General features: G+C 34.1%; 2 protein-coding genes, 2 long non-coding RNA genes and 1 pseudogene across 4 annotated transcripts; 1 reads left to right on the top strand and 4 right to left on the bottom strand.

The window, feature by feature from the left end:
- Nucleotides 1–5,238: 5,238 nt before the first annotated feature.
- LOC120580849 (uncharacterized) lies at nucleotides 5,239–8,059 on the bottom strand. Its single transcript, XR_005646618.1, has 2 exons — nucleotides 6,066–8,059; nucleotides 5,239–5,955 (listed from the first exon to the last, which is right to left on the bottom strand). It is a non-coding gene; the product is annotated as an uncharacterized lncRNA (long non-coding RNA).
- Nucleotides 8,060–21,000: 12,941 nt separating this feature from the next.
- On the bottom strand, nucleotides 21,001–23,074 carry LOC25497135 (uncharacterized). Its single transcript, XM_024785344.2, has 2 exons — nucleotides 22,817–23,074; nucleotides 21,001–21,896 (listed from the first exon to the last, which is right to left on the bottom strand). The coding sequence occupies exons 1-2, from the start codon at nucleotides 23,034–23,036 to the stop codon at nucleotides 21,739–21,741; spliced, it is 378 nt and encodes a 125-aa protein (XP_024641112.1). The 5' UTR covers nucleotides 23,037–23,074; the 3' UTR covers nucleotides 21,001–21,738.
- Nucleotides 23,075–37,764: 14,690 nt separating this feature from the next.
- Nucleotides 37,765–38,809, bottom strand: LOC112422720 (uncharacterized; annotated as a pseudogene).
- A 4,089-nt stretch (nucleotides 38,810–42,898) lies between these two features.
- Nucleotides 42,899–45,323, top strand: LOC112422471 (uncharacterized). The gene is made up of 4 exons (XR_005646610.1): nucleotides 42,899–43,070; nucleotides 43,265–43,324; nucleotides 43,729–43,814; nucleotides 45,050–45,323. It is a non-coding gene; the product is annotated as an uncharacterized lncRNA (long non-coding RNA).
- A 14,039-nt stretch (nucleotides 45,324–59,362) lies between these two features.
- Nucleotides 59,363–60,802, bottom strand: LOC112422814 (protein FAR1-RELATED SEQUENCE 5-like). Its single transcript, XM_024786489.1, has 4 exons — nucleotides 60,326–60,802; nucleotides 60,129–60,277; nucleotides 59,768–59,968; nucleotides 59,363–59,537 (listed from the first exon to the last, which is right to left on the bottom strand). Exons 1-4 carry the CDS (start codon nucleotides 60,800–60,802, stop codon nucleotides 59,363–59,365), a joined length of 1,002 nt encoding a protein of 333 aa, XP_024642257.1.
- Between the last annotated feature and the right edge of the window lie 11,287 nt (nucleotides 60,803–72,089).

Consider the following 72,089-nt stretch of genomic DNA (forward strand, 5'->3'; position numbering starts at 1 on the left):
TGAGCGTTATACCCTAACTCGCCGTGGCGATTAGAGGCTCTCGCCTCGCTAGCTAGTGCTTGACAGACTGCTGTGTGTAGGTTTCTCGTGGTTTCGTCGCACGAGTAGTTGTGGGTTGAACCTTGGGATAACAATGAAAGATGTATAGGATATAAATGATGATATGAGAAGCTGGCTATGACGAATTGAGGTTATTAATATGATAAACTTGTATAAGTATTACTTGGATTGTGAGAAAATGTTAGACATCGTTGAATTGCATAAGATACTGTTATATCACACTGTTGTATACTATTGTGTTGCTGTTAATTGATTATGATTGTTGATGAATGTTGGCTTATACTTAACTGCATTCAATTAGAATATACCGTGTGTGTTGGTTCGGTTGTAAGTTGTGAGTTGTCGTTATAAGTAACGGAGTCATAGGTTGTTGATGTTGACCAAGTTGGGGAGTGAGTCATAGTTATTGTGCACGGTCGTTGTCGTTGCCTATGTTGTCGTTGTCGTAGTTGAGTTGTATGCTGATATACACAAGTTGAGTCCTTCATGATTGGGAAACTGTTGAGGGCTCATGCCCTGGAATCCTATGTCATTCAAACTGTTGAGGGCTCATGCCCTGGAATGCTATGTCATTCAACTGTTGAGGGCTTATGCCCTGGAATGCTTTGTCATTCAAACTGTTGAGGGCTCATGCCCTGGAATGCCTTGTCATTCAAATTGTTGGGGGCTTATGCCCCGGAATGCTTAGTCATTCAACCCGTTGAAATTAGTACCACGTTGTTGTTGTTGTTGTTGTAGATGTTGTTGAGAGAGTTGTTGTAGTTGATGTTGTTGAGTGTTGTTGAATGAGCTGTTGTAGTCGTTGATAAATACTGATGTGTCGTTGTTGTTGATTGGATTAGTAAGTGTTATTAAAATTGAAGAAGTATGAATATTATCATTGGGTATATGTTGTTAATTATGTTATTTAATTAAGTTGATGATTTATATATATATCTATTATTATTGTTTGTGAATCTCACCCCTTCTGCTTGGAATTGTTGCCCTTCGTATGGGTAACTTGCAGGTATTGAAGAATATTAGAAGTGGTGGCTCAAGTGTCTTAGGGCTCTGATACGTAACGGGATGGGATATCGTTGTCATGTTTTCATTCCTTATGTATCATTATGAACCTGTTGATATTGATTTTAATCATTAAAGATATTTTGTTGAGGCCAAGTGCCAAGGATTTATTGGAAGTTGTTTAACGTTGAAAGATATTTTCCGCTGCAAATTATTACTATTTATGAAGGATGTTTTATCAAATAGTTTATATCGTATTTAAGAAATTTTGAAAAGCGGTGTAACACCCCGTTGTTGATTTAACTCTGATTTTATTTATTAATATAATTGTTGGAAAGTCGGGGTGTTACAATTGGTATCAGAGCAGGTTGGTCCGTCCGGCCACGTAGTAGAGTCGTGTTGAGCCACGTAGTGTAGTGTGTCGACTTTAATCTATCTTTTGTTGTTCTGATTGTTGTTTGTGGTGTAGAGTTTTAAAATGGCTGGGAGAAATGATGCTGCTATTGCTGCTGCACTTGAGGCTGTAGCTCAAGCTGTAGGACAACACCCACAAGCTGGTGCTGGTAACGATGGAGTAAGAATGTTGGAAACTTTTTTGAGAAATCATCCACCAACATTCAAAGGAAGGTATGACCCTGACGGAGCCCAGAAGTGGCTCAAGGAAGTTGAAAGAATTTTTAGAGTTATGCAGTGTTCAGAGGTGCAGAAGGTGCGGTTTGGTACGCACATGTTAGCTGAAGAGGCAGATGATTGGTGGGTAAGTCTTTTACCTGTGCTTGAACAAGATGGTGCTGTGGTGACCTGGGCTGTGTTCCGGAGAGAATTCCTGAATAGGTATTTTTCGGAGGATGTCCGAGGGAAAAAGGAAATTGAATTTCTGGAGCTGAAACAGGGGGATATGTCAGTTACGGAGTATGCTGCTAAGTTTGTGGAACTTGCTAAGTTCTACCCTTATTACAGTGCAGAGACAGCGGAGTTCTCCAAGTGCATTAAGTTTGAGAATGGGTTGAGAGCTGACATTAAGAGAGCTATTGGATATCAGCAGATCAGAGTCTTTTCCGAGTTGGTGAATAGCTGCAGGATATATGAGGAGGATACCAAAGCTCACTATAAGATTAGAAATGAGCGGAGGAACAAGGGTCAACAAGGTCGTCCGAAACCCTACAGTGCTCCTGTGAACCAAGGGGAACAAAGATTGACTGATGAGAGGAGTCCTAAGAGGAGAGATGATCCTGCTAAGATTGTTTGCTACAAGTGTGGTGAGAAGGGCCACAAGAGTAATGTTTGCAATGGTGAGGAGAAGAAGTGCTTCCGATGTGGGAAGAAAGGGCATACAATAGCTGAATGCAAGCGTGGTGATATTGTTTGTTTCAATTGTGATGAGGAAGGTCATCTTAGTTCGCAGTGCAAGAAGCCTAAGAAGGGTCAGGCGAGTGGAAGAGTGTTTGCTTTAGCTGGTACTCAGACAGCGAATGAGGATCGTCTGATCTGAGGTATATTTTCGAGGACGAAAATTCTTCAAGTTGGGGAGAGTTGTAACGCCCCATTTTTATTTAATTATTTTTAGTTGATTTAAAGTCTTTTATATGATTTTTAAATGATTTACGTTGATTTTGTGGTGTGGTATATTTTATTAAATGACTATTTTATTATTTAATAGAATAAGTGAGAAATAGGATTTAATTGGAGTTTGGGGGTTATACGAGAATTAAGTAAACTTAGGGGGAGTAAAGTGAATATTGGGAGATTATATTTATTAAAGAATTAGAAAATAGAAGAGGGGGAAGCAGTTTTTACGTACAACAGAGAAAAGGGAGAAAAGTCAAGAAAAGGGAAGAGAACCAAGAAGGGCTGCGATTTCGATTATCTAAGGTAAGGGTGAGGCTAACTTACATTAATTTTAGTGTATATGATTCTGATTATGTTTTAACAAAAGTTATGAATAAATTTGGAGAATTGTGAATTAGGGTTATGATGAGAATTGATGATTAAATGATGGAATTAGGGTGAATTGATGTAGAAATGATGAACAGACCTTAAATGTTTCATATATTGATGTTTAGAATCAGTTTTAAGGTTAGAACAATGGGTTTGGGTGAATTTTTGAGAAAAACTGTAATCTGGCCGTACTGTTATTCATCGCTCGCCTCCCGAGTGATGAACCTCGCCATAGCGAGTGATGAAGATCATCGTTCGCCTCGCGAGCAGGAGTTGTTCGCCTCGCGAGTTGCATTTCGCAACTCGCCACAGCGAGCAAGTTTACTCGCCGTAGCGAGTGTGGGCAGAGAGCTTGCACAATTTCGCATTTTTGAGCTGTGAGTTTAACCTTGGATGTTTATGAGGGCCTGAACATGTACCTTAATGATTAGACAAAGTTTTAGAATGAGATTGAACTCGGGAATGAGGCAGAATGGATCCTTGAGCGTTATACCCTAACTCGCCGTGGCGAGTAGAGGCTCTCGCCTCGCGAGCTAGTGCTTGACAGACTGCCGTGTGTAGGTTTCTCGTGGTTTCGTCGCACGAGTAGTTGTGGGTTGAACCTTGGGATAACAATGAAAGATGTATAGGATATAAATGATGATATGAGAAGCTGGCTATGACGAATTGAGGTTATTAATATGATAAACTTGTATAAGTATTACTTGGATTGTGAGAAAATGTTAGACATCGTTGAATTGCATAAGATACTGTTATATCACACTGTTGTATACTATTGTGTTGCTGTTAATTGATTATGATTGTTGATGAATGTTGGCTTATACTTAACTGCATTCAATTAGAATATACCGGGTGTGTTGGTTCGGTTGTAAGTTGTGAGTTGTCGTTATAAGTAACAGAGTCATAGGTTGTTGATGTTGACCAAGTTGGGGAGTGAGTCATAGTTATTGTGCACGGTCGTTGTCGTTGCCTATGTTGTCGTTGTCGTAGTTGAGTTGTATGCTGATATACACAAGTTGAGTCCTTCATGATTGGGAAACTGTTGAGGGCTCATGCCCTGGAATCCTATGTCATTCAAACTGTTGAGGGCTCATGCCCTGGAATGCTATGTCATTCAACTGTTGAGGGCTTATGCCCTGGAATGCTTTGTCATTCAAACTGTTGAGGGCTCATGCCCTGGAATGCCTTGTCATTCAAATTGTTGGGGGCTTATGCCCCGGAATGCTTAGTCATTCAACCCGTTGAAATTAGTACCACGTTGTTGTTGTTGTAGATGTTGTTGAGAGAGTTGTTGTAGTTGATGTTGTTGAGTGTTGTTGAATGAGCTGTTGTAGTCATTGATAAATACTGATGTGTCGTTGTTGTTGATTGGATTAGTAAGTGTTATTAAAATTGAAGAAGTATGAATATTATCATTGGGTATATGTTGTTAATTATGTTATTTAATTAAGTTGATGATTTATATATATATATCTATTATTATTGTTTGTGAATCTCACCCCTTCTGCTTGGAATTGTTGCCCTTCGTATGGGTAACTTGCAGGTATTGAAGAATATTAGAAGTGGTGGCTCAAGTGTCTTAGGGCTCTGATACGTAACGGGATGGGATATCGTTGTCATGTTTTCATTCCTTATGTATCATTATGAACCTGTTGATATTGATTTTAATCATTAAAGATATTTTGTTGAGGCCAAGTGCCAAGGATTTATTGGAAGTTGTTTAACGTTGAAAGAAATTTTCCGCTGCAAATTATTACTATTTATGAAGGATGTTTTATTAAATAGTTTATATCCTATTTAAGAAATTTTGAAAAGCGGTGTAACACCCCGTTGTTGATTTAACTCTGATTTTATTTATTAATATAATTGTTGGAAAATCGGGGTGTTACAAACTGCACTAAATTGCAGATCCGACAGCAAAACCTACACTGCTCTTTATATCATCAATGATTTGAAATCAGCCCCTACCTGTTGGAATAACACCAGCCACCACTGTTGTTACACATAAACTTAGAATCAGTTCTGTCCCCATCTTCACTATTAAAGAAGATTGCAAAATCCACAAGAACAAACTAAAAAAAGACATTAAAAACTAGTTATGCATAAACTGAAACCAATACGAGACTAGCAAAATCACTTTTTCAAAAATAAATCAAAAGTTGCACTAGTAACATATCCAATAGAGTAAATAAATTTTAAGTATAATCGAAGTGATTACACAACTAATAAAGATCATAATAACGGATTCAACTAAATAATAAAAGGAATTAAAGACAGTGGCTAATGAGTTTTTTTTACCAAATTCAAAAAGCAATGAACATTCTAAATTCTACCTAGAACCATTGTTACTCAAAACAATGTCCACAAACCGCTTCCTCAATCCAGGAGTATCCATTGTGAAAAAATAGTTGCAAAGGTTATTGTCTTTGGTGATAAGCATACCAGCCATTACCACTTCTGCATCAGACAGTCCTTCAATTTATTTTAAAATAGAGACAATCTGGTTCCTCCTATCAGTTGTGTGTTTCTCGTGCACAAAACAATAAGTGAAGACTTGTTTCATATTCTCAACACCATTAGCATAAATCTCACCCAATTTGTTCAATGAATTTGACGTGCTATCAGAAGCATCATCGTTATACTTCACCCTTTTTCCCCCACGCTTTCCGATCCTATAATTAGTAGAATCACGTTGTGGCTGGTTTGTTGGATTTGAACCCGGAGCAGTAGTGTTAGTTGTGGGTGTTTCTAGCATCTGCGACTCAAAATTCTCAGCATCATCATCATCATTCAAATTAATTCATGATCTTCCCTCTTGTGTTGATTGAACATTTTCCTTCTCCATCTCAATAGTCATATCAATGATATCTTCTGTTACAGTACCAGCTGCTTTATCTTTTCCAAATACAGTATCCAAGCTATCATAGTGTGGAAATGGTTTTTCATACAAACCAACTGCGGTTGGGTGAGACTGCATTAAAGGAAAAATTGTTTAGAAATATAAATTTAATGCAAGAAAAATTATCATGAATTTATCAATTGTGGAATAGTATATCTTATATTACCTTGCACCATTAACGATAAATCTCCTTCTCTACTTTAATCATCTTTCTAGCATCATTCCACCCAAAACCACTTGCACCTGGACCCAACATATCTTTGATTGCAGAATATTATCTTTTAAGCAGTTTCACTCTTGATTCAATATGTGGGGTAGCTTTTAGTGTGCAACCTGGGAATATTTCACACTTGGGAATATCATGATGGAACAAAAGAATGTCAAATTGTGCACAGAGATATAACGTTGAACATCATACTACTTGACTTAGATTATGTACCACATCTTGCAGATTTTCACTATCAAGTTGCTAAGCTTTAATAATACAACTAGGAGCTCAGTTGTTGTATCCTATAGCTACATGGTTCTAGATACACAACCAATATAGTAAATGAATTCAAAGTATAATTGATGTCATTACACAACTAATAAATATATAGTGATTCCAAATTTGACAAATCTCACTTTCTTAGATAATATGTCACATTTGGCAACATCATCTATGGATAATATTAAGCAGTATAAAAGTTGAAAAAAGAACATGTTATATACTTCATTTTTAAAATTAGAGTTATAACACAGGCTTATTGGTTATTACTAGCACGTGCTGAAGTTTTACGAACAAAGAATTCAGCGTCATGGTTATTAGCATATTTTGGGAAAAGTTAGAAGAAGGTGGGGTAATAAAAACAAGTTGTCTCTAAACTTTTTTTTGCATTGATTCATGATTGGGAAAAAAACAAGAATTGCCAAACAGTGGAAAAAAAATATGAAACAAAACTGAGTTAAATTTCTCAAAAAAAATGAACAAAAATGGGTTGAGACAAAGCAATAAGCAACAAACAGCAGACAAAAAAACAGAGAATTGATATCAATCACCAAATCTATGTTGAGTAATGGAAGAATTATGATGAAATTAGATGGTACCTTGAATAGAAGAGTGAAATCAAAAACCCAATTGGCAAGTAGTTGATGCACACACAAAGATCATGGGTTTCTTTTTATACAGAATATCATGGGTGAAAATGTTTAGCGGGAATCAGAGAAAAAGAATAGCAGGAATGGCAAGGGTAGAAGAGGTATTTTGTTGGAGATCATGGTTTTTATTCTCTGGGAATAAAACTTTCCCATGCTATCTCAGGGGAATAAAAGACAGGAAAAATGGGTAGAACATGGGGGTGAACATGGGTAAAAGACTTTCCTGAGAAAAATGTATTCCTTGGTATATTTGTGTTATTCCCATCTACCAAACAAAGCAATATTCAATTCCAGCCTTAAATTCCTAGGAATTATTTTTGTAACCCTCAAACAAACACCCCTTTATGGGTTTTTCTAACATGTACAATGTTGCACAATTTAAGCCTTAATTATGCAACTTTTTTTTCTCCTCTCTAACGTGTGTGACTGAGAGTGTGCGATAGAATTCAGAGAGATTGACCCACCCATACCACAACACTTCACCATCTTCATATCTAAACAAAAGTCCACCATCACAACCTATATTCTGCAGATCTACAAAACCAAAACAGACATGTGCCTTCTTCCTCCTCCACGTCGACGTTCTACCACGCGGCTGAAACGTGTTGGACTGTGGACTCATGGTGATTCAGTCTCCTACTCAGCTTGCCAACGCAAACATGAAAATCTTTCTTTTATTTATTTACCGGATATCATCCTATGTCTCATTATTATTTAGTGTTAGAAAGTAAAATGTAAGAACAATGATTTATATTGAACATGTCTCATATTATCAAAGAGTGCTAGAAAACAAATACAAAATCATGATTTGTATAAATTTACATAGCATAGAAGCAATTGGACGAAGAAGTAACCATATATGTACACGCTCAAATTCCATGTTACACTCCTCATGTTATGTGTTCACAACAAAAAGAAAATCTAAAATTGGAACTAGTCTGACTTACAAAGAGAAGTTCAATTAAATAGGAATATGAATATGATTATGACTATAAAGGGTGGTTATGTTATGGACACGATAGAATATTTTATAGTATGTGAGTTATGAAGGCGTGTTACTTCGTGTGTACGAGGAAGAGAAAAACGGCATAAATGTCATATCATTGTAGTTGGTTTGGTTGGTGAGAGGGTGCAATTTGAACCAATAAAGAGAGAAAGTGGATAAATTTGAGCCCATAAACATCATATGTAAACACCATTCAGTTTCGGTCGCTATTATAAACAAAAAGTGGACTTTTACTTATGATAATGATCGAATGATATATAAATTAAACTTTTTTTTATTACTTTTAAGGAAGTGATACCAATAATAACACTTATTAAAAAAACTAAAGAGAAAAATTTACTTAAAAACAATGCATTGAATTTTTTTTACACATTGGAAACTATCTTTCTTTAAGTAAAACTTATAAATTATTCACCGGCGGAGTAGTTGATCACAACATTTTTTGTTTATGGAAAATATTAAGGAGTGCCCTCAAGACATGGTTAAGAGGAGAAATTTATAAATGATGTATTGGGAAATAGTGAAAAGTGATTGATTTAACATTTTAAAAGTTTAAAGATTGTTGAATTCAATGTAAACTTACTATTTTTAGGTTCCGTCGAAAGAGCTTACCGTTTGCTGCTTTGTTCAGCACTTGGATTTGTTACCGCGTTGACGGTCGATTCATTCACCATGTTTGCTTGCACATTTTCACTCTTCATATTTTTTTAACTTGGTTTCGCACCCGTACGCGGGTTCGCTAGGCTGCGTCTATGCAGGGCCGTCTCTGAGAATTTGGAGGCTCGGCTCTGGAAATGAAAAGAGGCCAGTGATAAAATCAAAACATAATTTTTTTTTAAAAGAGCAATGTTCTATTTATATTTTTTAAAAGATAAATACAAGGTGCCGTATATATGCGGTACACCCAGAGGTGAAAATGACTACCGTATACATGAGGAACCCCCACCTAACACCAAAATCAAGAGGAACTAATTCTAATAATCCTAAAAGAGGCCCATCCTTGTGAGGGAATGAAATAATCTTAGGGGGCCTAAGAGATATTAAGGGGGCCTAAAAAGAATCCACCATTATACTGGATATAAAAAAAAATGAGGCCCATCCTTGAGGGAGGCCCAGCTCGTTTTAGCTGTTTGCACCCCCTCAGGGACGCCCCTGCGTCTATGATTAGTGAATTTGTGTTAGAATAGATTAGGGTGAGTCCGCTTGGTTTGTTTTAACACGATGTTTCCCGTTTGGGTTAATACTGGGTCATGTTTAATGTTACTCGGTCTTTGTATCTCATTCTTTTTATTTTATATTATTTACTTTTGCTCAAGAAAAAAAAAACTAGTGTCCTAAAGCACTGGTTAGCATAATCCTTTGTTTATTTATCTGTGTACATACGGTGCGTTGTGCATTTTAATAACCTGCTATTATTTTGATTCAAGTTTATGCAATGTAGCCAAGAATATTAACCAATTATGTCCAGGTCTTGTTAATGAGTGTTTTAGAACCACTTTTTAAGAATATATAATTAAATAATTAATTTTATAAAATGTCAAATGTTTCAATTTTTACATAAACTTTCATAAAGGGTGTTTAAAGATTGTCCTCGTGAGGACTCTCATTGTTGTTGTTAGTATTTTTAACACAAGACTACATGACTATATCATTAATGTTCGAATTTGGATCATTTCTCTTGTAATCCCTAAAAAATAAAGTTCTACTATACCCCATTGACCAAAGTCCAAAGCATAAAAATTACTCCCTCCGTTTTTAAATATAAATAAAATTGATGTTTTTGGTTCATTCAATTAATGATGTATGTGGTCTATAATATGAACCACATACATCATTAATTGAATGAATCTAAAAAGTCAATTTTGTTTATATTTTGATACGGAGGGAGTATAAAAGTTACACTAAGGACAATATGTAATTAATTAGTATCTCTATGAAATAAAAGCTATTTAAAAACTATAAACCATCCATAAAAAATTAATTAGTAATCTCTATGTAGAGCACACATGGAGTTTGATGAAAAATAGAATTCCAAATATATAAATCTGCGAATTTTACTACTAAAATTCTCCCCAAAATTTCAAGTATATGGAGAGTTGCTACGATAAGATTTGTTACTCTCTCCATCTCATAATTATTGTCTCCATATCATTTTTTTATTTTCTCAAAATAATTGTCACTTTACAATACCAATACAACATTTATTATTATTTTTTCCACTATTATAACCTTATTTATTGCATTTTATCTTATACTAATTGTTAATGAGTCACGCTAACATGTGATATAAATGTACTCCCTTCCTTTGTTTCAAATTAGATGTCAGTTTTTACAATTTTTTTCGTGTCAAATTATTGTCCCTTTTACGATATCAATAAAATAATTTTTTTCCATTAACATACTCTTATTTATTGCATTTCAATCATCTATAAGTATTCCACTAACTATAATTAATAATGTATTTTAGTAAATAACGCATAATATGCAGAGAGAATATATGTCAAAGATTGCATATAGTGTAAAGTACTCATTGAGGTAAATTAATTTTCAACTTTTATGATAAATAAATAAATTGACACAATAAAATCTTCACATTGAGGTACTTAACATTTACCTTAACGACACTGACACATATGTTAATATTTTTTTTTATCTTTTTTAAAAACCAAATCTTAACGACAGTGACACATATATTAATATTTTTTTTATCTTTTTTAAAAGCCAAACAAAGATAATTCATTAAAATGGCACAGCCAAAAAAAAAAAAAGATAATCTTTTTTATCTTATTTAATTATTTCTGATTTATTAGAGTCTTTTATATGATTTTAAATGATTATTATTAATTATGTGGTGTGTTATATTTTATTAAATGATTTATTTTTAATATTTAATAGAATAAGTGAAGAAATAGGATATTTTGAAGTTTGGGGGTTATATTATAATTAATAGAATTAAGTGGGAGTTAAGTGTAATAATTTGGGGAGTTAAGTATAGGAGGGAAGTTGGAAAACTGTTTGTACGTACAACAAAGGTTTTTGGGAGAAAGAAAGAGAAACCAGGGGAAGAGCCAAGAGGGGAAGATTATAAATTTTGTAGAATTGTTCGTCTGAATTAAGGTAAGGGTGAGACTATCTTTCAACATTAATGATTATATAATTCTGATTTTGGGTTTAGAATGATTATGGTAGAAATTGGGAATTTGGGTTAGATTTTGATTCTTTGATTTTTGGATGGAAAGAGTGTAGAAATCATTGTATTAGTGTTAGATGCATTCAGGTTGTAAACAACAAATTTTTATACATCTGTAAACTGTTTTGGGGAGTGAAATTGAGAAAATTGAATTTTCTGGGAAAAACCTGCATTCTGCCCGTACAGATCTTCATCACTCGCCCCGCGAGAATGCTTGTCTCGCCTTGCGAGTGAACAACTTCATAGCTTACCTCGCGAGCAGAACCACTCGCCATGGCGAGTAAGTGAGCAAGAATCTTGATTTTTCAAATTTTTGTTATAAGGTGTAAGTTGGATAGTTTTGAGTACCTAGATGTTTTTAGAGAGGACTGGGACAATTTTTAGATTAAAAAGATGATTAGGGAGCTTAAAATTGAAGTTTTAGTGAGAAAAATGTCAAAACTCCCGAGAGCACCTTTTTCTCGTTCGCCTCGTACTCGCCATAGCGAGTAACCCATTTTCCGGAGTTCGCCATAGCGAGCAGATGTGCTCGCGAGGCGAGTAGCCTAGTATCTGAAGTTGTTTGCTATGTATTTGTATAGAGTTGATTGAACTTGGTGTAGGACCATGATTATAATTAATTATGTTATTTTTCTGGAGTTGTTGAATTATGTATGATGAATTATTGATGGTTGGTATGTATATTTATATTAAATAAATTATACATATTGTTGAATTTCATTTCAAAGATTGAAGTATCATTAATGGAATTGTTGAGGTGTAAATCATATTCATAAATATGCATTTTGAGTGGTAGTTGTTGTCGTTGTTCATGTTGAGTTGTATGTAGATATACACAAGTGGAGTTCATTGCATAAGCATATATTGGTGAGGGCTCATGCCCTGGAATGCTAGTCATTCAATTGGTTAGGGTTCATGCCCTGTGAATGCTTTAACCATTCAAACTGGAGAGGGCTCATGCCATGGAATGCTTTGTCATTCAAACGCGTAAAATGGTACCACATGCATGTGCATTGTCGCATTCTGTTGTTGAGTCTTAGTAGTGTTGTCATGTCGTCGCATGATTCGTTGTTGATGGTTGAATAGTAGTACCTGCTATTGATTGAAATTGAATATGTTGAAAATGATGTTGATCATGAAATATATATTATATTGAGGTATTGATGTTATTTTAGGGTGTTAGATTCAATTGATGAATTATATATCTATTATTGTTGTTTGTGAATCTCACCCCTTCTGCTTGGAAACGTTGCCCTTCGTATGGGTAACTTGCAGGTGAAGAAGAGTAGTAGATGTGGTGGCTCAAGTGTCTTAGACTCTGATATGTAACGGGATGGGAAATAGCTGTTTGAATTTCATTCCTTATGTATCAAATTTTGGAACAAGTTGTGGAGCCTTTTTATTGTTGTTTGAAACATATGTTGATGACTGTTTATGTTGAGGCCTTTGTGCCAGAATTTATTATTGGATAATTTATTAAGTTGATTTTAATAAATAGCATTTTATTCTATTTAGAAATTTTGAAAAGCAGTGTGACATGCCCGTTTGTTGTTGAACTCTGATTATTTTACTTAATATTTTATTGTTGGGATAACAGGGTGTTACAATTGGTATCAGAGCAGGTTGGTCCGTCCGGCCAAGTAGTAGAGTCGTGTTGAGCCACGTAGGATTGAGTGTCAACTTTAAGTTGTCTTTTGTTGTTCTGAATGTTGTTTGTTATGTAGAATTTTGAGATGGCTGGGAGAAATGATGCTGCCATTGCTGCTGCATTGCAAGCTGTTGCTGAAGCTGTAGGACAACAACCAAATGTTGGTGCTGATGCTGGTGCAATTGACGGAGTGAGGTTGTTGGAAACTTTTCTGAGAAATCATCCACCAACTTTCAAAGGTAGATATAATCCTGATGGAGCACAGAAGTGGCTCAAAGAGGTTGAGAGGATTTTCAGGGTTATGCAATGCAATGAAGTACAGAAAGTGCGCTTTGGTACGCACATGTTGGCTGAGGAGGCTGATGACTGGTGGGTAGGTGAGCTTCCTATCCTTGAGAATGGTGGAGAAGTTGTGACTTGGGCTGTGTTTAGGAGAGCATTCTTAAACAGGTACTTTCGGGAAGATGTCCGAGGTAAGAAGGAAATTGAATTTCTAGAATTGAAGCAAGGGGATATGTCTGTGACTGAGTATGCAACTAAGTTTGTGGAACTTGCAAAATTTTACCCACACTATTCTGCTGATATTAAGCGGGCTATTGGCTACTAAAAGATAAGGAATTTTTCTGAATTGGTAAGCAGCTGTAGGATTTATGAAGAGGATACAAAAGCTCATTATAAGGTGATGAGTGAGCGCAGAGTCGTCCGAAGCCGTATAGTGCTCCTGCTGACAAGGGTAAGCAGAGGCTGAATGATGAGAGGAGGCCTAGGAGGAGAGATGCTCCTACTGAGATTGTTTGTTTCAAGTGTGGTGAAAAAGGCCACAAGAGTAATGTATGTGACCGTGATGAGAAGAAGTGTTTCCGATGTGGGAAGAAAGGACACACATTGGCTGAGTGCAAGCGTGGTGATATTGTGTGCTACAATTGTGATGAAGAGGGTCATATTAGTTCTCAGTGCAGGAAACCTAAGAAGGCTCTGACAGGTGGCAAGGTGTTTGCTTTGACTGGTACGCAAACTACTAATGAGGACCGACTTATCAGAGGTATTTGTTTCTTTAATAGTACTCCTTTAATTGCTATTATAGATACTGGTGCTACTCATTGTTTGATTGTTGTTGATTGTGCATATAAGTTGGGTCTGGTTATGTCTGATATGAATAGAAAAATGGTTGTTGAAACTCCAGCTAAGGGTTCAGTAACTACTTCTCATGTTTGTTTGAGTTGTCCATTGTCTATGTTTGGTAGAGACTTTGAAGTTGATCTTGTATGTTTGTCGTTGACGGGTATGGATGTAATCTTTGGGATGAACTGGTTAGAGTATAACCGAGTTCATATTAATTGTTTTAGTAAGACGGTACATTTTTCTTCTGCTGAGGAAGAAGGTGAAGTTGAGTTGTTGACTACTAAATAGATGAAGCAGCTAGAACGTGATGAGATCTTAATGTTTTCCTTGATGGCATATTTGTCGTTGGAGAATCAAGTTGTGATTGATAGATTGCCGGTTGTGAATGAATTTCCGGAAGTTTTTCCTGATGAGATCCCTGATGTGCCACCAGAGAGGGAGGTTGAATTTGCAATTGATCTTGTTCCTAGAACGAAGCCGGTGTCGATGGCACCTTACCGTATGTCGGCGTCCGAGTTAGCGGAGTTGAAGAAATAGTTGGAGGATTTACTTTATAAGAAATTTGTAAGACCGAGTGTTTCACCGTGGGGAGCGCCGGTATTGTTGGTTAAGAAGAAGGATGGTAGCATGAGGTTGTGTATAGATTACCGTCAGTTGAATAAAGTGACGATAAAGAACATGTATCGACTTCCTAGAATTGATGATTTAATGAATCAGTTAGTGGGTGCTCGTGTGTTCAACAAAATTGATTTGAGGTCAGGTTACCATCAGATTAAAGTGAAGGATGAGGATATGCAGAAAACGGCCTTTAGGACACGATATGGACATTATGAGTATAAGGTGATGTCTTTCGATGTTACTAATGCGCTGGTGTGTTTATGGAGTATATGAACCGAATTTTTCATGCTTATCTGGATAAATTTGTGGTTGTGTTTATTTATGATATCCTAATTTATTCTAAGAATGAAGAGGAGCATGCAGAACATCTGAAGATTGTGTTGCAAGTGTTGAAAGAAAGGAAGTTGTATGTCAAGTTGTCCAAATGTGAATTCTGGTTAAGTGAAGTAAGTTTTCTTGGCCACAATATTTTTGGTAGTGGTATTGCAGTTGATCCATCAAAAGTTGATGCAGTATCACAATGGGAGACTCCGACGTCAGTTACAGAGATTAGAAGTTTCCTGGATTTGGCTGGTTATTACCGCAGATTCATAGAAGGATTTTCGAAGTTGGCACTTCCATTGACTCAGTTGACCTGTAAGGGTAAATCTTTTGTGTGGGATGCTCAATGTGAGAATAGTTTCAATGAATTGAAGCGAAGGTTGACTACTGCTCCCATTTTGATTTTACCAAAGCCAGATGAACCTTTTGTTGTTTATTGTGATGCGTCCAAGTTGGGCTTAGGTGGTGTATTGATGCAAGATGGCAAAGTGGTAGCTTATGCTTCTAGGCAGTTGAGGATTCACGAAAAGAATTATCCTACGCATGATTTGGAGTTGGCTGCGGTGGTTTTTGTTTTGAAAATTTGGAGACATTATTTGTACGGCTCTAGATTTGAGGTGTTTAGTGATCATAAGAGATTGAAATATTTATTTGATCAAAAGGAATTGAACATGAGGCAGAGAAGATGGCTTGAATTGTTGAAGGACTATGATTTTGGTTTGAATTACCATCCGGGTAAAGCTAATGTGGTTGCAGATGCTTTGAGCAGGAAGACGTTGCACATGTCTGCTATGATGGTAAAAGAGTTTGAGTTCCTTGAACAATTTAGAGACTTGAGTCTTGTTTGCGAGTTGCCACCTCAGAGTGTGCAGTTGGGTATGTTGAAGATCAATAGTGATTTCTTGAACAGTATTAGGGAAGCGCAGAAAATTGATGTCAAGTTTGTGGATTTGATGGTTGCTAGTAATCAAACTGAAGATAGTGACTTCAAGGTTGATGATCAGGGCGTGTTGAGGTTCAGAGGAATAATTTGCATTCCTGATAGTGATGAGTTGAAAAAGTTGATTTTAGAAGAAAGTCACAGAAGCAGCTTAAGTATTCACCCGGGAGCTACAAAGATGTACCATGATTTGAAGAAATTGTTTTGGTGGTCCGGTTTGAAGCGTGATGTTGCTCAGTTTGTTTATGCATGTTTGACTTGTCAAAAGTCTAAGGTTGAACATCAGAAGCCTGCAGGGTTGTTGACACCGTTAGATGTGCCAGAGTGGAAGTGGGACAGTATCTCCATGAATTTTGCGACGAGTTTACCGAATACTCCAAGAGGGCATGATGCCATTTGGGTTGTTGTCGACAGGTTGACGAAGTCGGCGCATTTTATCCCGATCAATATTAGTTTTCCGGTAGCTCAGTTGGCGGAGATTTACATTCATAGTATTGTGAAGTTGCATGGAGTTCCATCGAGTATTGTGTCGGATAGAGATCCGAGGTTCACTTCAAGGTTTTGGAAGAGTTTGCAAGATGCCTTGGGTTCAAAGTTGAGATTGAGTTCGGCTTATCATCCGCAAACAGATGGTCAGTGGGAGAGAACTATTCAGTCATTAGAGGACTTTCTAAGAGTGTGTGTACTTGAGCAAGGTGGAGCTTGGGATAGTCATTTACCGTTGATAGAGTTCACGTACAACAACAGTTACCATTCGAGTATTGGTATGGCACCGTTCGAAGCTTTGTATGGACGGAGGTGCAGGACTCCTTTGTGTTGGTTTGAGTCGGGAGAAAGTGCAGTGTTGGGACCGGATTTGGTTCATCAGACTACGGAGAAGGTCAAGTTAATAAGAGAAAAGATGAAAGCGTCGCAGAGTCGACAGAAGAGTTACCATGACAAGCGTAGAAAGGATCTTGAGTTTCAAGAAGGAGATCATGTGTTTCTGAGAGTCACTCCTATGACGGGGGTAGGACGTGCGTTGAAATCTAAGAAGTTGACTCCGAAGTTTATTGATCCGTACCAGATATCTGAGAGAGTTGGAACAGTGGCATACAGAGTGGGTTTGCCACCACATCTTTCGAATTTGCATGATGTGTTTCATGTGTCGCAACTTCGGAAGTATGTAGCGGATCCTTCGCATGTGATTCCAAGAGATGATGTACAGGTTAGAGACAACCTTACGGTTGAGACTGTACCATTGAGAATCAAAGACCGAGAGGTGAAGAAGTTGAGAGGCAAGGATATACCTCTAGTGAAGGTTGTTTGGGGAGGAGTAACTGGTGAAAGTTTGACATGGGAGCTGGAGAGTAAGATGCTGGAGTCTTATCCAGAGTTGTTTGCTTGAGGTAATATTTCGAGGACGAAATTCTCTAAGTTGGGGAGAGTTGTAACACCCTAGTTGTTATTTAATTATTTCTGATTTATTAGAGTCTTTTATATGATTTTAAATGATTATTATTAATTATGTGGTGTGTTATATTTTATTAAATGATTTATTTTTAATATTTAATAGAATAAGTGGAGAAATAAGATTATTTTGGAGTTTGGGGGTTATATTATAATTAATAGAATTAAGTGGGAGTTAAGTGTAATAATTTGGGGAGTTAAGTATAGGAGGGAAGTTGGAAAACTGTTTGTACGTACAACAGAGGTTTTTGGGAGAAAGCAAGAGAAACCAAGGGAAGAGCCAAGAGGGGAAGATTCTGAATTTTGTAGAGTTGTTCGTCTGAATTAAGGTAATGGTGAGACTATCTTTCAACATTAATGATTATATAATTTTGATTTTGGGTTTAGCATAGTTCTGGTAGAAATTGGGAATTTGGGTTAGATTTTGATTCTTTGATTTTTGGATGGAAAGAGTGTAGAAATCATTGTATTAGTGTTAGAATGCATTCAGGTTGTAAACAACAAATTTTTATACATCTGTAAACTGTTTTGGGGAGTGAAATTGAGAAAATTGGATTTTCTGGGAAAAACCTGCATTCTGCCCGTACAAATCTTCATCGCTCGCCCCGCGAGAATGCTTGTCTCGCCTCGCGAGTGAACAACTTCATAGCTCGCCTCGCGAGCAGAGCCACTCACCATGGCGAGTAAGTGAGCAAAAATCTTGATTTTTCAAATTGTTGTTATAAGGGGTAAGTTGGATAGTTTTGAGTACCTAGATGTTTTTAGAGAGAACTGAGACAATTTTTAGATTAAAAAGATGATTAGGGAGCTTAAAATTGAAGTTTTAGTGAGGAAAATGTCAAAACTCCCGAGAGCACCTTTTTCTCGTTCGCCTCGTACTCGCCATAGCGAGTAACCCATTTTCTGGAGTTCGCCATAGCGAGCAGATGTGCTCGCGAGGCGAGTAGCGTAGTACCTGAAGCTGTTTGCTATGTATTTGTATAAAGTTGATTGAACTTGGTGTAGGACCATGATTATAATTAATTATGCTATTTTTCTGGAGTTGTTGAATTATGTATGATGAATTATTGATGGTTGGTATGTATATTTATATTAAATAAATTATACATGTTGTTGAATTTCATTTCAAAGATTGAAGTATCATTAATGAAATTGTTGAGGTGTAAGTCATATTCATAAATATGCATTTTGAGTGGTAGTTGTTGTCGTTGTTCATGTTGAGTTGTATGTAGATATACACAAGTGGAGTTCATTGCATAAGCATATATTGGTGAGGGCTCATGCCCTGGAACGCCTTGTCGTTCAATTGGTGAGGGCTCATGCCCTGGAATGCTAGTCATTCAATTGGTGAGGGCTCATGCCCTGTGAATGCTTTAACCATTCAAACTGGATAGGGCTCATGCCCTGGAATGCTTTGTCATTCAAACGCGTAAAATGGTACCACATGCATGTGCATTTTCGCATTCTGTTGTTGAGTCTTAGTAGTGTTGTCATGTCGTCGCATGAGTCGTTGTTGATGGTTGAATAGTAGTACCTGCTATTGATTGATATTGAATATGTTGAAAATGATGTTGATCATGAAATATATATTATATTGAGGTATTGATGTTATTTTAGGGTGTTAGATTCAATTGATGAATTATATATCTATTATTGTTGTTTGTGAATCTCACCCCTTCTGCTTGGAAACGTTGCCCTTCGTATGGGTAACTTGCAGGTGAAGAAGAGTAGTAGATGTGGTGGCTCAAGTGTCTTAGGCTCTGATATGTAATGGGATGGGAAATAGCTGTTTGAATTTCATTCCTTATGTATCAAATTTTGGAACAAGTTGTGGAGCCTTTTTATTGTTGTTTGAAACATATGTTGATGACTGTTTATGTTGAGGCCTTTGTGCCAGAATTTATTATTGGAGAATTTATTGTTGGATGTTGATGTTATATGATTGAAAAATATTCCGCTGCAAAGTTTTGGTTAAACTATTAAGTTGATTTTAATAAATAGCATTTTATTCTATTTAGAAATTTTGAAAAGCAGTGTGACATGTCCGTTTGTTGTTGAACTCTGATTATTTTACTTAATATTTTATTGTTGGGATAACGGGGTGTTACAACCTCTACAATATTAGCCGCTTGATTGCTTTAACCTTTACTTGTAAGTATTAGAATGAAGTTTTAAAAAACGGTTCCCTTATTTTGAGAGAAATGATATTTGAACTATTTTATGATAATTTTTGTAACTACTTTCTTTAACATCTCACATTGTATTTATCCTTTCTCATTTCATTGCTTTGGTTTTTTTTCGATTCTAATTACATTTCTTTGTATATTTTTTCTATGTAACATGATTTATACCCATGTATATAGACTATTAATTCAAGTGACTATAAATATTGTATAATTTCTATTATATTACACATACTTTTAATTAAAAAAGTTTATTTTTGTTGAATAAAAGAATTGTGCTTTATTTACATAATTTTGGTGAGAGATATTACATTACATATATAATAGTTAAAAGCAAATCCATATACAATAGAGTTTTTATTGATAAATCTTTTAAAAAAAATGCATATGAAATTAAAAATTATGACATAGGTATGATGATGAAGGGTTCCTTAGTCTAACCGCTGGGACAAAGTACACAATTGTTATTTTTACGTAACATACTGTATATATAATATAACTCCGTACTTAAAAATGTGTATATTTACATATTAACAATGTTTTATTTAGGGTTTGCCCACCCTAGCCCATGAGTGGCTCTGCCACCGTTACACACCTTTACAAGTGTCACATATCCTCGGCAGCCATTGTATCTTCCGCCACCTCGACTGTAGTGTATTAGCCACTTGATTGCTTTAACCTTTACTTGTAAGTATTAGAATGAAGTTTTAAAAAACGGTTCCCTTATTTGAGAGAAATGATATTTGAACTATTTTATGATGATTTTTGTAACAACTTTCTTTAACATCTCACATTGTATTTATCCTTTCTCATTTCATTGCTTTGGTTTTTTGTCGATTCTAATTACATTTCTTTGTATATTTTGGTTGTCCAATAAATTGTTTTAAAATTCGTAACAACTTTCTTTAATATACTCACATTGTATTTCTACTTTCTCTTTTCATTGTTTTGGTTTTTGAGTCAATCCTTACATTTCTTTGTATATTTTGGTTGTCCAATAAATTATTTTAAAAAGTGATTATTCAAATAACATTTGTCTTGTTCGAATAGCTCACACCTCACTTAGTAAATTTTCATTGTAGGCTATGTAGAGTCACAGGTCACATACTCTTGCATATATTATTTTTAATATTGTTATTTTACAAAACATTCATTAATTTTTCAAATCATATTTTTCTTGTGAGAGATCTAACAAATTTTTATCTAAAATTATATTTGTTTTCTCTATAAATCTGTCAACATTTTCTATTGCTTATTATTCATCTTTCTTAAAACTTCAATCATACGTATATATTTGGTTATCAATTTTAGTCTTTATTATTGTTAAAACAGTTTTAGGCCTCAATGTTAACAATGACAACAAATGTCTAATGGAAGTTCATGTGACATGTGACATTAATGAAAATAGGATAGAGGGAATGGAGCATGTATACTATGAAGTATTGTCAAAATTAATAATAGGAAACATAAAAAAAATTAAGCTTAAATGAAACAAATGTCAAAATTGATAATAGGAAACATAAAGAAAAACAACTGTCACTGCAGCCCTTGCACCTTCAATTTTTTCTGGTCTAAGTACAGAGATGCCCCTGCTACACCTACTACAAAAGCTGCGATCACTACTAAAGTTGAAAGTATAGTATTATCCGTATAAGCTTTATACCGTGCATAGATCTACTGCTCCAAATTAACCTCCTCTTCAACCTTATTCTGCTCCATCTTAAGAGCCCAGGAATGAATCTGATAAACCTCTGTGCATCCATTTGATGAACCAGTCAATCCGACAAAATGGATTCCATTATTTGAACTTAATGGATCAAGTGCTTCACCTCTAGTTACTAACAAGGGCTGTACTGGTTTGATAAATCCTACGTCAAGATAAACCATCATGATATCTGTTATAGCTTCAAATTCTACCCAACATGTAAACTCCTCACCGCTACGTATATCTTCGATAAATTTTGCAGAAGCTAAAGCGGAGGAACTGTTGTTAAACAGTCGAATGTACAGTTCAGTTGGTGTACCAAATGGATCCAGATTGGTATCAATTGACAATCCAAAGAAATTCTTAGGGTACGCAAACGGACCATCTCTAGAAGCTATTGCTGGGCTTATAATGAAAGAAATTCCGTGACCAAAATACTCTGGTTTTGCAAGAGTGGAAATGGAGAATCCAAACGAAGTCTTGAATGAGAATGGTCTTTTCTGTTTGAAATCATAAAAAATCAAAGGAGAATTAAAAAACAAGGCCCTGAGCTTACGCATTGCCGTGATGGACTAAGCTTTCGATTGCTCAAACTGACTTCGGTTTCATGAATCTCAGCATCACCAAGATATGAAAAAATTGAAATCTGATTATCAAAAGACTTTACCTCAAAGACAGCTGCAAGCAGTTACATAAGTTGAATCAGTAATCAATATTCAATCAAAGACAGCTATTAATTTACAGTGGCCAAAAACTAGATTTTATCTTTATTTTCATAAGTGTGTGAATCAATGACTTTCAACATTAATTAAAATCAATTATACAGAAAAAATACAATCATAAAAACCCTACATACATGGCCTCTCTCCACTTAACTAACTCTATCTCTTCATCTGATGCTAAACAGTGAATGCCAACTATTATTTATAGCATCCATCACATATCATAAGTTCATATAAAAATTGCACTTTATTGGTATATGCTGACATATTCCTCGTTGTAACGAATTAAATGGTATTCATTGGCCTCATTCATGATTTATCCCTTGCTACATTATAACATATTTGCCGCATTCAGAATATGTTCTAAGAACTTGCAGGGACCAATCATTTATTAACATGCTAAGTATTGCTCTTCTAGAACAATGTGGTGGCAGTTGACAATATTGCAAGTCAACTGCAAGGTCCTGTCAACTTATCAGATTCAATCACAAACAAGAATCTCTCTCGAAAGACCTAATTTTTCACAAAGAATGAAACCAAGAACCTCTCACTAAAGAGCATTCCAATATGCTATAACACTATTGTGCATCTAAAGTGTCATAATTTAATTTGTATATCAGTTACATTAAGGGTTTCATATAAAAATTCAAAATTGCAGCACTTGAGATCGGCCGCAATTGACAGAAATTCTCACAATATCAAGAATAGCAATGTGGCTCTAACGGTTAATGCTAGCAACCATTAAGACCCTAATTCAATTAACTTAAACTAAGCTACAAAATAACATTTAAATCTCCACATTCTTATATAAATTATCAAAAGCCAAAGTTAAGAAAAACAAAATGAAAATTTGTAAAAAAAAGATAAAAAAGAAACCTTGTTGAAGTGCATCTTCAGAAAGTGAATCATGGAATTCTAGATCAACAACACTTGGTCCAGCAGCTTCACTTCTACATTTGGTTGAGCCATTATCATCAGGTGGACTAGGAGGAGAATGAGGGCATGGTGGAGAAATAGGTGGAGGAGAAGTTCCAGTGTTGTTGGACTGAGCTTGAACTTTGACTTTGAGTTTCAGGCCTTGTTGGCAATGGCCCATTCTGCCACAAACGAAGGAGCAATTGGTTTCTTGATGTGCAAGCAAACTGAAATTAGGGTTTGAATGGAGAAGATGAAGTTTGGTTGATGAGTTTGTTATGCTATTGAGAGAGTGAGAGAGAATTGAAAAGTTGTATTCACATTATTTTGATTGAGTTACAAGCAATTATATATATACAATGACTTAGAGAGTAAGTCTCCTGTAACCAACTAATCAAGCTTATCCAAAAGTAACAAACTAAAGGATTAATAGAGCTTTACCCCTATAATATAGAGCACTTTTGATTTTTCCCTAATAATTTTTTTTAGATTCCGTCCTTGTAAAATAAATATTATTGCCCTTCTTTGATGTGTCACTGACGTGGCATTTTTTTTTTCCAATTTTTTTGGATGCCACGTGTAAAATAAATTTTCCACCTCATTTATAATAAATTACATAAAAGCCTATTTTTACATTCTAAATTATGTGCAAAAAAAACGAAAATAAATAAATTACATTCTAAATTAATGCGAGTAAAAAATAAGATATAAAAATAAATATGTGAATGCTGAAAATAAAAAAAATATGCAACGGAAATTTTAAATGCATGAAAACGATAAAAAAAAAATGATGCTGGGGGTGCAGGCAGTAAGCAGTGGTATGCAAAAAAATTAAAAAAAAAACGAATTGGGCTTAAGGAAAGGCTGGCACGCTGGGCCTAAATGGGAACCGGTTTTGGTCCGGTTCGGTTCAAGGGGCGAATATATATATGTTGTGGCTGGTTTTTTTTTTATCATTTTTAACAAACATTTCTCTCTCCTCTTCCATTTCCTTAGAAAACGCTCTGCCCTCTCTCTTCCTATGTGTCGGACAGTTAAAACCCCTCTTTTTTTTTTTGGATCTGGTTTCTTTTTCTTCTACCCTACACTCTCCTCACCTCAAAATTATCACAAACAATTAATAAGCTCTAGATTCTAAGAGTTTACCTTTTCTTCTTTTTTCTTTGTTCCGGTTTGATAGTATGCCGTTTGCGGCTGGATTGAACCGACGGCCTCATTGTTTGCGTGTTGTGTCACGGTTATGGTTCCAAATGCTCCTTCCGTTTGGTTTGATGCTTCAATTCGGGTCCTTTGAATCGTTTGTGTTGGTTGTGAGGTTCGACTCCAATCTTTGGTCCCTGATGTTGTTTGGTTTGTTGGTGAGGTGTTTGGATTCGGATTGCCGGATATTGTGTTAGTTTGGAAAGGGTCACGATTTTGACAGCTTGGGTTTGGATTAATGATGAATTGGGCGTTTGAAGAATTGTGTTGTACATGTGCTGTTGAAACTGAGTTTTTTGTGCCTATTGTGGTTCTAATTGATTAAAGATTGAGAGAAGAGGGCCCGACTCGGAACAAAAAAAAAATCAGAGTTAAACGACACGTGTTAGTGATTGATCAGGGTTAAACGACGCGTGTCAGTGGAATTTTGGGTCAAAAATTGGGGTATGACATAGGTACCTCAAATGGTCCACAAATATCAGAGTGTATGACGTCTAAAGTAGTTTTTGACCTCTTAGGCTTTTCAGACACCAATGGGAGCCTACTTTGTTTACCCTTCAAGCATGTTTCACAGGTTTTCTTATTTGCATCTAAAACTGGTAATCCAGATACTAAATTCTTAGTGCTCAAGTATGATAAGCTCCTAAAATTTAGATGACCATACCTCATGTGCCATAACCGGTTTGAATCTTCATCAGAGGCTGCTGACATACACACATCTTTTGCATTTTGAATGTTGCACAAGAAAGTTCTACTCTTTGTTAATTTTGACTTCAGTACCAAATTGTCTTGCTTGTCATATAGATTCAAGGTGTTGCCTTGCATAGTGACTGAAAACCCCCTTTTCAATCAGTTGCCCAATACTCAATAGATTACATTTCATTCCTCGAACAAGTAGCACCTTCTCTAACAGTGCATTTCTTCCATCTTTCATTTTTATGGCAATATCACTAATATCTTCTGACTCAAGATTTCTGTTATCTGCAAGCCTAACATTTGTTTTTCTTGAGGAATCAAAATTAATCAACCATTCTCTATGACCAGTCATATGATTTGACCATCCTGAATCAAGGTACCAATCTTCACATAATGGATTTCCTTCACATGTAGTAGCCATCAGCAAAACTACTTCAGAATCTGAACCATCTTGTGTTATGTTTGCCTTTTCTTCACCTTTATGATTTCTCTTTCCATCTTTCTTGTGCCAACATTCATCAGCATAGTGTCCAAATTTCTCACAGTTGTAACGCCGAATCTTTCTCTTATCAACATCTTTTCTTTTGTTCTGATTATTACCAGAAGCTGCACTAGACTTTGAATTTTCACCTTTTTCATCAGGCTTACCCCAATATCCTTTCTTCCACTTCTCTTTCCCTCTATGCTTTGAATTATTGTCATATCCATCCTTGTTGATGGTTTGAGCTTGCAAGGCTTGTTGAGCACTTCTTTCTGAACTTCTTTCAATCACCAACATCTCATGTGCTTCAAGTGATGATTGAAGTTCCTCAATCTTCAGAGTTTTGACATCCTTGGATTCTTGTATAACAACTACTATGAAATCAAATTTAGATGTGAGAGATCTCATTATCTTACCCACAACTTGTTGATCTGACGTTTCTTCTCCACATGCCTTCATCCGGTTCCCTACAGATTGCAGTTTGGAAATGTAATCATTGATCCTTTGATCATCTTCCATCATCATCAACTCATATTTTCTTCTCAATGACTGAAGCTTCACTTGCTTCACATTATCACTACCTTCATAGTATTTTGCCAAGATATCCCATGCCTCCTTGGATCTTGTTATCTTTGAGATCTTCTCAAAGTGATTAGAATCTACATTTTGTTGAATGTAGAACAAAGCTTTGCAATCTTTCTTCTTCTATTCTCTGAATGCAGCTCTTTGAACTTCAGTTGCATTTGCAGCAAGATCTTCATATCCATTCTCAACCAATTCAAGAACATCTTGCGCGCCAAATAGTGACCTCATCAATGCACTCCACCTTTCCCAATTCTTCCCATCAAGAACCAGTATATTTGTACCAAAACCTCCATTGTTGGCCATGATTGCTTCGCACGAAACCTTTGAATCTTCACACTTCACTCGTGTTTCCCAGAAAATTCACCCCTCACAATGTCTCTCGTGTTTCCCAGAATGAAAAACCCAAGCTCTAGATGCCAATTATTAGCGTAGTAATTGGTTTCTTGATTTGCAAGCAAACTGAAATTAGGGTTTCAATGGAGAAGATGAAGTTTGGTTAAGGTGATGATGAGTTTGTTATGCTATTGAGAGAGAGAGAGAGAGAGAGAGAGAGAGAGAGAGAGAATTGAAAAGTTGTATTCACATTATTTTGATTGAGTTACAAGCAATTATATATATACAATGACTTAGAGAGTAAGTCTCTTGTAACTAACTAATCAAGCTTATCCAAAAGTAACAAACTAAACTATTAAGTGTTTGTTAATCATGATTATGGATTAAAACACACAAACTAATATCAGTGAGGTGGATCACTATTTCTCCAGAGTTGTATGTCGAAACGGCGTTTGCTATTGTACATGTGTTGTACCCTTGTTGGTTTACCTCAATTACGTTGTACAACGGTGTGTAAGTAAACGCTGTCAATCATCACATATCCAATGAACATTTGTTATTACTAATTTTAATTTATACATTCAAAAAATACACTTTACTTTGTTCCTGCCACTTATTTTTTGAGTTTTTTTCCACCATTATCACATCATGTTTTATATCGTCAATATCTTTCTCATTTCGTTATTTTCATAACCTAGACTCCAAGAACGAAAACTACCACGTAATGCATGAAAGAATAATAGATGGACCAACGTCCTTGCATTCACGAGTCCTACATTCACACATTTGAAAACCAGTGACAGTTTGGTTTAGATTGGACTGTTCAAATTCAAATTCTGTATTTGAAATTATACAATGAAAATTGAATTTTCAGTCTTTCGAACGGTTTGATTGAAATTTTAACGATCGCTAATGTCTCGAATGCATGATTGTGTAATCTCCTTATTGCAAGGAATCCATCCAAATTAGACAAAAAATTGAACTCTAACCTAGTGTATGTTTGTATCAAGATGAATTTGTTAAAATCACTTTGTAGCATTTGCAAATCATGTTAACTCGTTGTGATTTCGACAAAGCCACGACACCAAACAAACATGCAGTTAATATTGTTGTTTGTAGAGTTAACTCCTATGAAATTTGTGGTCGTCTCAAAATAAAGAGAGGCCCCTAGGGAAAAAAACTCAATTTTTTTTAAAGAGAAAAAAAATGTTTATAACGTTTGTTTAGTTTTATTTTTTACAAAAATAGTATAATTTTGTTATTTTATACTATAAGTTAGGGCAAAAAAATAACATGAATGAATGAAAAAAAAAAGGTTCTAATGTGTTTGCTAATAAAACAGACCAAAAAAAAAAAAAATTAAAAGAAAAAAACATTAATCCTGGCTGAGAGTTGTACCCAGGAACCATGAGTGGATCAACACAAATTGCAATCACTAGAGTATATATGCAAGTTTGGAAATCTTTAAGCATTAATACTACATACTTACTCCAACCTGCATTATAAAAATAAGAAAATATCTGAGCCCCAAAATTTTGTAGCCCGGTTTTGTAGAGCTGCTTGCACCCCTGGGGTCCGGCCCTGTAAGTGTGTACTTCGTTTTTTGAGGAGCTTAGTTTCTGTTTGTTTGCAAGTCTTGTATACTTGTAACATCTTCTAATCCGTTTTTTGTTTTTGTTTTGAGGGGCTTAGTTTTGAGGAGTATATGCTTAAAAATAAGGGTAAAGCTATAAGCGTTAGTTTTGGTGAACTCTGTTTGTTTGTAAGTCTTGTATCTTTGTAGCATCTTCTAATCCGTTTACCCCTTCAATGTGTATTTTCTTGTTTCATTTTATAATAATAACTTGAAATTTTCTGGTTGGTACTATTTAATTTTACATTTTATGTAATGTTAATCTAAATATTGCCCATAATCATCATATATCTCAAGCACAGACGGTGAAGGAAGCTAAGTAATTATAACTAAGTTATGATCCTAGCATCTGATTATACATTAGATTTTATTATAATTTGTAACTGATACTCATGCAAATTTTCTTATATATATAATCAAATCTAAGTAAAAAAAAAAGAAACAATACTAATGCATAAGCATAAATTACTTCTGAGTCTAATTTTTGCAACATTGAATTCTAAACCAGTAGGCGGAAGCAAATGATATTTTGGAAGGAGGATTTTACCATCCCAAACCTGCCATTGAGTTCTACTAGATAAATTATGTTCAGTGAGTCATGGAAACAAGAAAAATGATAAATTGAAAACCAAACCATAAAGCTTTACACTCATGCATATAGAATTGTTAGATGGGGTTTGAGGTTCAAACTCTCAACATGTACTATTATGTATTGTCTGGTGCTGCACTATAAGAATTCACCTTCATATCTCACTCATCGCTAAACACCCTAACAACCACCCCACGTATGATTCATCAGCAACAACCTTCAAAGCAATTTATCTTAGTCAATATGTTCATGTGTTTTCCTCTACCTCATTATTCTTTTCACGAAACTTGTGATTTTGACTCGCTATAAAAAAATTACAATTTTCAGTTATGACGATTTTGACATTAAAAAGAAAAGTTGCAAACAGGAACAAAAGTGGGTTGATGAACATAAATTCTCAGTTGGTCACGAGATTTGAGAGTGATGTTGCGGTTGTGGAAGAAGATGGATCGGAGATGAGGTGCGCTGGTCGGTGAGGAGGAAGCTCCGTGGACAACTACGAGAGAGAAGTACAATTTTATACATCCAATGGAGGTTGTTTTTTTATTGCAGTGACCATGTGAAATGTCATTTGCAGTGAATCTGAATCCAAATTCAACCCTTTTTTCTTTGACCCTCTTCTACCCTTTTTCTTGAATTCAGATTCAGACTCCAAAGGAAGAACTTGAGTAGGAACTCGGATTTAAACTCAGATTCAATTGGTAAAAATGAGAGAAGAAAATCAGTTAGTGTGGTGGTTCTGTTGATGGTAAAAATGTGATGTTTAGAATTGGAAAGTGTATGGAGCTTGGGCAATTACTATGAGTGAATGGAGCTTCATGAACATAGGGAACAAATAAGTTGGGTAGCAGAAGGCAATGATCTTTTAGCAAAAGGAAGAAAAAGATCCAATAGGATTTTGACCAAGAGAAAAAAAAATATAAAAAGCTACCAGCTATAAGCTAAAAAGTTACTTGAATTAACTTTTCAAAAAACGCTATAAGCTCATAAGAAAAGCTTGTTATCAAACACGTCACGTTTTCATCCAACGAGCTTATAAGCTAATCTAACAAGCTATAAGCTAGCTTATCTATGTTACCAAACACAGCCTTAATGTTTACTTTTTACATTATAAGATAAATTGATAGTATTAGTAAGAAATATATTTGGGGAAAATGAGTAATAAGTGCATATAGAAATTTGTAGAGGGTTTTATATTTAGGGAAAATCAAATTTTGGTATTGGATCTTATATTTGTAGAGGGTAATTTATTAGTCCAACGATTTTCTTAATACCATATTTTTGTTAGACGTTCCTATAGTAAGGGATGGAGGGAGTAACTGTTATAGCCTAGCTATACCGCTATAGATTTGTGTGGAATTAGGATACCGATACCCGTGCGTTGCACGATTAAAACTACGCTTGATTGATTTGTTTGAAATACTGCCAAAATGAAAACTATTTATGTAATACTTAAATTTTATGAATACAAGAATGAAAATAAGATTTAAATGAATTAAGGTCTATGTAATAAGACAAAGCATATCATTTGATTAAGCAATAGAAAGAATGGCGATAAGATTTAAAAAAATTAAAGTTTGAGTGATTAGAAAAAGGAATATGTCTAGGTAGATTATATTTTGAATGTCGTAATTGTGAGGAACAAGACGGTTGTTTTTCCTTAAGACTGAGGAACACAGAGAGAGGGGAAATGATGTAGGTTTGATTTAGTGTTGGTGGACTATGATAAGATTTGTGGAACCATCTAATCTAAGGGTGGAAAAAACTGGTCCACGTAGGACCAATTTTTGCATGGGTCCAGATTATACAGAACTGGGGGAAGATATAGCAAGTAGATGCATAAAAAGACAAAACCATTTCAAGTGAATATTAATTCAATCTAGTTTTATTGATATCATTACTACCTAGTGCCTCACACTTAAAACACCAAATCATCGATAAGACTTTCTTTTAAATATGTACTTTAGTAAATTTTAATAAACATACACTACTAAAAAAATCTAGCTTAGATGAGCTACCCCTATGTAAATTATTTATACAATGAAAATAAATAAAAATTCTGTACAAAATTCAGGTAGGATGAATAGTACAATTAAATACAACTCGCTGGTAATAAATTGGATGTGGTGATAAATATGCATTTGTTAGAGTGAGGGACAGAAGGGGTTGCATGGAGGTGGCTTCAAAGACTGTTTGCTTGGGAGGAAGACTTGTTAGAGGAGTGTGTAGGTCTATTAACAACAGTGATTTTGCAGGTCAATAAGGAGGATCGTTGGGTGTGGTTAATGCACTTCTCTCATTGTTATAATGTGAGTAATGTCTATAATTTGTTGATTGCAGTTGGTGGGGATAATCAACCGGATAGTAGTTCGCCTATTCAATTAAAAATTGTTACCATATTAAAAATCGTTGTATTTGCTTGACGTCTTCTTCGTAATCGCTTACCTACAAAAACCAATTCGGTAAGGCACGATGTCTTAATTATTAATGACCGGACTTGCATATGAGCGTGGGGATAATTAAAGATATGGAGCATCTGTCAGTAAGATGCGATTTATATGGTAAGCTTTGGCAGTTGATAACAAGATGGCTTGGTGTTACAATGATTTCTCAAGGTACGGTTTAGCATGCTAGGGTTTTCTCCAAGTGTGTTAAGTTGACTTTTTCAAATCATATAGATTTAAGTATTGTGGGTTATTTGGAAAGAGCGAGAACAAACATATTTTCTAAAGTAATTTGCAAAAATTATGTGAAAATGTTAAGCCCATGCTTTATGGTGGTTGAAATCGAAGTGTGTTACTTTCAATTTAGATCATCATTATTAGAGGCTTAATTATTTCCTTGTTTAAATATTATCTCTTAATTCTCATGATTTTTGCTCTTTTTCATATTTGAGTCCTTTGTGGTTAATATATATTTAATTTCAACTTTTTCAAAAAAAAAAAATCAATATAAGTTCTTTTAAATAATTCGTTCTTTGATAGAGTTTATCAATAACTTGAATCTATGGATGACAAGATGGGTTGGGCCCCGTCGGGTTGGCCCATTTTACCTATCTTTTTTGGTGGGGTGGGTTAAGATTTTGATCCCGTCATTAGTAGGGTGCTCGTCCTACCTAAATCACTAAAAAATAGGGCGGTGACAGGGTGGTGCAGGTTGACCAGCTGGATCGAACTTAAAAAAATACTCTAAAGTTTTTTTCACATGATCTCGAAATGTTTGGGTTTAATGTGGTGACCAACTCATTTGTATGTTTTTTTCGTGATTCAACCTTTCTCACACAACCGTTTTTTAGATACCCATGATTTTTTACCTATCCTTAACTTCTTAAAAGTAACCATTTTTCATGGCAAACCTTTTAGGCTTAAGAACACCATGTATACCTCTCTTTTTTTGCATTAATATGCGTAACAAAGTTGTACTTGATTTAAGTAGAAATGGTTTTCTCAACTGAGTTTTTTGGTCTTCAAAGGATAAACTAATGACGCAATATTTATTTTAGGGATAACGTGTTGTTAGTGCAAAGTTTTCACCATTGTTTAGTTGTGATTAATCTCTATTGAAAAATCTTGGGATATACATGGTGGGTTGTTCCCTTCCAACTAAATTTTCTTTAAATGCAAGAGTCAGCGATCAAACCTCTAACTACTTGCTTGAGGGGCTAAAATTCCTTATCACTTGGATCAATTTACTGTTGATATTAGATACATAAATGACATGTTCATCACTACTATTTTCTTTATTTAGTGGTGTATATAATAAATGGAGAAAATCTGCACATTTTGTCGGCAAAACGAAAATTAGTTATTTGAGTAGTGATTGAAGTGAAAACATTTGGGACAAGATGTGATTCAATCACATAGTTTGAAAAATCATTAAACAATTGAAGATTGTGAAAATTATATGAAGACAACTCTAAGTTAATCCACTAAAAAAAACTTTAGAGACAACCAATTCTTAAATGAGTTTTGGTTAACTTGTTTTTAGACAGAATTATACACCTCACAAGCCAGTCTAGTCTGTTTTAAATTTAAACTTAAATCCATGCAAACATTATAAGAAATTTGAAAACCAACTCTCTTAGTGTATGTTTAGTTTAACGGTGACGGGAATTGATTTTGATATAATTGAGTTTGTAAGAATTGATTTTAGTTAAAAGTAAGTTGGATGTGAATCAATTGTGTTTGTATACACTTATTAAAAGTGATTCTCATGAGTTAATGTTGTTTGCATAGTTTGAATCAAAATTAATTTTAAATGTGTAATGATTAAATTATCTTTTTAATTGTATTTAAAGAAACATTTCAATCCAACACAATAGTAAAAAAAAACTAACAAAAAAACCATCAAATGAAATCTTTTTCCTCTCTCTTGTTGTGCGTTCCTTCCATTTTTCCGTAACATTCTTTAACAACATAAAACGCTTAACCAAACAAACACTTAGTTAAATATTTCTGGATTAGAAAATCTTCCATGACATACTAATTGAGTAGGGTACTACAATGTCCTTCCCCATACCCGCATTTGTAAAAAATACACATGCCCGTGCCCGTGCCCGTACCCTTGTGATGAATTTGATACATGGGTGTTAGTTTTAATTTTGAGTTAGATGATGGTGGTGGTGTTAATTCTAGATTTAAGAGTTTGATTATGTAGTTATTGTTGAAGTTGGAATGATGAGTTTTTTAAATGAAAAAATTGGGTTTTTTTTAAGATGATGAAGGTTGTATGAAGATGAAAATGAGGAAGAAAATGAAGAAAATAATCTCTTTTATTAAGGGATTAAAATTAACGGAAGACCAAATTGACTCACGGAAACAAAAGTAAAGTACCGCAATGCAAATTTTAATAGTTATGTGACCCATTTAAAAAAAAAAAATTAAGCTAAGAGATCGGATGTTTAATTAAGCCATTTATCATTGACAAAATATTTTCTTGTATATCTTTTATTGATGAGTAACATATTAAAAAAAAAAAGTCATTTCTACTCAATGGACACCCTACACTTTTCTCCAACATATAAAAAAATCATCACCATTAAATTCACACACCATTAAATTTTTAAAATTTGAATCAATGAGAGTTCTTTATCAATAGTCAAACCATTGATTCACTCACATAACTATATGACTAAATCATATTGAATCAAATGATTCATTCCTACAACTCAATATATTTTTTTAAATCTTTTTTGTCAATAATTTATTTGTATAAATTTGAATTGAACCATAGGATACAATGACTACCATCTAAAATTGATTTACACCAATGTTATGTTTGGATAAGTGGTATCTGGGTCAATACCATGTCCCAATACATCTTAACCGCTTAATGATTAAAGCTACTATATACAACATCGGCGTTGCTGTTATTTTAAATGTGAGTTTGGGTAAAAGTGACGGAAATCAAAACAAACACTAAGGTCAATGCTATAGTTAAAAGAAAATGCTAACATAGTTAAATTAAAAAGTAATTTATTTATTTTGGTTTTTCATTGAACAAAAAGACAAGGTAAAACCAACCGTTGTTTAGTACAAATGAAATACATAAAAAAATAAAAAATTAACCTAAAAATTAAAGTAGAAATACAACATTCAAACACTATAAAAAAAATTAACATTATTAAAACTCGTAAATAAGTGTAGTAAACACCTAAGTGAGGAATAATTCTTACATACAAACAAAAAATAACAGCTGAAATCAAATTAATAATAATCAAATTATTCTGCCTTTATCGGAAAAAGTGATGCCTTGTACTCTTTGTAGTCACATTTATAAAAAAAATAAAAAAATTTAGGTTTGTTGAATGATAAACATTAAACACATCTTACCAAATTTATAGACCAGAAACATTAGTTATTCAATGAACCTAAAAATTGTTTAATTCTTATAAAAATGTTCAGAGGGGGTATACTATTTGAATTAAAAAGATCAATGATTTTTAAAATGTTAAATTTTAATAACTGGTTTGGATTGAAAAAGTGATGCCTTGGACAAGTGATGCTTAAACCCTAATCCCTAACCCTAAATCCTAAGGGTTTGTTTTTTTCAATTGATAGAAGGAGGAAAGATTGTGACTGGAGAGAAATAAAGTGGAAAGAAGGGGTTTCCATAGTTTGGAACACCATGAAAAGACATAGGAAAGAAGCATCTTTGATGGGGCCCACTACAAAATTGTTTATGTGTCCGATTGAGCAAAAAGTGAAGAAGAAACTCATTTATAAGATGAAAAGACACAAATACCCTTACTTTATTACCTTTATAATGTTCTTTTTTTTAAAAAAAAATTCCAGCTCTTATTTTTTTTTAGTGGCATTCATTTGATAATTTTTTGTTACTATCCCATGTTCTTATTTTTTGCATTATTTTTTTTTGGAACATTTTTTTGGATATAATATTAAATATATATTAATATAAGTAAATACATATTGATTTAATGCGTGGGTAGTTATGTAATTTACTAAATCTAACATTTTTTATTTTTTTATTTTTTATGTTTCTTTCCATCATCTTTCTTTTATATCAAATAACTAATAAAATCATCTCTCTTTCTACTCTCATTCCTTCCTTTCAATTTCTTTCCTTCTACTTTCTTTGATCAACGAAACATAGCCTAAGGCTTTGTTTGGATGTCCAAAGGAAAGAAAGTATAAGGAAAGAAAGTAGAAGGATTGGAAGTGAATAGAAAGGGAAAGGAATGTGAGATGATTGTTTGGTTTTTTGGTATAATTGAAAGTGAAAAGAAAGTGAGAGGAAAGAATTAGATATATTTTAGTAAATGACATAGATGTCCCTACATTTGAATAAAATGTTAATTTAAAATATGTATACTAATATAAATACATGCATATATCTATAGAATATTTTAAAATAAAATATTAGTGTATTGGTTATTTATTAATTAAATTATTGATTTAACATTGTTGTTAAATATTTGTTTCAAGTTGCTAGTATAATACTATTGCAAAATTGTAAATAACTCATGCACTTCTTCCAAAGCAAGGGCATAACTGTCCATTTGAAACATTGAATATTCTCTTCATGCTTTCTTCTCAAATTTGAACGGAAAGTTTTCCTGCTGTAGGACCCATCAAAATTTATCATTCCTCACTCTTTCTTTGGTGTTCCAAAACATGGAAGCACACTTCCCTATAAACTTTCCATCCTACCCAGCTTCTTTCCTTACTCTTTCAGTGGTTCCAAACACAGCCTAAATGTTCAAAGAATAAATGAGGAAAAAAAAGTTGATGCAAAGTTGCCAACTATGTGGTAGTCAGATGCTCCTCGATTCCTCGTTCTCAGACCAACGTTGAACATCATCAAGTGTTTTCTAGATAGATTGAGATCCAAATCAAAAAAATATTGTGAGAAAGTTGATGCAAAAGTTTTAAACAATCAAGTAAGTCTTATGATAGTGTAATTGTGAGGAAAAAGACAGTTGTTTTTGCTTAAGACTGAGTAACACAGAGAGAGGGGAAGTGATGTATGTCTGATTTAGTGTTGGTGGACTATGATAAGATTTGTGAAACCATCTGATCTAAGGGTGGAAAAGAGAGAAAGTTTTAAATTTCCTGCAAAATGAAGTGGAAGAACAGAAATCTAGTTTGGTAAAATCATACAAGAGGAAAAAGTGAACTAAAACTCTTGATGTGAGAAGGGTAAGGTTTTCTTGTTGAAAATGTTTTTGGATCTATGTTTCTTCATCATCTTCTTAATTTAAAGAATAATATTATGTTTTTTTTTTTTTGGACCTTTTGTTAAACACAGTTTGTTAGACATAATATTTTATTTATATATAAAAAATAAAAGATTCAAACTTTTGAATAAAATAAGAACTCTTTGAACAATACTAGAAAACAAGGATTTAGCGACGGCCGTAATCCGTCGCAAAAGCGTTAAAATTCCGTAGCAAACAACTTTCTGACGGGTTTTGCGACGCTCCATAAATCCGTCGTAATAATGGGGGTCGGAGAAAATGACCGAGGGAATATCAACTCCGTCACTAATTGCGGCGGCACAGACACGGTCGCAAATACCAAAATTCCGTCGCTAAACCTCCCACAAAATGGATATATGTAAGCCAATTTTCCGTCACAAAATACCGACGTTAAAATTCTCCGTCACAAATCACTGTGGGAAAAAACCGTTGCAAATAACTGAGAGAAGAATTCCCTCGCAAAATATCTGGGAATTTGGATAGCGACGCTATGATATCTGACGCTACACTGCAAGACAAAATATTTGTGACTTTCATATTTTCCGTCACAATTAAGTTTTTTTTTTTTTTTTCCCTTAAAATTAGTTTAAAAAATTTCTCAATTATTTCTCAAAACACTTTTGGAATATAAAACAAGGTGATAAAAAATCATAAGATAAAATACATTAATATGATAAAATACGATAAAATTCACATTAATATTTGATGAAAACCTTTTTTGATTGCGTTCACAAAAATCACACTACTTATCTTTTGCATCAAAATATATTGAAATAAGGGTTAATTAAGCTTTTGGTCCCTATAAATATCTGCAGTTTTGTTTTTAGTCCCTATAAAAATAAATCACACTTTTTAGTCCCTACAAAATTTTCCGTTAGTGTTTTTAGTCCCTGTTAAATTAAAATTTGTTTAATTATGCTTAAAATTTTAATTTTTTTAATGATTTTTTACATACTTGTTTAAAACATTATAAAAGGTTCCGCCAAAATAAATTAGCTCAAAATTTTATTTTTAGGTCCAAATTTTCGTTAGTTTTATCTTGAATTTTTGGCGTTTTAAAAAAATTATATTTAATTCATTACATGTTAAAAAATTATAATTTTTTATAAAAGAGATTATTATAATGTTCTTAACATGTCTGTTAAAAATAATTTAAAAATATAAAAGTTTAAGTATAATTAAACAAATTTCAATTTAATAGGGACCAACACATACTTTTAGTCCTTGTAAAATTAAAATTTGCTTAATTGTGCTTAAACTTTTAAATTTGTAACATATATTTTTCACATACTTACTTAAATATTATACTAAGTTCCTCCGCAAAAAAAGTAACTTAAAATTTTATTATTAGGTCCAAATTTTCATTAATATAATTTTGAAAATTTGGCTTTTAGAAAAATTCATTACATGTTAAAAAAACTAAAAAAATTTACAAAAGAGTGTCTTACGATGTTATGAACATGTATGTAAAATATATTTCAAAAATTTAAAAGTTTAAGTATAATTAAACAAATTTTAATTTAACAGGGGCTAAAAACACTAACAGAAAATTTTGTAGGGACTAAAAAGTGTGATTTATTTTTATAGGGACTAAAAACAAAACTGCAGATATTTATAGGGACCAAAAACTTAATTAACCCTTGAAATAATTACTAAATAATATTAGAACATTTACTTTAAACTAAAAGTTATAATCAAATTTTCAAAATAATATGATAAATAATCAAGTAGGTGGACACAGATGTTAATCCTAACTCGAACGATGAGGTTGATAAAGAGGTAGATGCAAATGGCCTTGTGTAAAAGACTCAATTAATTTCTGGAACTGCTCTCGGAGCAATCGTGAATCCTCCTGTGACTGTTGTGCCTGCTCTCGAGCTAAACGTGACTCCTCCTGTGATGCACGAATCAATTCCTCGTTAGTCTTCAACTGTTCCTTGAGTTCCATGTTTTCAGCTGACATTTTAGATATTGCAGTCCTCATATGCTCATATTCAGATGGTGAGATGCCATCAGATGACCTGGATGAAGAAGGCTTGTATTTTCCTGCCTCTGTCCCCAAACCATAAATACGTCCTTTCTTGTCGACTCCTCCAACTACGTCCAAGAAGATGAAGTTGTCTGATTGATGGTCATTAGACACATCATCCCCCTCTGTTTATTGCGAGTTCCTTTCAAAAATCCGTCTTTCATATTCATCCTACAAAATTAGAGTTTGTCTTAATTCTTACGTACAAAAATATGAAATTAAATCAATTACTACAATTAAATTCATATATAAACCAACCAATAACAAGTTAAACAAATTAAAACTAGTTTTTAACTAATAACCAAGTTATCATGACTTCTTTCCAAGTGAAGAAACATTAGATTATCATGTTCAGATGTCAGAACCTGATGAACAATAATAAGCATGCATAACATTAAAAATTATGGCACAAAAGCATGTAATATACAAAAATATACATGATTAGATAACCAAAAACAATTATAGCACATGATGGCAGAGTTATAATGTAGCAGCATGCATCAATACACATGAGGACAATTATAAATACTAATTTTAAAGTTTTTCCAATTACCTTGACTTGCCACCAGCATACCAAGTCCACAAAAGGATATAACTAATTCTAGAAAATTTTCAATTGTTTTATGTTCATTTGACAAAGGGCTGGAAATGATAATATCATCGAATTGTAACTTATCGCAACCATTTGAGATTTGGGGGATACCCACTTTGATGGATCACCTTTCATTTTGTGTGTCTTTAGATACAATTCCCAACAACTTGGAGTCATGTTTGAGTCAGTTTTCTATAGTACAAAATAAATAGATTAGTATTATTATTAATTTAAATCACTATGCTTTACTGCAAATATAATTTGTTTACTTACTAATCTTTTAGAATGTTCAATTGTTGGAATTGACCCACAAGTGTGCAATGGACCATTAGAGGATCTTCTATTTTGCTTATTAACTGCTGCTTTGTCCTTCCATTTACTATCTTCCGAATTTTGTTCCAATTTTTCACGCAATAAAGCAGGGATCCATTCGCCTTTGTCCATTCCTCTTCGTACCCGATACATTGTATTTTGGTAACCATCAGATGCCTTATGATGATAAGTCTTCTTTATGTCTTGATCATGCTCAGGAAGCCACTTATATATCCTCTGCAATACAAGCAATGTAATTAATATAGGATAAACCGGACATCACACTAGGAGCTTTGCTTTGGAACTTGTAACTCTTTTATGATTGAATGTTTCCTTATGACAAGTTAATTCATAGGATTGAAACCCTCACAACAGTGTTACCAGTTATCCACATTATCACCAATTATCATCAAATTTGTAATCATCAAAATCACATCCTTGTAATTGAATAAACACAATAGTGAAATCTTATTTTTTTTGAGGAAAATGAGATTCTCTTTTAAAAAGATTATTTATTTCTCCCATAAAACAACATTTTTACTTATGAAAACATGCCACAAGGTATTTTAGCTACTCACAACTATGAAGCTTCAAGTCCATTCCGTGCAATGCCTTCCGGAACGGCCATCGGAGCGATTTCCACCGAATCTGAACATTACACAATCATTATAACTCTTGAAAAGACTTACTTATTTACAGCTGAATTAACAATAGATAAAAGAATTTGGTAAAACCCCCAATTTTTCTAGACTTAGGGTTTAAAAGGAATCTATGAAAATCTAAATCATTCTACATATACTAGTTTCTACTACTGATCAAAGCTAGATATCACCAATACATTCTATCAATTATAAAATTTTACCTCAAGGAACACCAAAAATCAAACCCTCCATTACTTTGTATTTCCACTTCTCAACTTAACACTAATTGTAGAACATTTGATGAGAATTAGAGGAGTGATGGTGACAAAAATGGAAAAAAAAAAAGTGCAATGGGGGATGGAAATGAGCACAAAACAATTTGGAGAGAAGATAGAATGGGTTACGGGAGAGAGATAAGAGAGAAAAGGTTTTGTGTTATGTTTTTTAATTGAAAAGAAAGAAAATGTGAATGTGTGGTTGTGTTTGTACTGGTTCAGTGGATTAAAAACTAATAGCTTGCTTAGATCAATAATATTTCTTATGGGTAATTGATTTGTGGAAGTAGATTGATGATTTGATGGAAAAAGGAAGAGAAGAAGAAAAAGTGAAGTTATGGAGGAACAGAACAAAGAGCGAAAGTTTTAGAGGAAAGACGGAAATAACAAGGGAAAATAGTTGTTTGTTAAAAAAAATAACAAGGGAAAATGGTTTTTTTTTTTGGTAGATATTACCGCTGGATAATTGATTACTAGTTTCATAAATTTAATTTTTTTTTAATTATTATTAATTTTTTATTTTACAAGTTGAACGGTGCGTTTCAATAACTCTCTCATTTTTGCATTTTTCACATTCACCATCACAATCTAATTTAGATAAAAAAAAGTACAAAGCATGATACTTGTACAATAATAATAAAGTGATATTAAAACATAAATTCACAAGTAAATTCACATTCACATTTTTCACATTCAATCCTTTAGAGCATCCATAATGGTAGTTCCTTAATAGGGACTCCTTAAATGGACCCCACGTTACACGTCACTTATTTATAATATATTAATAAAAGTACCTATTAAGAACTCAAATGGAAAAAAAAAAAAAAAAAAAACTCAAATGAAAAGTACATAAATATGTCCCACTTGCATCATTAAACAAAAATAATTTATTAATTAAATTATAAATTACCTCATAATATTTAATTACAATCCTTAAAAAAATTATCAAATATTTATTTATTCGTATGAACTTAAATTTCTACCACATTTGATAATAATTTGAAAATGAAAAAATTAACATTACAAATTTTACATTGCTTGTTAAAAAATAATAATAATTAAAGAAAGGTTGGATAAGTAGAAAATGGTGCAAGTTGTCCAACTATTCCTATTTGTTTTTTCTTTTATTTTAATTTTTTTATAATAGTGGTGTAACGGATATAATTTTCTTTTTAGGGTTTTTTATATACATATTTTTGAAGTTTTTTTTTTTGGTCGAACATTTTTGAAGTTTTAATCCCCTATTTTAAAAATCAACTTTTTGATCCCTATATTAAGGAAGTCGACAATATTTTTTGATCCCCCGCAAATTTTGATGATGTCACATCCTCGTTAATGACATGGTGCTGACCGTGTATTAATGAGGTATAAAAAATATTTTCCATGTCATTATTATTGATTAATATTATTATTTATTTTATTTTATATTATAAATTAATTAAAATAACTGCCTCCATCTTTACCATCAACATTCAACACTAACACAAGATTAATCACAATCTATCGTCAACACTCTTAAAACTCAACCCCCAAATGTGTATGTGATTGTTGGTTGTTGAAGATGAAGATTTGTTGAAGAAATTTTTATAATGAATAGTAATATTGTAATATATAAGTAAAATAAAAATATAGTTTTCAAATCATTGTCCCAAGTCAGCGTCACATCAATGAAGTTGTTGGGGGACAAAAAATATCCGTTGACTTTCTTAACAGAGGATCAAAATGTTGGTTTTTGAAATAAGGGTATTAAAACTTCAAAAATATGTAAATAGGAAGACCAAAAATACATTTAAGCCAAATTTAGATTTGAATAAAAAATAAGTAAAAATGAAGGAAAAAAGTGCAAATTAGTGGGGTCATGTGTTTGTTAGTGGAAGAAAAGGAAAGATTTTCAACAAAAAAAAAAAAACCTAAAATAACTTAGTACTAATAAAAACCAACTAAAAAAAAAAAACCTAACATAACCAAGTACTAATAAAAAACAATTAAAAGAAACAACAAATAAGGCACCAAGGCCTGGTGGTAGGTTGTCTTGATTGTTATTCCAAGGTCGTGGCTTCAAGTCTCATCTCACCTAGAAGTTTTAATTAATTCACATTTTTCATCATTTAATAAAAAAACGCGAAATTCTCTTTGAGACGACATTCAAGGACGTCGCAAACCATTTGGGGAATCTTCGACGGAATATGTAACGGAATAGTTATCGATGGAATAAAACCCTCGCTAAATCCCTCACAAAACTACGTAATGTCACATTTTTATGGAACTTATGACGGATACATAGCGACGACATAGACCCTCGTAAAATCCGTCGCTAATGACATCAAAAGAGTACCCCTCACAAAATCCGTCACAATTTGCGACGGAAATTAAACCCTCACAAATTTCCGTCGCTAAAAATGAATTTTCTAGTAGTGGAATGTGACTCTGCAAAATAAAATCAAGGTATTCAGTTTATTTCTTCATGAAATGTCTTTATCCGTAGTTTTGTGTAAGAGACATGAACGTCATATGATTTTGCTGCAAACTATCATATTTTTCAAAAAAAAATTAGGCAACATACAAGCCCACTCAATCAACATTTCCTGCAAGAAATTAATATCGAAATGAGTTATTTATTTTGTTGAGGATTTATGTCTTAAACGAATTAGTAATTTAGTAATTCTCATAGTTTACCAACATAAATTTTAAAAATTTATCTTGTGAAGATTTATGTTTGGAAACAGAAAAGTGAGAATGAAAAATATGAGAAAAGTGATTTTGAATATATGGTTTCAAAAGGTTGGTGATTTAAAATTTAGGGGGGAATTTCGAAATTTGAATTGTGATATGACAAGAGGTAAGTGCTGATTGACTTTGGTACAGTGACATTGAAAAATGGGAAATGTTTAAAAGCAATGAAACTATTAGTGGTCCCATCTATCTAGTAAGTTTTTTAGTTACATTGGAATGTCTAAACGATTCTTGAATGGAATGCAAGCACTGCTCATAAAATGTGTTAGTTTTCTTTCTAAATGTATGTTTAGAAAAGTTGCATTTTTGGATATAACTTGCTGGTGTGGGTGCTTCAAGCACTGTTTAGAATATAAATCAACAACTCGAATATAACAAGCAAGCACTGCTCAATAATAGGTAAACTACTGCTTCTTTAATATAAGAACTGTAAAAAGGAATGCTTACATGAAAAGAATCAAATTAAATTTAAAACTTGTGAATTGAGAGTTTCTTCTAAATTAGGATACATCATGTAGATTCTTTTCAGCATCTCTTATGCGTTCAACTGATTGCTCTTGTTTTTTGTGGTTAATATGCACGCACATTTCCAGGGCAGCAACCTAGTGAGTTATGATGAGAGACACCCACTTCCCCACCTAGATTCACATACTGTACGTTTTTTAGTCCATTTTAATTAAGTTGTTTATTCTTTAATCAATTTACATTGTTTTATATTTATAGCCTAAGCATTTCTAATAGATGTGATGGGACAAGAGGCTTATTAGCATAGTGGAATAATGTAATTTTGACAACTTTGGTATCTTCTGGCCAACACAAAAATGAAAAGTTCCTAATTTTAAATAATATTTCTAATTAGGACATTCAAGTAATCTTGACCCTTATGCAAATTGTCATAGGATAAGCAACACTTTATCAAGCTTAATGTATAGTTCTTCAATAATTAATTTCTCCTTATTTAGTGAATACTGTTTTATTGCATCTTGCTTGATTAAATTCATTTTTGTTTTGTTTTAATATTTAATATGTTTTGGTTTGATTTTTCTTTGTTTGTTAGCAATGGGATATGGTTGAGTTTGGGGATCTGGAAGAAGCATTAGTTCAGCAAGGAGTCAAAAGTGGACATGATGAAAACAAAGACATGTAAGTTTTTCTTTTTTATCTAATAACTCTTTTTCTGTTGTTAGATAAGCATAACCAACCCTTTCTGAATGCATAGGGTTTGTGTTCTGAATGAGTTGAAAGAATGCATAGGGGTTATGCCTTTTCCTATTAAAGTCTTTTTCCACATACTTACTATACAACTTAGAAATTTTAGAAAGCTGGTTGTAGAAATGACTTGTGAGCATTTAAATGGTGAATACATAAAGAACTTCCAATAAAACAATATTATGTTTTTAAAAAACTTATAATTGGCTCCTTATTGAGATGTTACCACTTAAACTTCTGAATTTAGAGAAATATATAATTTACTTTATAATAAGGGCATGCGACTGCAAAAATGAGGAGATGATAGAAATTCAATGCATACCATAAAATGATAGGATAAAAAGTGAATATCAATTGTTGTTTTTAGCTTTAGTTATCATTCGATGAAGAAAATCCAGCTTTGCATGATAATTTATTTAGTTTAAGTTTAAGTATAGCTTTTGTATAATTTAGTGATTAGATTTATAGAGAAAAACGAAGCTTTAAACTTAATTTTTGTGGTTTAACTTTCAGTGTATGTTATGTATGATTTAGTGAGAAAAAAAATCCAACTTTATGTATGATTTCTAGGTCAAAAAATCCAATTTATGTATGATTTAATGAATACCATAAAATGATGTATAGCGGGAATTTGAAGAGTACCATAATAAAGTTTACTCTCCATACAATATAGAGAAAATAAATCATTTGCTTTCATAATGAGGGCTGCCATCTGCAATAGATTAAAAAGTAAAGAGCAATGATATTTGAACAACTATTTGGTACAATCTATTGGACAACCTTCATTTTATCTCTTTTCATTGGTCAAAAACAATGGAGAGAGAAAAAGGAAGAAAGAGAGTAAAAATATGATGTGAGTATGAGAGGGAAGATTGTCTAAAAGTTATCACAAAGTGATTGTACAAATATCATAGTGTTGCAGTTTGGAGTAATTAGCGTATATTCAACAGTAGGAAGCCAAATCTTGAAAAAATAAGTGAAGACCATAAAATGATGTATAGCAGAAATTTGATGAATACCTTTGCATATGTGAAAATAAAAGAATGAAGAGGTTAAAGTAGTGTGGTTGGCAGCAGTAGTATTGCTTCATATCTGTTGTTTGTCTTTAATCACTTTCTCTTGTAATAGCTTTTCTAATAACCCCCCTCTTTCACCACAATATTCTGCAGGGAAAGAAAACATAAGAGAACTCCAGAGAAATGTGTTGAATATTGAATCAAATTATGGGAAAAGAGATCTGGCAAAACAAAGTGGAAGGAAATGGAAGATGGATGGGAAATATGACAATTATATATGTCCACAAGTTTAAGCTGTGTATATACTTTATTTATTTGTTTATAGGGTGTCTCTCATTTAAGCTGTGGAAGGAAATGGAAGATTGAGGGTGGAGCGTATGTGTTTATAATATTTTTTGTGTGTAGCCTGACATCATTACTTTCTCAATCTACTGTAGCAAAACGGCGTCCATCCACTTGATATGAGCAGATGCAGATCACATGGTCTTAAAAAGCCAAATCCGGAATTAATAACAATAAATAGGTGTACTTACCTAAACCATAGCAATAAGTGGTTATTAACTGGGCCACTCCCTATTAAAATTATTTTTCAGAAAAAAATATTCGAAAATTCCCAAATAAATCCACATCAGCAGAACAGTTCTTTCTAACAGGCCCGTTCCTAGAGTTTTATGAGTCTTAGGCATAATATGAAAAAAGGACCCTTATATAATGCATCATAATTTTTTTATCTCATTGTTATGTTTTTTTAGACAACATCTGAAAATAAATTAAATATTTTATATACACCAAAACAAAATAAAAATACCGTAGAAGTAGAAAAAAATAGCACATGTGAAGTAGACTAGAATTTTAGCACCCTATTTTCAACTAAAATAGAATTTGCTTTGTTATGAAAATTATCCCAATTTCTTGGATAATAAATATCGTCGATAAGAGGGTGTATATAGAAATATTTGTGTTACATGGGATATATATAGCAAATCTCACTAAAAGGGCCAAAAATACTAACAGATGTCAGCCCATTCCTTTATCATGTCAAAGTTTGGGCCTTTGCAGAGAATGTTTCTATATATATCCCCCGAAATCCAAATATTTCTATATACACCTCCCTTATCTTAAAAAAAATTTGGGCCCCCTACCGGCATGGACCCTAGGCCGTCGCACTCGCGGCCTATGCTCTAGGGCCGGCCCTGCTTTCTAAATATCACCCTTTTAGGATGTTTTTTGATGTAATTTCACTTTGCATTTGTCACACGATTTGTGTTTTTTAAAGTAGGAGGTAGGCCTCCCTTGTGTGATCATTGAATTCAATGGAATAAGAATAAAAATTAGAGTAAAATTATGTTGAGAGAAATGGATCATAAAAGTTATAATCGTACATCTATATGCAAACAAAAGAAACGTACATCGCACATTACTCCAGTTTCATAATCACCACCCCTAACACCAAGTTAAAATCCGACTAAAATTCATGAGTTCCTATTGGTCTATCTATATGCAAATGCTCGTGATCCGGCCTTCACATCTATGCAGAGCCAAATGTTCCACCATTGGGCAATACCTCAGCATTGGATATTAACTCTTAAAATTTAATGTTCAGTATCCCACAGTTGGACATTATTTTGAATCACCTAATGCATATGAATCGTCAATACCCCACTATTGGATAATAACTCCTAAAACTCGATGTTCAATACCCCACCATTAGGCATTTGTCCAAGTCCTCTTATGCACGAATGTCCTCTTATTTTCGTGATTGTTCAATCCTATTGTTATTTGAGATCAAATTAAATGTTAACTGAATGAGTGTACATTATAAATTAACATTTCATTTTTTTTTATTTGACAAGAACATTGCATTTATAATTTACCATCTAATTTATAGCATGCTTACATATATCGTTAAATTAATCATGTGACCAGTGTAAGATTACTCCATGTTTTTTAAATACTTTATTTCAGATAAATTTAACAATGAATCATAATATTTGAATACACTCCTAATTAGTTATTAGTTTTTATGATCGTCCACTAATATTTACACCATTCTCAAAACAACTAATATCAAGTCTTTGAATTTATAACATAATAAAATACGATACAATTGAACCATATAGAAACAAATGAATGAGTCAGAGTTTATACCTCAATCACGTAATTCCAACCATCAATTACAATTTATTTTCTTTGTTCATTTGACAAACGACTTTTCGTCTTAACACTCCTATGTTAAGTTCTATTAATTCGAATGACTAACTCATTGTTAATATTCCTTGTTGTAAAAAAAGTAAATTTAGAGGTTAATTATAATTAATTACATTTCAATTAGTAACTCATTTTTATCCTAAAAAATAAAGATAATTAAGTAGCTAGTTTAGAGTTTAATTATAATTAAATAGATTTAAAAGCTTAATATCAACGAAAAATTGGTTTGAAAAAATTTCATCATTGTTGTCCAATTTGTATGTAACCAGTGTAGTGTAATGGTTTTTGTATCTAGGGCTTGGCTAAGTGATTAGACATGTTAGGGGGACAACAAAGCAGTTTAGTGTTACAGCAGTTTAGTTTTGTTCGGTGGTTTTCTTCTTTGTGGGCTTGACGTGGACAACAAAGTTCAGATCTGAGCTCCTTTCGTCTAGCTTTCATGACGAATGAGGGATGGAAAAGGGTGGATCTGTCGAAGGAGGAAGAAGAGGGTTTCGCTCTCGAAGAAACAGAGGTCACCGGAGATGATGCGTTTAAGAACTCTTTGGTGGGTAAGCTCTGGATTGTTAACCCTTTCAACACAAGGGTGTTCAAACAAGTGATTGTTCAATCTTGGAGGCTGAAGAACCCTGTTGAGGTACAAGATCTGAACAAAAACCTCTTTTTGTTTAGGTTTTCATCTAAAAGGGATGTGGATAGTGTTATGAAGTCAGGACCATGGAGCTTTGATAGAAATTTGTTAGTGCTCAAGAAAATCTCAGGCGAAGAACAACCATCTGAGATGGAAATGAACACGACAGAGTTCTGGACCAGAGTCTATGATCTTCCTTTGAAGCTCAGAACAGACGCAACATCAAAGAAGTTAGGGGATACGATTGGAAAATTTGTTGAGGTGGATCCGAAGGATGTTAACCGTTTGGGTAAGTTTCTTAGAGTCAAAGCTGAAATTGATTTGAAGAAACCACTCAAAAGGGGTACTGTTATCAAGTATCAGGGGAAGAGCTTGCGTGTTTTCTTCAAGTACGAGAGGCTGCCAAATTTCTGTTATATTTGTGGCAGGGTGGGGCATCAGATTAAAGACTGCGATGAAAGGGAAGGGCACGAGGATGTGGATTTTGATGACATTGAAGAGAAAGATCTTCCTTTTGGTCTTTGGATGAGGGCGTCACCTTTGCCAAGAATTACGGGAGAAATAAAAACAGAGCAGAGTTCAAGCTCTTGCACTCGCAGTTTGTTTTCCGATTCCAGCAATAGTAGAGGAACTCCAATCCGTAGTGGGGAGAGGGAGGTGGAAGTGGAACAGTTACAAGTACAAGGCAAGGAGATGGAGCGGGCAGAGTTAGAAAAGACACAACATGAGGTGGAAAGTGTGGCGGAGTCTCTTGGTAATGTGGTGCTATCAAAAGACAAAGCCCCAACTTTTGATTTGGGATCTCACACAAAACCAATGGCAAAGACGGGACCTAAAAAAGGCCGGACTTGAATTCGCAAACAAAATCCAAGGAAAGGGAAGAAACAACAAGAGGCTCTAGTGGCGGAGTTAGGGAAGCGACATTTGGTGGATGTGAATATCACAGAGGTGGACCCTATGGAGCTTTGTGTGGGTGAGAAAAAAAAGAGGAACAAGGGGGATGAAAACAGTTCACAAAATCAAGAGGTGGTGTTGGATGACCAACACCGCCTAATCCAATGAAAATACTCAGTTGGAACTGCAGGGGGCTGGGGAACCCTCGGGCAGTTCGAGCCTTGTTAAGGCTCATTCGTTTGGAAAATCCCCACTTAGTTTTCCTGATGGAGACTAAGTTAAAAGCTGGCGATATGGAAAGAATTAAACATAAATGTAATTTTAATTCTGGTGTTTTTGTAGATTGCATTGGCACCGGCAGGGAAAGATCAGGAGGTCTAGCTTTGTTTTGGCTTGACCAAGTTGATGTCTCTATTGTCTCTTTTTCTCTAAATCATATTATGGGTTCCTCTGAAGATGGTGAAGATGGGATGAGGTGGTTCTTTTCTGGTATCTATGGTTTTCCGTTGGAGGCAGACAAGTGGAGGACTTGGGATTTAATTCGCCAACTTTCCCCTCCTTCAGATAGCAAGTGGGTGATTTTTGGTGATTTGAATGATACTGTTTCTACGGAAGAAAAAATTGGAGGTAATCCTAGAACTTCATCTCAACTGTCTCTAGGTAGAAATGTGTTGCAAGACTTTGGTTTGTCTGATATGGGGTTTGAAGGTTACCCATTTACTTGGTCTAATGGGAGAAGTGATGATGAGAACATCCAATGCCGGTTGGATAGAGCACTCGGGAATGAAGCCTTTTTGAACCGTTTTGCACCCTTCAGAGTCACGCATTTGCCTCGGTACGGATCAGATCATGCTGCCGTTAGGGTCCAATTGGATATTAACGAGGAACCAAACAATAGACGCAGACCTCACTTGTTTCGTTTTGAAGACTGTTGGGCCAAGGATCCGAGATGCGAAGAGCTCATCAGAAGCAAATGGTCTTATTCTTCATCGATGTGGGAAAATAAGGTCATATCTATGCAGGAACTAGATGCAAATTTCAAAGAGTATAGGGTGAGAGAAGTTATAAAAGATCTCATTCAGCATGAGAATCTCCTTAAGGATACCTCTTTGTGGTCAGGGAGCTCAGAGGACAATAGAAGATACAAAGAACTAAATAGCAGGTATGGGGAACTTCTTCAAATCCAAGAATCTTTATGGCGTCAACGGAGTAGAGCAGTTTGGTTGAAAGAGGGGGATCGTAATACAAAGTTTTTCCATGCTAAAGCCAATCAAAGAAGGAAGGTTAACGAAATCTTGAGTATCCGAGATGATCAAGGGGTGTGGTGGAAAGGGGAAGAAAGAGTAGAGAGCCTGCTTGTGAATTATTTCTCCGAGCTTTTTGTTTCTTCAGACCCTATAAATTTAGAGCAGACTTGTGAAGTGGTTAAAGATAGACTCTCAGAAGAACATAAGATTTGGTGCAGTGACATGTTTACAAGCGAAGAAGTTGAAGCTGCGATCAAACAAATGCATCCACTTAAAGCACCAGGTCCTGATGGTTTACCGGCACTCTTTTATCAAAAGTATTGGCACATTGTTCGTGGTGATGTCCAGAAGCTGGTTTTGGGCATACTTAATGATGATCTCTCACCCGAGCCAATCAACAAGACTTTCATTGTTCTAATTCCCAAAGGAAAAACCCCAAAGACGCCGAAAGACTATCGTCCAATCAGTTTGTGCAATGTGGTAATGAAGATAGTCACCAAGACAATAGCAAATCGCATTAAGGTGATTCTCCCAAAGATTATTGATGAAGAGCAAAGTGGTTTTGTCCAAGGCCGCTTGATAACTGATAACGGGTTGATTGCTATGGAGTGTTTTCATTGGTTAAAGAAAAAGAGGAAAGGGAAAAAGGGTATGATGGGGCTGAAATTAGACATGTCAAAAGCGTACGATAGGATAGAATGGCCTTTCGTCCATATGGTCATCTCATCCATGGGATTTCCGGCAAAGTTGTGTACAACCATCATGAAGTGTATCTCAACAGTATCGTACCAAATCCTAATCAACGGCAAGCCTAGTAGGTCTTTTACCCCGGAGCGAGGCCTTCGTCAAGGTGACCCAATATCTCCTTATTTATTCATTTTATGCGCTAACGTGTTTTCTGGTCTTCTTCACAAAGCGGTTAACGGGAAACAAATTCATGGGCTGAAAGTTGCTAGAAGCGCGCCTCATATATCGCATCTCCAATTTGCAGATGATAGCCTCCTTTTTGCCCGAGCTAGTCAAGGGGAAGCAACATCCATTTTGAATATTCTTGACATCTATCAAAAGTCTTCTGGTCAAGTTGTGAACATGGACAAATCTGAAGCCACCTTTAGTCGAAATGTGCTTGAAGCCGAGAGGCATATAATCAGTAACATGATGGGAGCAAAGACTGTGGACTCTCAGAATAGATACCTTGGTCTTCCTGTTGTTTTCGGGAGGTCAAAAAAGGTTATCTTCTCCTTCGTGAAGGACCGTGTTTGGAAGAAATTGAAGGGATGGAAAGAGAAGTGCTTATCTAGAGCGGGAAAGGAGGTTTTAATTAAAGCAGTGGCCCAAGCTATTCCGAACTATGTTATGAGTTGTTTCAAAATTCCGGACGGATGCTGCAAGGACATTGAGAATTTGATAGCCCGGTTCTAGTGGGGCTCGGGGGAAGGGACAAAAAAGATGCATTGGTTGAGTTGGGAGAAGATGTCAGTTTCTAAGTCCAAAGGTGGAATGGGATTTAGAGGTTTTTGCGAGTTCAACAAAGCCCTTCTCGGTAAACAATGTTGGCGTCTGTTAACTGATGAGAATTCTCTAATGGGGAAGATTTTTAAGAGCAGGTATTACCCTAGGGGGTCTCTTCTGGATGCTACTTCGGGTTTTCAGCCCAGCTACGCATGGAGAAGTATCTTGTCATCCAGATCTCTCGTTCAACAAGGCATGCGGTGGAGGGTGGGGAATGGGCAGAAGATCAAAATTTGGGGAGATAACTGGCTACCAAATCAAGCTGGTTTCAAAGTTTGCAGCCCAGTCTCTATTTTGGGGGCTGATACGTTAGTAAGTGAGTTAATAGATGTGGACTTAAAGCAGTGGAAGCCGGTTTTGATCAATCAGATTTTCAATAGTTTCGAAGCGCAACAGATTCTTAGCATTTCTCTCCCTTGGAGCCTTCCGGATGATAAACAACTTTGGCATAGTGAAAAAGATGGTATGTTCTCGGTCCGCTCAGCTTATCATATGCAAACAACTCAAAGAATTCTTCATCAACCTGAAGCATCCTCTTCCCAAGGTAATTTATGGCGTAAGATATGGAAGGCTCCCGTTCCCAACAAAGTTCGCAATTTTCTTTGGCGCCTTTCAAAGAGGATTTTACCAACTAGATGCAATCTTCTCAAGAGACGGTTGGAGGTTGATACAGTGTGCCCTTTGTGTTTCGAAGAGAGGGAGGAGGATTCCCACATCTTCATGCATTGCCCTCTAGTCTTGCAGGTTTGGTTTGTTTCCCCTCTAGGCATTCGTGTTCCGTTGATAGATGATATAAACAAATGGTTACATGATTGGCTTTCTTGTTCTGATGTCACTGGTGTTCAACTGTTTTGCATCACCTTGTGGAAAATCTGGTTTTTTAGAAACAAAAAAGTCTTCGAAAATGCTGTTTTTGATCCGCTGATTGTGGCGCATGATGCACATGAGTGTGTGCAAGAATTAAGTGGCCTGAGCAGGCGGTCAACTGTGCCTGTTGCTGTTGACAGCAGGGCAGAGTGGGTTCCTCCCCCCGTAGAGTGGATGAAGGCTAATATTGATGCCGGTATATCCCAAGATGGCACATTTGTTTGGGGACTCGTGATCAGAAACGCATCAGCTGAAGTGGTGTATGCAGCAACACAAAAGACTACTTTGAGTGGGGATGCCGTAACAGCAGAAGTTTTGGGACTGAGATGGTGTATTCAAGAAGCAAAAGCCTTGGCTCTTGAGAAGGTAATTTTTGAAATGGATGCAAAGCTGGTGGTGGACTGTGTGAATGGTTTGCATAGCATAGCTGCTATTGATCATTTTATTTTAGATTGTAAGAACCTGTTATCTTTAGTAGAATGTAGTTCTGTTAGTTTTGTGAACCGTAATTGTAATTCAGCAGCTCATGTCTTGGCACAGGCTGCAAAACATTGTGGTAACCGTTCATGGGTGGGGAATGCCCTATATGCCTTGGACTGGCCATCTTTTTTATCTGCTATTTGCTTATAATATTAGCATTTGAAGTTCAAAAAAAAAAAAAAAAATGTTACCCATGTCTACCATAAATAGCCAACACACGTGTGGTGTAAAGAGAAGAAAATTGGTTCTCTTAGTGGAAGTTGTCCCATCAAAAAATGGAAGGGTTTAGGGTGTGAAATTTCGCCCACCACCATTCCTAACGTTACATAACATCACGTGTACCAAAGTCTACCCAGAACCGTTTGATCATGATCTCTAACTGTAGCAAATTGGAAAACATAGACTCTTGTAATTAAATATACTTATCACAATGAGGGTTTTGTATATTTTGGTAAAGAGCAATGATGAAAAACTCTTATTAACATTGTAGTAGACATGGTTGCATTTAATTGATGTAACCCACCTTCAATTTCGATTTAACAAAAAAATAATTTCCAAATATTTTTAATTACTATTAAAGTGGATCATTAAGATTAAAAAAATTAAAATAGAGACTATCAAAGTTGAGGAGACCACTAATGTGGTTGTATTGTGCTGGTAGTATAAATACCATGATGCAGATTGTTTACTCACACAACAACTTCTATCTTTCAACTCTAAAAAATTTCTAAATACAAACACTAGCTTTCAAAAACAATCAGCAGTACCCCATGGACTTCATTGCTCAACTTGAAGAGGATGAGAGGTATATCTAAATCGTTTAGACTCTTAATTATTTTTTTTTGTTGATTAAATTTTGTCAACATCATCTACATACATAATGAAAGTGTTAACATTTTGTGTTAAATAATAATCTTTGAAGCCGGAGACAAGAGGAGGCACTAAATTATGCGTTTTGTGTTGCTTCTTTCATGGGACCAGCAATACAACCAGTTCCTGCACCACCTGTAAGAAATACTGTATATGCAATTTTATCTGTGTATGTTTACATGCAATGGATGACTTTATCATGGTAAAAATATTAATGTCATAACACATGTCTACCAGGTTGCTTCCCAAACTACGGTTGACGACAGGACCATACCACCCCCAACACAAATTTCATCACACGAAGCCTTGCTAACTCAAGTAACAGTCGAACTTAAGGTATAAAAATGAATTTTAGCTACTGATTAAATGAACCTTCAAACCCTAAAATATTTTATACTTTTCACTATGTACAAGTTGTAGGGTAAAAATAAGTGTCATAGAGATTATATCATTTTTTTACAACTATGGATTAATGAATATAAGTAAAAATTACTTTTTTTTCAAGGGCATATCCACTCAGATTGGAGAAATGGGATCTACCAATAAGAAAATGTTGGGATGGTCAGACTTGAGCTGAACTCACCAACCGAAAACAAAGGATATCACTTTGAAGTCCAGGAGAGAAACAACTCAAAGGCTGGAACCTCACCAAACCTAACGGGTATCTCCACTGTCATATTGTTTGATGATGACAAAGTTGACCCCATTACCAATATTCAGTTTGGAACCATGAACTACAATGAATTTAAGAAAAGGAATCACTCTCCAAACAAGAAGGGTAAGGAACAAATGGTGTATGATTGGGACGAGGTTGATCCTGAAAACCATGCTAACATTAGCAACTTCAAAAGATCTTATCATCAGGTAACTCATATACTAGAAGTTTATTCAATAATAACAGAAATAAATAGCCATATGAAATTTTCTGTATTGTATGTTGTGGTATCTAACCTCATTGATGCATGGTTTGCAGATGACCATCAATGATGATGTCCCTGCAGCCAAAAAACTGTCTTTTACTCCACCACCAGGCAATATGTCTTACAAAAGACAAATGAGCACCACTTTGGATTTTCAGGGAGGTACCAGATATGGTTTACCATCTCCTCAACTAACATTGGCAACATCTCCCATGCAGTCAAAACCAGCATCCTCAAAACCAAGGCGTTACAAATTTAAGACAAACAAATCAGTACTTCCAAAGGTGAACTTTTCAATATTTATGTTGATGATCATGTACATTAAAGTAATTTGAAACTGTTATGATTTTTTGCAAGGTTTATTTATTTCGTTTTCATTGTATATTGTAGTATGTGGATTGCACATTTAGACCAACCGAAGCCATGAGGCTATGTGGAGCAGAAGCCATAATGTGTGCTTACATATTTAGGGATGAATGCAATATATTGTAAGTAGAATGTGAACATACATGCATTAGTGAGTAACTATATGATTTTAATTAATGGGGGTTGGTATCATTATTATAAATAAGCTTTATATTTTTATTCAAATGTGCTTACATTATTTCAATATGATTTTTTTTCGTAGTTCAAGTGATAAACCACATAATTGTGTAAAATATATTAACATATTAAGTATATTTTATTACATTTTGTATTATTAATTAGATACTCATCTATTTTTTATTTTTCTATATAGATATTTATATAGATAAGAAAGTAGGAAAAAAGAATCCAAAGATATGTGTACTTATATGTTTATGTGAAGGGCATCAAATACCATTTCTCTACACATCACCAACGTACACACAGACATGGGCATAATCGTCCTTTTATTTTCTTTTTTTAGAGCAAAACAACAGATTGGCCCAAATAAATTCAACACTGCTGGAACAAAAGGGTAGGAGTCGTGAATCATCAATCAAAAGGAAGACAAAAGGAATTTTTCATCTACCATCAAGTGGCTGCACATTAAGATGTCTCCTTACAAGTAGCTAAACTACATCACATGAGCAGAGAAAAGGAACAGAGGCGGAGCAATGAAGAAGAGCAAAAAAAAGTTGTTTTGTTTTATACGGTAAGGAGAGACAAAGGGCGGTGATAATCCTTAGTGATTAAGTGAATGCTTACCTTTTTGAAACAAACAATTTGGTTGTACTGACACATGAGATAAAAAGAAGAAAAAGGATTTTTACGGTGATGGTAAGAAGAAAACCTGATTGTGAAGTAATTTTGGGGGCGGTGAAATTGAATTCAAGAGGTCTTTATAAAGCATTGCAAATCAACAAGAGAGGGAGACTTCAGACATTACACAGACACTACATGCAACAAAGAGAAGAGCTTTGGGGATAGAAATTGAAGATTCAAGTCTTGGAGCAAGAATTTTTTCTTTCTTTTAGGTTATTTCTTGTTCTTAATTTCATGAATTCTATCTCTATTTTAGTGTTGTTTTTGATCATGGATAGCTGAATATTTCTCTAGGGTCTTAGGTGAATCTTGTATGTTGAGATACCTTGTCATGTTCTAGTTTATTAATTATAATTTCTATTTCTATTCCAATCAAATTTGTTGTATTGATTTAATCACATGATTAGGAATGATCAAACCTTTGCATGTTAACAATCAGTTAATTGATCAGCGATCGTACTGCAATTAATTGGTGGACCTATAGAACAATTGAGATTAGAATTATTGCATGATCAAATCTTAATTGTAGTCTTCCAATCATTCAACCTTTTCACGCTTCATGCTTTTCTTGGTTTCAACTCTTTGAATGACCAAACAAAGTGTTAACTTAGGAGAAAGAATATTAATCACGAATGACCAAACAAATTAATAGTTTTAGTAAAGGGATTGGTGATTGAATAAAAATAGGAATTTGATTAGAACTAGACATTAGGGAATCGAAACTTGCAAGTGAAACCGCGACCCTAGACCTCTCTTTATTGATTACATCTTCGCATTTTTATCCTTCTTCGTCATTACTTTTTCTTTAGTTACCGAAACCATTCTATTACTTGTTCGTCTAAATAATAAATTAATCTTAATTAGTTTGGTACTTGTTAATTAATCCTTGTGGATACGATAATCTTTTATACTACTTCTGCGATAGAGTACACTTGCTCTAAGTGTGTTTTTAGCGCAACATCAAGTGATGATATGGTCTTTGCTACGGGACAAGTCATTGGTATTCGGAGTGATTTCCAGTGCTTGGTGCCTAAGTCATGTGTTGGAAGCTCAGTACTGTTATACACATCCTATATATAATATGGCTTTAAATTTAGATGCAAACCAACTATTACATAAGTATATACTAACTCACTAAATTATAACTATACTGCCTTTGTATTACTACAGAAAGTATCAACAAATTAAGAAAGTGGTAAGTATTATTACCAAATATAACATTTTTTATGCGTGCTATTCCTTGATGACCTTCGACCATTTTGTTTTAGGCTGGCGTGATTTCTTAAATGATGTTGAGTATTTATCATTCGGACGTGCCTTTTTGTGCTTTCCCGGATTTTGAAGACTGGAACATTGAAGAGACTCGTGGTGTGCCCAATTGCGGGACTAGGTAAATCCTTATCAGATCTACGTTGATTGAACATCCATGGTTACATAAATTAGTTATGACCTACCTAAACTTAGTAACTAATAGCAATGGTCTCGACTAAAATGCAGCGAAAACATTGGCATTTAGGTGATAGAGTGGCTGAATATGCAGGGAAGCTTCAACAATCAGATAGTGGGAGTGGTAAGTTGTGTACATCATGAGTCTTGATAAGCAATATATAATATACATTATGTTGGTAGCAAGGTAGACTAATTGTTTGTTGTTTCTATTCAAAAAAAAGATGATTGATGAACATGTGAGGATGAGAATTGCGCTTCGTCTTTTGCTTGATCCCCACAATGAGTAGAAGGAGAGCATTCAGTCAAATGCAAGGAAACATTGGAACAATTTAATGGCTAAGCGTGCTTACGAGACAAGGAAGTGAAGTGCCCTTGTATGTGTTGGTTAGGAGGTGTCGTTTGGAAAAAAAGGGGCGTATTTATTTTGTTTTTCTAAGATTGTGTACTATTATGTCATTGTTTAGCATTATTTCTTTATTGCTGGATAACTGTAGTGGCTTTGTTGCTGGAAAAACTACGTTTATGGGTTTTATTTTGTGGTTTGATTAGGTGTGGGTTATAGGCTTATGGTTCTTTAGAATTTGGCTTCCTTATGTTTTTTAATGGTTTATGTATGGGCTTCTGATGTTGTCTGTTTATATGCAGACCTCACATGTTGCTTGTCTTCATCGCATACCTAATAGGCCATGTTGGTGTATATAGTTATTTGTATTACTCTCTATGTACCCCTAAATGTTATTGTCGTAAGGATTAATGTTTAATGTGTTAATTGATGATGTTTTAATATCCACCAGCAAATGCATAATACAATACCTAATGCGACATTACCTTACACATAAACAATTTATTCATATACAAAATATCACAACATTTTTTATATTTAAACAGATAAACCTCTAGTTTATTAAATTTGACTATAAATTTTAATATCGATTATACACTTAAATCAAGAAACATATTTGCAAATCAATATTTGACTAATAGGGATGTTCAGCATGGAATACTCAATAGCATCACATAAGGGTTCTTCTGCAGTTTAGTTCAATTTAGCATGCAATATATCCTATATGCGTAATAAGGTTACTTGACCATGAGAAGGAACCAAGTATTACAATATTTAGTGACACCGTCAATTCCCAGATAGTAACACTAACATTGGTCTAACACAGGCAACAAAGCTATCGCAAAAGCATAATACAATCGTTGAACCATGCGAAATAATGCAAAACAACGAAATCATGTGACTCCTTCAATTCCCAGGCACTTAAACACATTCATCTAACACAAACAACTAATCTATCCTAACTGCATAATACAACCACTGGATTATCAGAAACCATGTTATGTGACAATGTCCACAGACAGTGACACACACATTGGTATAACACATATATTGTTAGACCACAAGAACATCAAATGGTAGTCCACAAACATCTCATTTGTTACGTTACAGCATCAATCAAAAAATATTCCAAACGAAAATGCTATACTCATGTAAGCAGCAATACATCAAAATATTCCACATAAGGTTCACACAATTCATATTATTACAAACTTGTCTCAATAGAAACTAGTAGTAGCAACAACATTAGTGTGCATTAGGCAATATTATTACACTTACGGGATACTCATAAAAGCCCCTGAATTCATAAAACATACATAGTAGCGCACATTACAAAAACACAAATTATACTTAACACATGAAATTAACCACATCAACCCTTGCACAACACATTCCAGAAACGACTCTTACTCATACTAACAATGCATTCAGTCTTGTGTGCCAATATCCTACAACGAAAGACACTGGAGTTGTTTAATGTATGCCCCAATGTCAAAGTTTGAGCAAAATTAACAACATAGTAAAGAAATAATATAAATAGAAATCTACGAATTAGATACATACCGTCTGACTGTTGTAGTTGTAGTTCACATCTTCTTCGGTCTCTTCTTCACTGTTGATTGGGGAAAGGGTATGACCACCAATATTTAAAGTGAGATGTGGACAACATCGCTTATTATGGCCCGCTACACCACAAAGACTGCAAGTTTGCGTCCGTTTGCGCCTGCCTGTTGAAATTGAACCACAACCTTTTGTTCTAACAATATCGGGATCAAGGACTTCATTATCCTCATTCTCAGGTTGTAAAACTGGAGACATTTATGTTGTGTCAACTTTGTTCTTTATTTTCAATCTCCGGAGTTCTGCACCCAAACTTTCAACAAAATGCTGATACTCGTCAAGATCTTCATAAACCAAACCGGCAACAACTTTGCACATCTTGACTATACCGGAATATCTGGCAGCAGACTGTGAATCCCAGTACAGAGAACCACTACAATATTTGTCCCGAATTAAATCTTTTGCAAATTTCGACCACTTAGGCAAAACCAACTACTTGGAAGCTCGTCAAAATCAAGATACAACATCACAACTATGATATGACAACATGGAAATCCAAGTGACTCCATTCGCAAACAACATTTGAGGTCAACCGATTCTTCGCAAATGGTAACGTGCCATTCGCTTCCATCACCATGGTATTTTGAAACTTTAAAAATGCACCTTGTAGCCATTTCTTGACATTCAGTTATTCTTATAAGAAGTGCCTTCTTTAGAACTGACCTAAACATGAAAAATATCTCCTTCGTAAATAGCTTTGCTGCTGATCTCTCTATAGACTGTAGACCGGTTTGCAAAACTAGTTGACCATAGTTGGAATGGAAATCAGATTCAATTTTCCTAAACCGAAAATAGGTAAGACACCTATGGAATTGTTGAACAAAGTCAGCCATGCTAATACGAGAATGCACAAAATGTCCCATGTGGCTATGGAGCGCCTCACAACGAGAGGTCGTTCGGATACCCGGCGAAGAAACACCCCCTAATGTGAGTGGTTCCCCACATTTTCTTTTTTTTTTCATACATCTCATTGATCCAACTGTTGTCTTGTAAACCAAACTTTTCAACCATCTCAACCCATAACTCTTCAAACGCACTGATCTCAAGGTCACCCAACATGCATTTTTTCAGATAAGACATTACTACTGGAATTTCAATATTGGACGATGCATTCTGCAACAAATGTCACGCACACAGTCGGTGATAAGCGTTGGGGAATACTTTCTTGATAGCATTTCTCATTGCAAGGTCTCCATCAGTGATTACAGATAACAGATGCTTCCCTTTCATTGCACTTAAGAACTGTTCCAACAACCACACGTACGTCTCTTTGGTCTCCCGTGTTACGATACCAGCACCAAAAACAATCATATGATTATGGTGGTTAACACTTGAAAAAATAACAAACGGACAATTATACTTGTTTTTTCGATACGTTACATCAAAGGCAATGACATCTCCAAATATCTCATAGTTCATTTGACTTTCCCCATCGCTCCAAAACAATCTCTCAAGCCTTTTATCCTTATCAAGGGTGTGTGTCACAAACATAAGTGGGTCTTTCAAGCTCAGATCTTTAAGATACTTCACCGCATCACTTACATCAAAATAAAGTTGTTTACGTTGCTTACCAACTTGGTTATACAAATCCTTTTTTACGAATCCAACTTTGTGAAAACCACTGCATTCATTGGCCATAGTAACATAGAACTGATATGGTCTTATCCCTGATTTCCTGTTGAAGCAATGTTTACATGTACTCTAAATTTTGCATTACATCCATATCTTGTTTCATAAGGAAGTGCTACCACTAATGACACTTGTTAAAAAAAACTAAAGAGAAAAATTTACTTAAAAACAATGCATTGAATTTTTTTTTACACATTGGAAACTATCTTTCTTTAAGTAAAACTTATAAATTATTGACCGGCGGAGTAGTTGATCACAACATTTTTTGTTTATGGAAAATATTAAGGATTGCCCTCAAGACATTGGTTAAGAGAACAAATTTATAAATGATGTATTGGGAAATAGTGAAAAGTGATTGATTTAACATTTTAAAAGTTTAAAGATTGTTGAATTCAATGTAAATTTACTATTTTTAGGTTCCGTCGAAAGAGCTTACTGTTTGCTGCTTTGTTAAGGGAGCTGACACTTGGATTTGTTACCGTGTTAACGGTCGATTCATTCACCATGTTTGCTTGCACATTTTCACTCTTCATATTTTTTTTAACTTGGTTTCGCACCCATATGCGGATTCGCTAGGCAGCGTCTATGATTAGTGAATTTGTGTTAGAATAGATTAGGGTGGGTCCGCTTGGTTTGTTTTAACACGATGTTTCCCGTTTGGGTTAATACTGGGTCATGTTTAATGTCCCTCAATCTTTGTATCTCGTTCTTTTTATTTTATATTATTTACTTTTGCTCAAGAAAAAAAAACTAGTGTCCTAAGGCACTGGTTAACATAACCCTTTGTTTATTTATCTGTCTACATACGGTGTGTTGTGCATTTTAATAACCTGCTATTATTTTGATTCAAGTTTATATAATGTAGCCAAGAATATTAACCAATTATGTCAAGGTCTTGTTAATGAGTGTTTTGGAACCACTTTTTAAGAATATCTAATTAAATAATTATTTTTATAAAATGTCAAATGTTTCAATTTTTATTGTATAATAGTACATAAAGGGTGTTCAAAGATTGTCCTCGTTAGTATTTTTAACACAAGACTACATGACTATATCATTAATGTTCGATATTATTTGTAGACATTTTGCCGTTGTATGCTATTAACTTGGGTGCTGTGAGTTTGTTCGCATATTCACCGTTTACGTTTTTAGCGATGTTTGTATCTGATGTACTCTATCGATTTGAATGAATGAATATCGTGTTGTTTTTATCAAAAAAAAATCATTAATGTTCGAATTTGGATCATTTCTCTTGTAATCCCTAAAATATAAAGTTCTATACCCCATTGACCAAAGTCCAAAGCATAAGAATTAGAAAAGTTACACTAAGGACAATATGTAATTAATTAGTATCTCTCTGAAAAATCCATCGACCCTAATGAGTGATCACTTTTTGGCATAAGGCTACTCAGGAATAGCCTGCACAATATTCTTCATCCTTGTAATGACTTCAGCTTCAGAATTGTGATATATAATTGTTGTTTTATCAAGTTATTGAGTTCTAAAAATTTGAAAAATCAACATGAAACCTCAACTAACTCTAGTGGTAGCCATGGTTTACAGTATTACATCCATCTTACTTCAAAATAATTTTATTTTACATCCATCTTGTCTTATCTTAAGGCAATTGTGCCTGAAAGCAAACATAAAGGACAAATCAAATTATATATCAGCTTACTTATATAAAGATGGTAAACCATCCATAAACTTTAATGAATAAAAGCTATTTAAAAACTATAAACCATCCATAAATAAATATTTGTTTTGCTTCAAAATTAATTAGTAATCTCTATGTAGAGCACACATGGAATTTGATGAAAAATAGAATTCCAAATATTTAAACCTGCGTATTTTACTACTAAAATTCTCCCCAAAATGGAGAGTTGCTGCGATAAGATTTGTTACTCTCTCCGTCTCATAATTATTGTCTCCGTATCATTTTTTGTTTTTTTCAAAATAATTGTTACTTTACAATATCAATGCAACATTTATTATTATTTTTTCCACCATTATATCCTTATTTATTGAATTTCATCCAACTTAACTACTTCACTATGTGTTTTTTATCTTATACTAATTGTTAATGAGTCACGCTAACATGTGATATAAATGTACTCCCTTCCTTTGTTTCAAATTAGATGTCAGTTTTTACATTTTTTTTTCGTTTTAAAGTTTATTGTCCCTTTTACGATATCAATAAAATAATTTTTTTCACTAACATACTCTTATTTATTGCATTTCAATCATTTTTAAGTACTCCACTAACTATAATTAATAATGTGTTTTAGTAAATAACACATAATAATATGAAACAGAGAGAATATATGTGAAAGATTGCATATAGTGTAAAGTACTCATTGAGGTAAATTAATTTTCAACTTTTATGTTAAATAAATAAATTGACACAATAAAATCTTCACATTGAGGTACTTAACATTTACCTTAACGACACTGACACATATGTTAATATTTTTTTTATCTTTTTTAAAAGCCAAACCTTAACGACACCGACACATATATTAATATTTTTTTCATCTTTTTTAAAATCCAAACAAAGATAATTCATTAAAATGGCACAGCCAAAAAAAGAAAGATAATACATGAGTACTTATACAAAGACACACCCAATACTTGTGAAAACTGAAGTCACTACTAACTTCCTTGATACCATGCAGCACACCCAATTTGACTGGCCAAATCAGCATAACAGACCAATACAACAAAACAAACCAAATAACGTTATAAAAGACAAAGGAAAGCACCAACAGCTCTACAAATCCAAGATCAACTATCCCAAATACCCTATGAAACACATAAACTGACACGCCAACACCGCTAATAATTTGAAAAAATCACATAAGTCAATATATTTATATGTGCTGGTGTCGGATACGACACCAACAACACCGAAACACGGCTAATCTGAGAAGTGTCCGTGCTTCATAGCCAAAACCAAACACAATTGAGATAAAAGAATTATTAACGGAATGGCAAAATTACAGAAATGGTCCCATAACTTATTTTTAGGTAACGTTTTCGTCCTTTATCTTTTTTTTTTCCCATTTTCATCCTTTATCTTTTTAAAATGTTGCACAACAATCCTTTAAGTGGAATCTGTTAACTAGTCTGTTAAAAAAAAAATTTAACGTTATGTTCATCTTCTCCAATGTTCACACAAGCTTCTTCTCAATCACCCTTCAACCTGCAAGAACCCTAAAAAATCAAATCTCAAAATTCATGGCATCCTTACGCACACAAGGTTCACACACACAATCATTTTTCGGTTCCTTCATTTCTGGGGGACGCAACCTGTTCACGCGAGAATGTTTCTGTAAGATGCAACATGTTATTAGAACAGTGACGAAAATGGGTCCTAATAGAGGAAGGAAATTTTGGGGTTGTAGGAACTTTGTGGTGAGTATTCATACATATTATTACATACATACCTTGTTCTCTCTTGCTAATCCTTTTCAGATCTGTTATCACTAGTTAATTTTGCCTTAATTTTAATGGTTTTTTTTTCTTCATAAATTGTAGGCTAGTAACATTAATTCTGGATGCAAATGGAATTGGAATCAAGGACACTTAAGAATGTTATCCTGAAGATGCAAATGGACCACAACTCAACAAAAAGTTGGATGAAGATTTTGATTATCATCTTTTATTTGGTGTAACTTTTATGTTTAAGTTGATCAAATAAGGTTGTTCGATTGTTAAGAAATTATGTATTGAATGTACTCGATGAATGTACTCAACAATTATGTATTGATGTAGTCCGACTGAATGAGTTAGTGTCAACAAATTGGTGACTTGATCTCATTTGATTTTGCAAGAGTTTTTTTTTTTAATCGGCAAAATATTATTAGCCACTAGCCCTTGCGAGAAGCACTAACAAGCCATGGACGGATACGGACAGAACATAAGCAATTACAAATGGCCAAACCAAGACCAAAAAACAAAACCCAGCTGCCATAATAATTTCCTCTACCAATTTGTGTCAAATAATTGGTGTCATGTAGTTTCAATTAATAGGTTCATACGCAATAATATCAATTGGTATCAATAGTAATTAACTTTTGTTATAATAACTTCTCCCATAATAACATAATGCAACTTTTGTCATTGTTACAAAATCAGTCATAACTAATTAACTGCATAAATACATACTGCCACAAATTCTAACTTAAAGGCAGTACAAGCTGCTTACAAAACGACATAAGGTTTGAAAGTAATAAAATTCCAACATAAAGGCAGTACAAGAGCTGCATACAAAAAGACATTAGGTTCCAAAGTAAGACATCACAAAAGTTGCCCAAAAAATACATTAAACAAACTGTCATCAAATATCATGGCCTCCATATTTTCATCTTTTGTCTAGCAAAGTGAGTTGTTGTTGAATATCTTGAGCTTGCAGTAGGTTGAGAATTTGCACCAGATATATTTGTTACCATATTTGATGTTGCAGAGATACTACTAGTAACAGGCTGAGTACTTGCAGCAACATTAACTTTTCGAGGTCTTCCTCTAGGCTTTTTCTGAGATGTAGCAACAGTTTGGGTCTGTGTTGCATTCTGACCAACACCAGGCGCAGGTTGTGCAGTTTGGCTCTGATTAGGTGCGTTTTGAGTCTGATTTGTTACAGTTGGAATTGAGGGCCCTTTACAAGAAGTTTTGTTATGACCAGGTTGTTTGCATGTAGAACATCTAGCGGGCATTCCTTTTCTACTAACAAGTGAAGAATCTCTCGCTTTCTCATCACCATCTTTGTTCCTTTTCCTTTTCGGTCTTCCAGGAAGTTTCCTTAAAGGGGGTGGTAATATATCTGAATATGGAGTTGAAACCCACAGGTTCTTTCCATTTGGTGGATAAATGATAGGACGGTAACAAGCCTCATATTTCTCTACTCTGTAACAATCAGGAATCAAGTTTTCCGGATCTTGTTTGGCAAATATGCAGCTTGCTACTGCGTGACAACAAGGTATTCCAGTAAGCATCCATTTCCTGCAAGAACATTCTTTCTTTTCCAGACTTACTGTAAAGGACTCTCCTGTGTGATTGAGGGCATACACCCCATAGATATTCTCAGCCGAAAACCTTGTCAAACATAAGCATATATATATATACACTAGTTAAAAGTCTAAAACTGAACCATATTACGACATTTAGAAAAACTCATAACAGAAGGCAAGAAATCATGATATTATTATAGTAGAAAAACACTTAGCATTTAGACAAACCAAAAAGCAAAAGCACTTAGCAGAAACATACATTTAGAAAAACTGAACCATATTAGATACATATTCATTTACAAAGTTAGAATATGACAAAAGCATACCTGCATCCCCAATTCTTTGATAACTCACACTCTTTCTGCAGTTTTTTCTTTATGTTAGGCAAAACAGAGCCATCATATGCTTGTATCTTAGTTCTGTTTGTTGCCCACCTTTCCATAAAATAGCCTCTGATGTCTTCAAACATTGTAACAATTGGCTTTCCCCTGGGTCCAATTATTACACTATTGAAGGTTTCTGACATATTGTTGACTAATACATCACACTTTGAATTGAATGAAAATCTTGATTTCGACCAATGCTTTTGTGGAATCTTCAGCAAATATTTATAAGCTTCTTCACTAACCTTCCTTATTTCTTTCATCTCCCTCTCCCATGCTTGAAAATATGTAGCCTTGGCTGCCTTCCACATTAACTCCTTGAGTTTCTTACCCGGATGCTTTTTTCTAAAATTATTATACAAGTGTCTTACACAAAACCTTTGTTCAACATCAGGAAGAAGCGCCTCCATGGCAGGTAAAAGTCCCTTAAACCAAATAATCAATATGTATAATAAGTTATTCATATTATAGTCTATATGCATAATCAACTATGAATATTATAATCAATTAGAAATAATTATGATATTGAAACTAACCTTTTGTTGATCAGATATGAATGTGTACGAATTACATGCTTCTGGACCACCCAAATCGTCAACTAGCAGTTTAAGGAACCAATCCCATGAATCTTTTGTTTTACTTTCAACAACAGCCACAACAATTGGGAGCATTTGGTCATTTGGGTCTCTACCCACAGCAGCAAGTATTTGACCTCCATAATAACCTTTAAGAAAACAACCATCAAGGCCAATAATAGGCCTGCACACTTTGAAACTCTCTTTACAGCCATTAAGACACATGTATAGGCGTTGGAAACTTGGCAGCAAGGGTCTATCCACATAAATTTCCTCATTGTTCTCCCGTCTATCTTCTACCATTGTAGGTTGAATTTGCACCTTGACAGTACTTAGTGGATTAGATCTCATTAGTTCATGAGAGTAATCATACAATCTAAGATATTGTTCTCTAAATGATCCATCAACCAAATCAATTGCAACCCTACGAGCCCTATAAGCTTTCATCTTACTCACTCCAACATTCCACTTTTGATGTGCTTTGTTTGAAATAGATGTCAGTGTAATATTAGGAGTCTCCCTCACTGTTGACTCTAATCTTTTCCCCAGCCAACTTGATTTCATTAATGAGACTTTATAATCCTTGGGACAAGAATGTTTGTCATACAATTTCCTCAATTGCCATGTATCTTCATCGGGAAGTTTAGCACAATAAGCCATCCACTGACACGGGTCCTTGCATACAACCCTCACTCTTATTTTATCATTCTTGATCATCTTCACATCGATCCCATTATGAACAGCATAAGTTGCAATTGCAGCCTTAAATTCCTCTCTGTCTGAGAAAAGTGTACCCAAGACCCACTTGTAGTCGAGCATATTTTTTGGCATGACAAAACCTGAAAACTTCTTTTTAGTACTTTCCTCGTCACTATTCTCTCCCGATTCATCACTAACTAACTCTTCAGACACATACTCATCATCAGACAACCCTCTATGTGGCATCACAAGCTCTTGCCTTTTCGTTGTACCCCAATTGAAATCATCATCATCAATTAAAATATTTGGCTCTACACTTAGTTCCACGTTTAGATCTTTCTCAACTATGGTCTTCTTAGGTCTCCCTCTTTTCTTACCAGTTGGGGCCTTCTTTTTTTTTACTTGAATTTCCTTCATTTTCTGCCCCCTTCCTCTTTTTAGCACCTAACCTTTTCCTTCTTTCCTCATTATCCTCAATAGTTGGTGTTATTTCCCCAAGAACATCAACTTCTGTTTGTACATCACCAAAACCATCATTAATGAGCAGCTCATCATCCGAGTCTCCAAATCCCACATCCAAGGCACTATCATCAGAGTCTCCATCATGCATTTCAGGTTGGGCTTCACTATAGATAATATAGTTGGGCTGTGACACTGAATGTACTAGAAACAAATGCACTTTTCCATTACCCTTGGCCCAATCACTCATTTCATTAGCTCCAGTATCATCTGATAGGCACTTTTTAACACCACCAACCTCATACCACATGCTAATGTTATCCTTGTACCCCAATTTGCCAACATATTCTTCAATATCAAAAAAACACCAATAGTCAGTGTCACAAATCCAATTTGACACTTCACCTTCGTACACATTCTTTGATTGGTCGATAAAATAGCCACCATGATGAATATCAACGGATATTGTAGACATCTGAATAATGACAAAAACATAATCAATGGAAAACTATTAAACATATAGGTAGGGACCACAACAAATCACTACCAAAAAATAGGGACCACATATGCAACATGCATAAATAAATAACCAAAGCAACAGTAGAAACACATAAAAACATACAACATGACATAGATAGTAAACTAATCAAAATGTATTTTTTTTCAGCATGCTTTAGATAGAAACAGAACAAGAAATATAACAGAGTGGTTTGCTACAAAGAACAAGAAATATAGAGAGGGTTTTTAGCATGTTCATGAATCAAAGCAACATTAGAAACACATAATGATTCGGAAAAACAAATAAATTCATTAAATTGCAGATACATACCTTCAAATCGCAGAATCAAAATCAATTAGGGTTTCTAGGTTTTTGAAATTGCAACTTCAAATCGCAGAACTCTGTGCCGTTTCAAATCACAGAACTTTTCAAATCGAATAGTAGCATTTTCCTGGTTTTTCGAATCACATCATCAAGCTTAGTGTTCTAGGTTTTCATCTTCTATTTTCCTTCTTCTCAATCGCGTTTATGTTCTCTGTGTGTGAACGCGTTTCTGAAAATAACAAAGAAAAAGAGAGTAATTATAAAAGGGTAAAAAGGTAATTAGAATAGAGTTTTTTTTAACAGATGGTTAACAGAAGGGTAACGGTGAAACATTTTAAAAAGATAAAGGATGAAAATGGGAAATAAAAAAGATAGAGGACGAAAACGTTACCTAAAAATAAGTTATAGGACCATTTGTGTAATTTTGCCTAACGGAATTATTTTATTAGTTAATTTGAGGGATTATTTATTTTTTCTATGTAACATGATTTATACCCATGTTATATATAGGCTATTAATTCAAGTGACTATAAATATTGTATAATTTCTATTATATTACACATACTTTTAATTAAAAAAGTTTTTTTTTTGTTGAATAAAAGAATTGTGCTTTATTTACATAATTTTGGTGAGAGATATTACATTACATATATAATAGTTAAAAGCAAATCCATATACAGTAGAGTTTTTATTGATATATCTTTTAAGAAAAAACGCATATGAAATTAAAAATTATGACATAATTTTAATTGATGAAGGGTTCCTTAGTCTAACCGCTGGGACAAAGTACACAATTGTTATTTTTACGTAACATATTGTATATATAATATAACTCCGTACTTTAAAATGTGTATATTTACATATTAACAATGTTTTATTTAGGGTTTAGGTGGGCCGTGATCCACCCTAGCTCATGAGTGGCTCCGCCACCGTTACAAACCTTTACATGTGTCACATATCCTTGACAGCCATTGTATCTGCCGCCACCTCTACTGTAGTGTATTAGCCGCTTGATTGCTTTAACCTTGTAAGTATTAGAATTAAATATTAAAAACCGGTTTTATGATAATTTTTGTAACAACTTTCTTTAACATCTCACATTGTATTTATCCTTTTTCATTTCACTGCTTTGGTTTTTTTTTTTTTTTTTTTTGAAGAAGCTAAATTAGCCCACCTTAATTGGCACTAGGGAGAATCGAACTTGAGACATGGAGGAGGAGCACACTCCCAAGTCCCAAGCCAATACCACCAGGCCAACCCAACTGGGTTCACTGCTTTGGTTTTTTGTCGATCCTAATTACATTTCTTTGTATATTTTGGTTGTCCAATAAATTGTTTTAAAATTTGTAACAACTTTCTTTAATATACTCACATTGTATTTCTACTTTTTCTCTTTTCATTGTTTTGGTTTTTGTGTCAATCCTTACATTTCTTTGTATATTTTGGTTATCCAATAAATTATTTTAAAAAGTGGTTATTCAAATAACATTTGTCTTGTTCGAATAGCTCACACCTCACTTAGTAAATTTTCATTGTAGGCTATGTAGAGTCACTAGTCACATACTCTTACATATATTATTTTTAATATTGTTATTTTACAAAACATTCATTAAGTTTTTAAATCATGTTCTTGTGAGATCTAACAAATTTTTATCTAAAATTATATTTGTTTTCTCTATAAATCTGTCAACATTTTCTATTGCTTATTATTCATCTTTCTTGAAACTTCAATCATACGTATATATTTGGTTATCAATTTTAGTCTTTATTATTGTTAAAACAGTTTTAGGCTTCAATGTTAACAATGACAACAAATGTCTAACGGAAGTTCATGTGACATGTGACATCGTAAAAAAATTGACAATGTCGAAAAAATAGTTAAGTAATTAAGTTAATTAAATATTTAAAAAAATATATTAAGTCAATTAGATAGATATTTTAAAAATTCGTCAACGTCACTATAGTTAAAGTGGAGACTGAAATTGATAACAGAAAATGTGTACTTACAAGAGTTTGAAGATAATGTTTGTAAGGGCTAAAAATAAAGTTTATATGTTTATACGAACAAAATTATCTAATGCAACAATTAATTACTAGTGTGTGAACACGTACAATTGACGGGAAAAATTATTCTTTATCGTCGAAAGTTACATATTATTTAAAAACTGAAAGGAATATTAATTTAAAATATAGATATAGAGTATTCATATTAATGAGGGAAAAAATAATGAAAATAGGATAGAGGGAATGGAGCATGTATACTGTGAAGTATTGTTGCATTAGATATATTGATCTATTATAATGAACAATCACCGGTATTATGAAAAAAATGAGCATTACAACGCAACCACACTTCATGAACACTTAGATCAGACATGTAAAGGTTGCACCATGTTCTAAACAGTCCACATAACCTAAGTCAGTGGATAAACTTTTTAATTTGTCATGAACACTTCTCTGAAGTGAAATGTTATTATTGTTAGTTTTAGTTGATAATTCAAGTTAGTTTAGTATTAATCATAATTAGCTGATTGATTACACTTTGTTTTAGTTGTTTTGAAGTTTGTTACAAGTTGGTTACAAGCTTTAAGAAATAAGGGTTATAGCTGTTACTTACTTGTGCTTCAAGTAACATAGCACTAGTTTGTATATAAACCCATTCATTATACAGATTTCAGTAGCATCAATATACACTTTTACTTTCATCAATTCAGAATCTTTCTCTTCTCTCAATTTCTCTCTAATTCACAAATTCACGAAAATCCTAAAACTGAAAAACTGCTTCTGGTTTCTATTGCTTGTGTGACAAGCATTGATTTGTTGCGCTAACAAATTGGCATCAAGAGCCTTTGGTTTCGTTCTAAGGGGTTATCAATATCTTCAATCACGCAATTTGAAGGAAGAAATGCTTAAGGAAACACCACGAATGGTAGCAATAGTTTCAACACACATCTTCCAATTCTTGAAGCACGCAATTGGGAAAGATGGAGTGCAGTGATGAAGAATTTGTTTGGAGCACAAGATCTGTTGAAAATTGTGCAGAATGGTGTAGATGAATCATCTGCGAATGCCACTGAGGTGCAAAGGAACGCACACAAGGAATTTAAGAAGAAAGATTGCAAGGCTCTGTTCTTGATTCAACAAAGTCTTGATGAAGGAAACTTTGAAAGAATCTCAAAAATAGTTAGTTCAAAGGAAGCATGAGACATTCTTTCAAAGTATCATGAATGTGATGATAAAGTGAAATTGATTAAGCTTCAATCACTGAGAAGGAAATTTGAGATGATGTGGGGAGATGTAACGCCCACTTTCGTTTAATTAATTATTTAATCGAGTTTACGCCATTAT

Source organism: Medicago truncatula, chromosome 6 (assembly GCF_003473485.1).
Source record: "Medicago truncatula cultivar Jemalong A17 chromosome 6, MtrunA17r5.0-ANR, whole genome shotgun sequence".
NCBI classification, from domain to species: Eukaryota; Viridiplantae; Streptophyta; class Magnoliopsida; order Fabales; family Fabaceae; genus Medicago; species Medicago truncatula.

Bases quoted from the DNA above. Each gene is read 5' to 3' on its own strand.
- LOC112422814 (XM_024786489.1), bottom strand. From the start codon at position 60,802: ATGGCCAATGAATGCAGTGGTTTTCACAAAGTTGGATTCGTAAAAAAG. The intron at 60,278-60,325 runs GTATTCCCCAAC...CATTTGTTGCAG, and splicing joins TGAGAAATGCTATCAAGAAA to AATGCATCGTCCAATATTGA. The intron at 59,538-59,767 runs GTGCATTTTTAA...CAAATATTGTAG, and splicing joins TGTCAAGAAATGGCTACAAG to TGGTTCTCTGTACTGGGATT.
- LOC25497135 (XM_024785344.2), bottom strand. From the start codon at position 23,036: ATGGGCCATTGCCAACAAGGCCTGAAACTCAAAGTCAAAGTTCAAGCT. The intron at 21,897-22,816 runs GTTTCTTTTTTA...AACTGCTTGCAG, and splicing joins TGAAGATGCACTTCAACAAG to CTGTCTTTGAGGTAAAGTCT.